The sequence below is a fragment of the Aplidium turbinatum genome, chromosome 8 (genome assembly GCF_918807975.1).
Source record: "Aplidium turbinatum chromosome 8, kaAplTurb1.1, whole genome shotgun sequence".
NCBI classification, from domain to species: Eukaryota; Metazoa; Chordata; class Ascidiacea; order Aplousobranchia; family Polyclinidae; genus Aplidium; species Aplidium turbinatum.
The window spans coordinates 27,315,399-27,386,950 of record NC_137479.1 but is presented as its reverse complement, the minus strand read 5'-3'; the positions used below and the strand labels follow the sequence as shown (position 1 = coordinate 27,386,950).

General features: G+C 36.3%; 6 protein-coding genes across 7 annotated transcripts in view; 3 read left to right on the top strand and 3 right to left on the bottom strand.

The window, feature by feature from the left end:
• LOC145775807 (organic cation/carnitine transporter 2-like) overlaps positions 1–3,128 on the bottom strand; it is a 15,488-nt gene extending 12,360 nt beyond the window's left edge. Inside the window, exons 1-4 of one of the 2 annotated variants that reach the window (XM_082587178.1) lie at positions 2,867–2,992; positions 1,445–1,577; positions 1,210–1,249; positions 157–270 (exon numbers count right to left, since the gene is read on the bottom strand). In XM_082587178.1, coding sequence (XP_082443304.1) covers positions 157–270; positions 1,210–1,249; positions 1,445–1,506 — 216 coding nt within the window. In that variant the 5' untranslated portion in view covers positions 1,507–1,577; positions 2,867–2,992. Of the gene's footprint in view, positions 1–156; positions 271–1,209; positions 1,250–1,444; positions 1,578–2,866 lie in introns of both variants that reach the window. The other variant, XM_082587177.1, reaches the window with a different exon arrangement.
• A 7,072-nt stretch (positions 3,129–10,200) lies between these two features.
• On the top strand, positions 10,201–17,048 carry LOC145776217 (organic cation/carnitine transporter 2-like). The gene is made up of 8 exons (XM_082587619.1): positions 10,201–10,383; positions 11,105–11,243; positions 11,874–11,968; positions 12,510–12,610; positions 13,514–13,668; positions 14,908–15,076; positions 16,132–16,267; positions 16,914–17,048. Exons 1-8 carry the CDS (start codon positions 10,201–10,203, stop codon positions 17,046–17,048), a joined length of 1,113 nt encoding a protein of 370 aa, XP_082443745.1.
• A 493-nt stretch (positions 17,049–17,541) lies between these two features.
• LOC145775941 (solute carrier family 22 member 21-like) lies at positions 17,542–22,402 on the top strand. The gene is made up of 4 exons (XM_082587354.1): positions 17,542–17,636; positions 17,832–18,014; positions 18,900–19,041; positions 20,458–22,402. The coding sequence occupies exons 1-4, from the start codon at positions 17,558–17,560 to the stop codon at positions 20,543–20,545; spliced, it is 492 nt and encodes a 163-aa protein (XP_082443480.1). The 5' UTR covers positions 17,542–17,557; the 3' UTR covers positions 20,546–22,402.
• A 6,766-nt stretch (positions 22,403–29,168) lies between these two features.
• Positions 29,169–42,622, top strand: LOC145776216 (solute carrier family 22 member 21-like). The gene is made up of 12 exons (XM_082587618.1): positions 29,169–29,231; positions 29,475–29,613; positions 30,497–30,588; positions 30,794–30,894; positions 33,003–33,157; positions 33,557–33,725; positions 34,207–34,342; positions 34,763–34,893; positions 36,224–36,438; positions 37,055–37,237; positions 38,124–38,265; positions 38,820–42,622. The coding sequence occupies exons 1-12, from the start codon at positions 29,169–29,171 to the stop codon at positions 38,914–38,916; spliced, it is 1,623 nt and encodes a 540-aa protein (XP_082443744.1). The 3' UTR covers positions 38,917–42,622.
• An 887-nt stretch (positions 42,623–43,509) lies between these two features.
• LOC145776215 (linear primary-alkylsulfatase-like) lies at positions 43,510–51,590 on the bottom strand. Its single transcript, XM_082587617.1, has 5 exons — positions 51,341–51,590; positions 50,078–50,203; positions 49,613–49,717; positions 45,399–45,566; positions 43,510–44,705 (listed from the first exon to the last, which is right to left on the bottom strand). The coding sequence occupies exons 1-5, from the start codon at positions 51,588–51,590 to the stop codon at positions 43,510–43,512; spliced, it is 1,845 nt and encodes a 614-aa protein (XP_082443743.1).
• Positions 51,591–62,467: 10,877 nt separating this feature from the next.
• Positions 62,468–71,180, bottom strand: LOC145775502 (linear primary-alkylsulfatase-like). The gene is made up of 5 exons (XM_082586798.1): positions 70,939–71,180; positions 70,128–70,253; positions 66,308–66,412; positions 65,349–65,528; positions 62,468–64,719 (listed from the first exon to the last, which is right to left on the bottom strand). The coding sequence occupies exons 1-5, from the start codon at positions 71,174–71,176 to the stop codon at positions 63,524–63,526; spliced, it is 1,845 nt and encodes a 614-aa protein (XP_082442924.1). The 5' UTR covers positions 71,177–71,180; the 3' UTR covers positions 62,468–63,523.
• Between the last annotated feature and the right edge of the window lie 372 nt (positions 71,181–71,552).

Genomic DNA, 71,552 nt, shown 5'->3' with positions numbered 1-71,552 from the left:
CTACTGAGCATAAATGCATACACTGTATTGTGTAGATCTACTGCATGTACAACACTGAGCAACAACACTTGCATTTACGAAAGAGTAAAATGTTAGGTTTGCATGCTCAGCGATGTGGATGCTGATCAATACAATAACTTAGAAATCTATATTTACCTCTATTCCAGCTGAGTGGACATTGTATGGATTCATCACTTGATAACCATTATCACAAGGCACAGAGGTTACATTTTCAAAAGAATCAGCCCTTTGATGTGTGTCTAAATAATGCTGCAAATTGTTATTTCAACCCATTACCATTAAAACACCAGCGAAGTCTTCGAATGGCTCACATTGCAGCAAGTCAAGCTGAGATGGTAAGCTTTGTTAATTATTTTTTATTTGATTCTTTTTGAAAGAACAATTGCGAGCCTCCAACTCCCCAAACAAATACACAAAAAAATGAAAAGAGGTACTACAAAAAGTGCTCAATGCCAAGCAAAAAGCCAAGCAGAGCGAATTGCATCAAGTATAGCTACTATTCTCTACACCGCTACAGCCTGTTTCACCCTAAAAGGGGGATCATCAGAAGGTTCTTAGTCAAATAGATTCTATTTGAATAATATTTGAATTCTATTTGAATAAAGACCTTCTGATCTTCTTCTTCTTCTTCTTCTTCGTTTGAACCTTGTTCTTCGCCACTTCAAGGGTCGAGGGGCTCTGCCTTTTACCACCCTTGGGCAGTGGCGGCGACGCGGTTTAAATGTTTGGGCAGGTGTCGAGCAGCCATTGAATTGATTCGTCATCCAGTTCACGCAGTCCACGCACACCATTTGGCGCATCTGATGATCCTCCTTTTAGGGTAAAACAAACTGTAGAAGTGTAAAGAATAGTAACTGTATTTGATGTAATTAAGCTAAATAATATGCATTTCTTACTTAGCTAGTTTGCCTAATAACACTAAATTAGTTTGCCAAATAGTTAGCCAGTTTGCCTAATAACACTAGATTAGTTTGTCTAATAACTAACTATATTTTGCTTAATAATTAGCTAGTTTGCCTAATAACTAACTAGTTTGCCTAATAACTATAGCTAGTTTGCCAAATAACACTAACACAAGTTACGTAGCCGAAGTTTTGGAAAATGCTTTTTCTAGTAATTAAGTTGGTGCCAAACTTATCTTAAAAAGTTAAATACGCCTGACACACAAGTGTCATAGCATTCACCTACTTGTGAAAGAAAAGAACAGTTCTTCGGACACAGTCTCCAGCTACAGTATAAAGAAAAAGAAAAAGATAAGAAGAAAAATATACTGTAGACTATATATATCCAAAGTTAAAACTAAGACTAAAAAAGAGTGTGATTCGAAGTGTTAACGAATTAAGGATGAGAATTTATGATTTTAACTTGTTCTACGCTACGAATTACCGCAACTTCTATATGATTTACTGTAGTTTACAATTACCGTTTTGAAGGAAATCCACAAATGATGAAACATCGTTTGTTGTTCTGTTGTACTGAAAGCATTTGCTTCTTGTCCCATTTTCTTTCTCTGGGGGTATTAAGTAGTCCAAAAGCTTTTCCGTTGAAGAAGAGTTCTTTAAAATTTAGGTTTTGCAACTTTCACTTCATGTCGTATCACACAATATTTACAGTAGCCTTTTTAGCCCCAAAAAACCTTGCACAAAACTTACTGTAGATATGAAGCTTAGACTACATCCGATTTTTCGATTGTTGGATTGTGAAAGTATATTTATCCACCCACTAAAAAGATTATTATGAAACTCATCCTCATTTCTGTAATAAATTACTTTTCAAGAAACACAAACTATCAACAATGAAGTCTTGCTGGCCAATAGCTGGTTGAATGATACGTTGGATTTACAATCTCTAACCTGATGTATAAAAATTCAAACGAAATAAATGGAGGCACTTGTTTTGTTTCAATTATAATTGCAATTGTAAAGTGTTGCATGTAATAAGCCCGTTGTACTAAAACAACAAATACCACTCCTACTGTAGTTATACAATAAGTAAGTAGGCTACTGTATTTTATAAATGTATCTCCTACTATCAACTTTTGTAGCCATGCAATTTATACATTATGCATTTAGAATTTTGAATAGATTTATCTATTCTGAAACCAAATCATTTGGTGAAACAAGTACTTTGTAAAAATACTAAATGTGTGATCATCTGACAAGAACCCAAGAGACCTCAAACAAAGCTGTCGGCAGATTTAAATATCTCACTCAACTTCTATTTGAACTAAACAGAATTTACCAAAAGGGATAAATTTTGCCGTTTAACACATGTCAAAATACAAAGTTGCTTTCAATCCCTTCTGCAACTCACTAATAATAATAACTTGATAAGACAAAAAATTCGTTGCATCAATGCAATGAATATAACAAATTGAGAATATTAGCCAATAAAACTTGCAACTTGAAAGAAATATTACGTATACTAAATAGCGTGTTTGCTATATATCACAATGCAGACTGGTTTCTTAAACTTCCTTATGACATTGCAAAGATTTCTATGTTTTATATTGAGCACAATTTTGGTACAACTGCTAGGTGAGCATAATCTTCACAAGTGTCCGAATTTTTAAACGCTACACGATTGATGAGTGAATAAAAAGTTGCTTAAATTTTCAGATCTTGATATCAACTACTTTCAGCAAAGTCAAAATTACATTTTGGTAGAAAATTAAAGGAAAAACATCTGTCAGCACTTTTTATGTTTGTTTTTGGCTGTAGAGTTCAGCAAAAATTGACAGTGATAAACATGTTTTTCATCATTTCACTTTATTTGTTTCTAGAAATCTTTGATTACACCAACAAGTTTTTTATAAATATTCATTCAATGCCAACTTAACTCTTACTTGGGTAAAGTGGGTCATTGCTTCATCAGGAACTTTGCACCAATATCCTCCTGGCGTGTACAAGATTAAGGCTAAAGTTGTGACTAAAAACACGTTTGGTAATCCATTGAGAAAAAAAAGCAGAAACATTCTCTTTTCAAATCGCTTTCCAGAAACTTTTCGTAGAAGGTCGTCGTAATTCATTTTGATGAACAGTAAACTTCCCGCATTTGTCAAAATGTATAAACCTGCACTGTCTCAAAATAAAAGCCGGAAAAGAGTATTCCCTGTTACTGTTGTCACGTGTAAAATATTTAACGCCTAAAATAGATTAAAGATTTTGCATTTTATTTGTTTTATTTATTTAACCGAGATCTTAAGCAATAAAGTTTATTAAATAACAAATTTTATTCATATGGTTTTGTTTTACTACAAGACTTCAAAAACAAGGGCACTTTGTTTTTTGTTGACTGCAAACATTGACAGAATGGATTAAAATACTGCGCATTTGCTCTTCCTTCAATTACCTACTTTAAGTTGTAGATTGCCTGCACAAAAGCAAATTAAAAATTGGTTGGTGAATCTTTATCCTCGGACTGACAAAGCCTTGAAGCCTTGATAGGTTATTCCTGGTAGTTTCGCATACTTGTAGAGGCTCTTGACGCAGAGCCGGTTACCGAGATTGGCAAAGTGAAGTTTCCGATGGTGGAAGTGTTGTTGCCAGGGAATTAGATGCCGCTGAATGGAGAGCAATCCTGATATGCGTTGCTCAAGCGCACACCCCGAGAGTCGAACCAGCGCCGCGTGATCTTGAGCCGGGCGCGTAACCACTGAGCTAACTGAGCTTTAATGCTTTCGTCAGCTTATGAAGTTTTAAGAATTGTATTATGAAGTTTTATACTCTAGTCTAGAGAATGCTAGCTTATAATAAAAATGTATCTATATTTGCATAATTTCGGCGTAAAAATACGGCAGACTATACGTTGTCGGTGGCCAATTATAACTTTGCTGGCTCAAAGCCTGTACCTACACTAAAACCTCAAAAGGCACATCCAGCATTGTATTTTTACCACATGCTGGAATTGGAAATCTTATACTGCAGAACCCAACACTGCAACAATGCACTGGCTGCAATAGACATGGGAAAACTACAACCCGCAGGCCAAATTCGACCCGTTAGGCCTTTTAAGCTGACAAGCTAGATGCTGGAATAAATTAGGACATCGAATCAATTAATTTTCTTTTGGTTTTCAGATCTGTAGTAATGGCTGCTAGAACTGTTTACTGATTTAAGAAAAAAGATTTAAAAAAAAGCAGATTGAAAACTGCAAGCTTTCTGTGATATTAAATATACTACAGCTAATGTGATAACTGACTTTATATTAGCTCTCCAGTCTCCATGTACATTTTAGAAAAATCGTGATAATCAACCATTTGATATTTGCTGAAATTTAACTGTGTACTGCAATTGCAAAGAAGAAACTGATCTTTGGTTGGTTAAGTAAGCGTGACTTTGTTGCATTTCCCATGACAAAGACAACAAAAGAAATCTATAGACAAGCAAACTCCTCGTTCCAGGTGAAACGAACCATAAACCCAATAACGTTAAATCACGTTTTGCGTGAAAATGCTTGACAATAGAAATTTTCGAAGCTTAGAATTGAATTCACAACAAGATTTGTGTTTTATCACTGAAGGTGTTGAGACTGTGCTAATTTTCTTTTTAATTTAGTCGCTGATTTCTGCCTCAAGCACGATATAACATTTTGTCACTTTTACCTTTTTCTAGACTTTTTCTATTTTGACGTGTAGGCTATTGATTTTGCTGTAGCATAATGGTCAAAAATAAAAACAATTGAACAGCTTCCAAAAAGATTTCGTTTATGTAAAGACTCTAGGCCTACACTTATTATATAGGCCTAGTCAAAATTTACTTTTTGTTTTTCTTCTCTGTAGTCCTTCTAGTAATAAGTGCCTCACCTCACTTTGGTTGACCTTATTCTGATGACAAGCACTTGAAGAGAGCGGTAACGACTAGAACATCACACAACTAAGGCGAAAGAGCCACGCAGCTTGAGTCCTGTCTTTGTCATGAGTTACCAAGGGGGGTGGGGGGACTTGTATACCTGGGACTGGTATATAAGTCCCCCCCCCCCCCTTGGTAACTCATGACAAAGACAGGACTCAAGCTGCGTGGCTCTTTCGCCTTAGTTGTGTGATGTTCTAGTCGTTACCGAAGAGAGCATGACTAACGTTCTCTTTGCCATACACTCATGTGTTTATGTTGAACTAATTTCTCCCAAAACTTCTCAATCTGTCAAAAATTTGTCAATTTTTTGTTTTTTTGCACTTGCATTTTTTTTTAACTGGCCTTATGCTTGATGGTTGAAGATTTAAGAAAAGTGGACAAGAATGCAAAAAGGCGATTTTTTTACTATCAAATCAACTAAATGTTTCACAAACATGAGCGATTTCTTTTAGTGTAGTACGGTTTAGTCTACCCGTGTTTACGCCATATGTAAAAATATTTTCATTCCGTTATGCATTGAGCTGAGCTTGTAAGCATGGTTTAAGAATTTTTAAATTAAAATAACCTTAAAAAAATAGTAGTCTAGACCCGTTTACTCATTTTCTTGTTGTTGTATGAGGGTGACAGTTAATATTGTTGTCACAGCGGTCTCTTCATCATCTCATATTCAGATTCGCATCATAATTTGTTTGGTAGACAGAGTTGGGTTAAGTACCAGGTTTCATCGTTTCTAGCACTAGTTGCTACGTTCATCTGATGAAATTGAAAGTAAAATTAACAACAAACACTGGCGTTTCGCGCACCATGACAATGCGCATCCTCAGAGCGAATAACATACAAAATAAAATTTCACCAGGTTGTATACTACTGTAGTGCGATTGAAGGCAAGAAAAAATAAAACACGCAATATTTTAAAAAATTGGCCAATGATGTGTGAGCGGTTACTTTCCACGTTAAAATTACGTAAAAACTTAAAAAAGATTAATAAACTTTTACTTTCAATTTCATCTGATGAACGTAGCAACTAGTGCTAGAAACGATAATTGTCCTGATGAACACCCAACCTTTTCAGTACCAGGTTTCAGTTAAATTACAATTTATTACTCTAATATTTTTTGTTTTTGTCAGTTACGTTGTGTTTGGGCTATTCCTTTCTGAAAAGAACAAATTGTTGCAATTACTATTATTTACGTTTCTACATATTATGCCCCCGTTTCAGATCACATGCCACAAAATTTTAACACATTTGTTTCTTTACAGCAGCACAGTGCACAGTTGCCAAATCAATGTTCGTAAACTGTAGGGTAGAGCCACACATGGCCGAATAGAGATAGAGGGGGCCACTCATGAGCCACACTAGTTACAATTAACCAAGCAGAAAAGAAATGGAAATTAATTTTATTTTTGCATAAACTTTGTAGCAAGAGAATACTGCAAAAAAGTAATTTAAAACGCAGTTTTGTGAAATTTTAAGCACATTAAAGTTACAAAAGAAATTGTAAAAACCTCAGGCAGTGTCAGTCAACTTACAGCTACTGTAGCTTAGACCAAAAAATTGTATTTAATTGTAATTGTCCTCAAATTGTACCGTGATTGATACAACTTTGATAAAAGCGTAAGCTATCCCATTTAATTTACTGTTACAGCTTACTGTAAAAATAAAGCCAAAATTACAGTCTTACAATGATACATACTGTAAATCAAGTCTAACTTACGGGTACATAATACCCAAAGATAAGTGACTGAATAAAGAAGCAACTAGAGATGAACTTTTTCCAACAACAACGGTTAAAAAATGAAAAAAACATTCACAGACATAGAAATCTGTAAAAAATAGCACTATCAGGTATGATACAAAGAAAAAAAAGCAAAGGTCAACAAAAAGTAGCATATTTAAACAACCTGACGTAACCGTAACGTCATATTGAAACGTGGCTAAGTGTCCTTACCCTCTGGATGCGCTTCTGACCGGGCGGTGAGTATCGCAATATTGGAACTCGGCTGGCCCAAACGAGTGCAATAATATTAAATGTAGCAGACTCCTGAGATGGCTTAAAAAAATTTATGAAAAAGGCGGTTTGACTCTTTAGCCTGGGTGACCCATCAAGATGGGTATTTCTTTTTAACAAAGCTTGGATTTTTCTACTAAAGCTTTCTATAAAGTTTAAAGGGTTGAATGGTTGCAAGAAGAAATTTGAGATTGAAATTGCCTCAAGTTTTCCATTTATGTGTTTCTTTTCTACCTCAGTCAAGGGGGTACTACCGGGTCGTCTTTGCGCAGGTCCAATCACAACGAGAAGATTTTACTATGAAACTTTAACTCACTGAAGAAGGAAAGATACAAATTTTAGAAACTATTTAAGAAACTACAAAAACTAAACCACATTTTTACATAGATAATTTTCTAATAAGCTACAACTCCGCATTGTAAAATGATAATGGGAGTGAAGTTGCTCATTGTGTACAATTTCAAGATACGTTTGTCCAAATAGCATGTGAAATGTCGATTATATTTGACCAAGATAGTGGTTTCACAAGCCGGTTTGATTTCTGAAAATAACTGATAGATCTAGAGTATAATGCATTTTAAATGTCAAATTATTACAGTTTGTCTCAATAGCTCAGTCTGTTTAGTGATTGACTTAACGAACGAAACGGCAAGTAGGTTATGTCGCTTAAAGGGGTATTCTCGATGTGCGCACTTTAGCTACGCTTTATTCAGAACAACTCGCCATTTAGCAGCACCGAGTTGTTGGAATAATTTATAGACAATATTTTTACACCCAGCGGAAACATCACGTAGTCACAGTCACTGGACTTATGTCACTGTTTCTCTCTACAAGTATGGGAGATCATTCTGATCAAGCTTCCACATAAGTTTTCTCAGTTCCAGAGGATAGGATTAATCATAGCCCATATACCATCTATCAAAAGTATTCAAAATGTATAAGCCATCGCTTGGAGGCTAGATGAGAAACGGGAGCTTTAAGAGCTTCATTAAATTTAAATAAAGAGTTTCAGCTATTTACAATTCAGAATAAACATCAACAGCAAAGCTTTCAATTTCTACAACTAAAAATTGCGAAATGAGAGTAGGCCTAAGCTACAAATTACATTGCAATATGAGCAATAGGCTACAACTCCTTCCTTAGACTTGAGTTTAAAGCTGCTTACAATGAAAAGTTAATCGATTTTCCAAATACGTTTTTTGATTGAAAAGGTTGAAAACTTATGAAGAAATGTTGTATATTATTTTGCTCTTTGTTTCAGCCGCAGTACGTATTAACTTGAAACATTTTGGTCTTCGTATGATCCTGCAGTGCAATGAATGTAGGGCTTCAAGATCTAATAAACTGTTTCATTTGTACATTGGTGGTGAAATGATTTGCGTGAATTAACAATTTAAAATGGTTGATTGTTCGTGCAGTTGGACAGTTCAGTTAAAATTGTAGATCTTAAATGTATTGCATTTTGTTGTATCATTTTGCTGCAACAGGGCTACCAAACATTTTAACAAAATGACCTCTCATTTCGAGGAAAATTAAGGATGGCTGGCCGGATTCGTTCAATACACACGTTAACAACCTGTGATGCCAGGTACAGGTTGAAACTGCTTCTATAAAAAAACAAAGGATTAGTCGGCATTTCTGTAGCTTTTTAACGTTATTTTGATAGTCAATTACTTTTGTGAAGATATTATTTGTTTCAAAATTGTTAGCTTAGGCATAGCCTACCATTGGCGTTGTCAACAAAAAATTTTCCAAGTGTTTGGTTTGTCCATGCTTTTTGCAAATTTTCCAGAAAAACGCATAACAAGAACAGCCATGCACGAGATCTGCTTTGTGATAATGCTTCATAGTTAGCATGAAGAACGCAAAATATTGCTAACATCAGGTTTGTGATAACTTAAATCGAACCAGTCTTTTTTGCATGCCTGTTTTTGAGATCAACGTAAAAATACGGACGGAAACAACTCGTCAAATCATATTTCCTGTTTCAAAGAAGCAAAAGTGATGCACTAGAGAAAGACTGTGTTACTTTGATGTGGGTCGCTGTTGGCGTTATATTTATATAAGGTTTGACCAGATGAGTAAAGCGTTAGACCAGAATGGAAGGAAGATTATTTCATGCCAGCCCATGTCATTACCACGTTACTTTACAGAAACGTGGATAACTCTGCTGAGTTAGGTGATGCATACAGTATGATGAGCCTAATAAACAAAGTAAAGGCGTCTGAAGATGACTTTTTCCAAGATAAACTTGCGATCATCATTTTTATTACCCTTTACCTCATACACTCAGATGAAAAGTAAAGAATTGTACGGTAGGTTTGAACATGAATCAAAACATGAAACTTAAAGATAGAAGCTCAGCAGATATTTTGTTGTTTTTCTTATTAGCGCATTGTCGAGGCTAAATATTAGATAAGTGGCCTAAGCTTTGTTTGTTTGTTTGGTTTATCTTAATCCTGCATTGCGGGAAAGCGGACTTGAGCGCTATGCATCGGTGTACGCCTTCCGACGTACACCTGACCCACGTTGCATCCGACGGCAATGTCTGTTTCCGGTTGTCTACTCCACTTATGACTTAAATTTGGTACTACCCATTACTCGAAATCGATCACTGGGTAGAGGCAATTATCGTGAAGTTTCTTGCCCAGAGAAACAACAGCAAGTGCGGGTGGCTGGAGTCGAACATGCAGGCTCTCGACTGCGAGCCCAACGCGCTAACCACTCGGCCACTGCTTTATTAAGGAGAACTATTAACAGTCTAAGCAGAAATGTGTAGAATTAGGAGACGCCCAATTACTTGCCAAGCAAAGGGTAAGTAAAGTAAAACGTAGAACTTATGAATTGAAAAGAAATTACAGGCTTTTACATTTAGTACACGAAACATGAAGCTACATGTTTCTGATGTCTACTTTAAATTTACTTGGTTTTTTGTTTATAAAACGTTTGTTTTATATTTTCTAAACCTTTAAATTCCTTTCTAGTTTAAAATTTGGAACTAAACTTACAATCTCGTTGCAAAATAACATAATCATAAATTGCTTTGTATTTTTGTAACTTTTATGTACTAGTTTTGAACAGACGAGGTATAGTCAACCATTACCTTGAAATATTATTTTTACTAACAATTTGAAAAAAATCTGGTAGCATATTTGTTAAAATGCACCTTCGCTTGGCAGGTAAGCGGGTCATCTCCTATTTCTGTGAGTCCTTCAGTCCAAGGTTTGAAATGTATTGGCAATGATTTACATTTGGCCTATAAAGTAATATTTTTGTGGCAGAAGATAAACTTTCATTCCAGGACACTGACTGAGAAAATGACATATGATGATTTACTACGGAAAGTGCACGGAAGCAGTTTTGAAAAAAGGATGTTCTTGGTTTACTTTTTGAATGGAATCCCAAATGCATTATTCATAGCATCAATGGTGCTTGTGATGTATCTACCAACAAATTACAGATGTACTTTACCTGAAAACGCATCCATGTATATCAATGAGGTAGATTGTGTCTTTAAGTGATAACTTTATCAAAGACATTTTCTCAAACAAAAGTTAGAAATATTTTGTGATACTGGATAAAGTATTATAGATACTAACTTGTGCGTTGTTTTTCTTATTCAACTAAACTTGTGCGTTAGAGTAATTTCGTCACTTGACAACCTTGAACAACAGTTTGAGGTTTGAAGATTTCACTTGCATGTTAAGGTTGTGAGGTGAAGCAATGAGTTCACCCCGTTAGATCATTGGTTAAGCACCAAACTCAAGATTAAGCGGCACTGGTTCGGCTCTCAGGGTTTGCGCTTGAGCAACGCGTTTTAGGACTGCTCTCTATTCAGTGTAAGTGTAAGAAAAACCGCGTAAGAAAAAGATGCATTTGCAAAAGATAATGACATATGCTGCAATGTTAAATTAGTTTCTTATTATCGTTATGCTTTTTATGGAATAAGCTAACTGAGAGATGATTATAACATAACACTGTTACAAGTAAAAAACTTCATCAATTTATTTGTATTTTCTTTTTACTTGTAAGTCTACTAACAAACAGAGGGAGGCCTACATGTTTAGAAAATATCACAATGAACCAATGCAGTGTGTTGAGAACATCAAATATATCTTTTCAAGAGTTTTGCGTTTCATGGATGTACAAATATGCAAGAATTTGTTGCTTCAAAGCAACTTGGTAGGAATTCTTTCTCTTACTTTATGCTTTTTTTGATAGAACCCAGCTGCCGAAAACATGACGTTGGAATTTTTTATTCCGCTCGATGCTGAAACAGGAGAGAAAAGTAAATGCAAGCTCTACAATAGGTCAAGTATCGACATATCTTGGTTTCTGAATGAAACAATGACCAGAAATGGTAAGAATGCATTTTAATTGCAACTTGCTTAAAAAGTAAACCTGACGAGAGTTCAACTATTTTTGCAAAAGTTGGTTTAAATTTTTTTTTTATACAGCCGGGTTATTCATGCGATTGCTGGCAAATGGCCCCCACTGATGCTTCCACTCACCCACATGTTTTCTATCTGTTCATCAATGTCACATCCTTATCACCAACACGAGCCTTGCGTTGTCTATTTTTGTCTAAATCCATATCATGTCATGATCAATATGACATTGGATGAGATAGCCAGAAATAAAATAAAATGAAATTGAACAAAAGTTATGTGAGTTACAGATAAATAAAGAAACAAACATAAAAAATAAAATTATTTTTACCTGCCATGACAATATTGTAGCTGTTCGCTTGTGATATAGTCAAATTTTAATCGCAGGCTACATACGCAGATTAAGTTTGAGTCAAATTGTTTGTACGTTTCTTATTTGCACGAAACCAAAAACAACCTAGGATGAAAACCGGAAATCCTGGGTTGTAAAAAATACGAAAAATAATCTAAAATTTCATTTTTGTCATTGACGAACGGTATGCTCTACTAACCTGTCATTGTTAATCTTGCCAGTTTCAAGCGCTTTAAATTTTTGTGCACAGTTTCGTTGGTTGCTGATGACAATGCTACAACAATCGCATGCGATCGTGGCCACACATTTGTTAATCCGATCGGGATTCAATCAATGGCTATGGAGGTAACTGGACTTTTTCAGCCTAGACTTGCACACATTGAAGAAAACGATTTCGTTCTCCAATATCACTCGCCAATTCGAAGTGTAAAGCATATCAAAAGCACCGATCATAATACCAACAATCAGAATTTTTATACAAAAACAGAAACGGCCAAACCATGAAATATTGGCTATTGAAACACCACATCCAATAGCAAACTATTTATTAACATCTTAGCAGTTTTTAGCATGTTATAATATTAATAACAATATCAATCAGTGGTTTTGTTTCAATGCATAGAGACTTTTTTATCTTATAAATGTTGTTCTGGACGCTTTGCGATTTAGAAAATTTACCCCATCCGCATAGAGGCGCTGCCGATCATAGGATTACTCTGAATCCATTGTGTTCCTTCTTGGGCAGGCGGTAAATAGAAGAGAAGTGAAAATCAGCGTCAAGTTTCGAGATCTGCGTGAATATTGAGCCGGGCTTCCGACCAATGTCAGACCCTTAAATCATTACTGTGATAAGCTAATAAGCTACTAAATTACGATCTTTCAACAGTTTGACTGGACATGTGAAAACTCTTGGATGAAGCCAACCGTTATGACGCTTTATCTTGTGGGAAAGGCAATGGCAACTGCAGCAGGGTTCCTTTCAGATAGGTGATTACTATAATACTGTTACCAAAAATAAAGATTTAAGAAAATACACTCACTGCTGTTGCCAAACCTAAGTAATCAAACTATTACACAAAAAATGCTTTTTGATGCTATGCAGTATTTTTGTTGACAACCCACGCAAGCAATACATTAGTAAGCAGACAAACTAACAATGCATTCAAGGAAAATGTACGACGAGTCCAAATTACGTTATCGTGTTGCATATTGCGATTTCGGATATCAAATCCTCATCAGTAGGCTACAACCTTTTAACAGATATAGCAAAATTTTCAACGGTTCAGTTCAGTTCAAGGAATACAACAATTAAGTTTAGAAAGAAACCACAACAGTGTTGTTCGGTTGCTAAGAAACAAATATCGCGATAAGCAACACGATAACTTGATGTAATCTGGTCTCATCGTACATTTTCCTTGAAAATTGATTTACTAGGCAGTGCATCTTATGGATCCGTAATTGGGCTTCTCTATAACACCAACTTGCTGGGCGTGCAGTTGTTCTTTAATACGCTGTATTGCCTACCTCATCATTTTTGAAAACTAATAATTGAACTATGGTTGGTTTAGTTGGTTTTGAATCTTTATCCTCGAACTGAGAAAGCCTTGGTAGGTTATTCCTGGTAGTTTTGCATACTTGTAAAGGCTCTTGACACAATGCCGGTTACCGCGATTGGAAGAGTGAACTTTTTCGATTGTTGAAGTGTTGTTGCCGTGGAATTATTCCATTCACTGGATGCCGCTGAATGGAGAGCAGTCCTGAAATGCGTTGCTCAAGCGCACACCCCAAGAGTCGAACCAGCGCCGCGTGACCTTGAGCCGGGCGCGTAACCACTGAGCTAACAGAGCAGATTTTTAGGAAGTTGCTGCAATTATTGCATTTCCTTTTCAGATTTGGACGACGTATAGTGTTCATTGTGTCAAATTTCTTCTTATTTGGTGTTGCCTTCTTCCAGAGCTTTTCCACATCTACGTTGATGTATGCGGTGGTCTCCTTTATCAGTGGTCTTGCAAGTTTGGTTAATTTTCTTACAGGCTTTGTGTTAGGTAAGCAAACTGATAAAGTTATAGGCTATACCAAAAACAGTATAATTTGAATCATGTATTTCATAAGTTGGCCCACCCAGTAGCGTAAACTAAAACTGCTGTTGGGATTGAAAACAATCTTTTGCATAATATGTCTTTTGCAGAAAACAATATTTTGCTATTGGCTAACTGTAACTGCTACTGTTGACCAACAAAAAGAATACATTATTCAGACTACTAGAAGTAAACGTAATTTTAAAGTTTTCTAGAATCTTCTCTGAGTTGGCGAAAACTTTTAACCTGTCTTAATTAGTAAGAATCTATTATTTGTTGCATTACTAAGATTTTAATTTTTAATTTCAGTTTGTTTGAATATTCATAGTCAGTTTCCAAATTAGTGAAACTAATAAATTTTCGTCACCCGGTTCGTTTAATAAAAAAATACAATTTTTAGATATAAACTATAGCCTATGCTAACGTAGAAGTATGGAAGATGTAATATTATACAGATATGGTCAACAAACAAACTGATAATTTTTTAACGTTTTTGAAAAGACTAGGCCTATTCTTTTTCTTCTTTTGGCTTTATTCCCGCTTCAAATTGGATTGCCGGTGCAGATTGCAGTCCTCCACGTTTATCTGTCAGCAGCATCTTTCTCCTTCACTCCCACTATTTTCATATCTTCTGTCACACAATCTCTCCATCTTCTTTTTGACCTCCTTCGCTTTCTTTCACCAACTTCCAATTGTCTTATTCTTCTTCCGACATAATATTTGCTCTCCTACGACATGAAGGCGTCTCTCTCTCTCAGCTTGTCTTCCAGCTCTCCAACTTGCATTAGTTTTCTACTGATTTCATTTCTTACTTTGTCCTGATTTGTCAACTCGAGAAACCATTGCAACATCTTCAATTTGCCACTTCTCAAGGCTACTACGTGCGTGCCATGCGACATTGCAGGTCGCACCATAGTTTTATAAAACTTTCCTTTAGCTTTCTTGGCACCTTTCTGTCAAACATGACTCATGTTATTTTCCTCCACGCTCTTCATCCTGCCTGGCATCTCTTTGTCACTTTTTTGTCTTTTTTTGCGTTCTCCTGAATTGTCGAACCAAGATATTTCAACTCTGATACTTGTTTCACCGTTTTTCCTTCTGGTTGTATATAATATAACTGTCTCATTTTTTTTGTCATTATCTTCTGTTGACCTTCTGTTTTTTGGACAAACTTGTGATACTAATTAAAATATTTCTTCTTTGCAGGAGCTGAATGCACGATACCGGAAAGACGAAATATAATTTCATTCAGTTCTTTTGCATCCTATTCGTTGGGATGTGTTTTGACAACAATGATTTTCTACATTAGTCCGGACTGGCGATGGTGCCTCAGAATTTATAGCTTTATGGGAATATTTTACATTGCAAACTTATGGTAAAAACAGCTTTTCAATGTATCTTTTCTTATGCTTCATTATTATGCAAGCAGAATTAATCGAAAGAAATATGCCCCAAAACACCAAGGGTTGAATGCTTTAACAGCAGATCATCCACTCATTAAGAAAGTCGGCCGATTAAGCAACTTAATTCATCTACCATTTTTCCTCAAGTATCAACGGAAGTTCTGTTGACTAGAATCGACGATCCACACATAAAATTCGAAACTGAAACTCGATTAACTAATCTGACGATTTCCTTAAATCAAACATTCAGAAAATTCATTGTTGGTACATATTAACTATAAACTAAGGAAGCCTATTATGTAAAAAGATATATTATAGCATATGAAAAATATGCCGTTGGCAGTGAGCAAATAGCAGTCTATACTTCATCTCAACAATTTACTGTATATACTGTATTTATTAAAACGCTCGTTCGTGGTTGGCTACAGACGTCCAACTATACCTTTTATAAAGGAGAAAATGCCCACAAAGAATCCTTTTCATTTTTTTCGTTTGATAATAATCCAGTTCGAACAGATTAGTTTGTTTGTCATATCCAGGCTTACACCTGGTGATTGAAGATTTAGATTAAGTGGACGGGAAGGCAAAGAAGCCAATCTTCGTGTCCACCTTCAGGCATGCCTTAAAGTGTCTTGTTAAAGACACAGCCGCATGCTCTTGAGCGGTGTCGAACCCGCGCCCTTTCGATTGCCGTTCCAGGGTTCTCACCACTCGGCTATGCAGCCAACAGATTAGTGAACACAAAGTAATACATTGGAGTGTTCAAGGGAAAAATCGACTTTATTATCAATATAAATTTTGAAGTAGGCTACAGTATCAAAAACCTTGGAACGCCTATTTAGTTTATTGAAAAAGCAAGAGCTAAAAATATAGAAACAAAATAATCGTCACTTTCAATTTGAAAGATGAAAATGTTGTAGCTTCTGAAACGCTTGCTGAGCATGAATCTAATTTCCACATTTTCGCCTCTTTACATCATCCGCCTACTTTTGATCAGTTTTAGAGTACCGTAACTTTACAACTACAGGCTGGTACCTGAGTCTCCTCGATGGTTGATGGCTAAAGGAAGAATTGAAGAAGCCAAGCAAGTTTTCAAGATGATCGCAAAATGCAACAACAAATCGAATGCTGTTATTGACAAGCTATTTAATGAAATTAAAAAGGTTCGTAGCTAACATTGCAGCCTTGTTGCGGAAAGCTGGCTTAACGTAATCAAGATTTTGTTTGGGAGGTCTGAGCTGAAAAAATTACAAGCGACTGGTGGCCTAGGGTTGCCAGATGTCTGAAATATTGGCAAGTGTTTGTTTTTAATATAAAGAAAATTGTATCAATTGTTACAACCAGTCACCGTATCCATCACTCCTAGCAAAACACAAAAATGAAAAAAAAAATTGTATACACACATTTGAATAAATAGCTACGCTTTGCAATAATTTACTCAGATATCTCATTAAAGTCTGATGCTGCAGCTGCAGTATTGCTGGCCCATAATAACAACAGAACTGCTCTACAGACAATAATAATACAAGGTTGAAGCTACACAAGGCTTTGAAACATTTCTTGTAAATGTAACTGTTACTTTCATTTTTTTTTTTTGGACGCGTCAACAACAAAAATAAATTAAATGTTTCAAACCATCAGATAAAATTTCACCTATAAGTTAGTTGATTGATACTAACGATCGTTAGTATTCTACATTGCGAAGTAAGCTACGATCATGCTGCTAAAAGAGAGCCTCAATGTATTGCTTAATTTCATAAGTCTACCGCAAAAATAAATCCATTTTTTTACACTTGTTGGAATTCACAGGAAACTGAGGATCTTGCAAAACCATCAAACCATCACACAAAAATAAAACGAATTGAAATGCGCCAAGTGATGAAAAGTATTTTCAAGTCTCCGTCTATGGTCGCCCTTGTGTTAGTGGCCAGTTATTCCTGGTAATTACGAAACAAGTTACTCTTTTATTATAAATTACAGTATTTTAGTGAGGCAATTAATTTTCTTTCATTTTATCAATTTGGCAAACATAAAAGATTTAAAAAGCGAGTACTTTCAACACACGTTTTGATGACAAAGTATACCCTTTTTTTTCAAGAATAGGTAAACCTCTTTTTGAGTGTAAAAAAAATGACTTGCCGAAAACTTATATTTTGGAAAGTGAAACAGATGGCCTTTACGTTTTGTTTAAAATTAAGAAGCAATAAAATACGGCGCAACGTGCGATGCTCGTCATTATCCAACCTAGTTGGTCATGTTTGTTTACTTTTTTTATATGTTTGTAGCGAGCTTTTAACTATTGTTTCGTTATTTTTAGGTTTTCAGCTGCTGTGGTTTATTATGGGATATCCTTCAGCAGTCATGCGCTTTTTGGCAATATTTACGTAAACAATTCTCTTGTAGGATTAGTTGAACTTCCAGGGTACTTTCTGGGATATATTGCTGTCAAATACATGAGCAGACCGCTTAGCCACGGAGGGTCCATGATATTAAGTGGATTGATGTGCCTGGGAGTGGCTTTCTTAAGCCAAGGTAATTTCGTATGCCTTATCATTCCTAAAACGCCGCATTAATGTATTCGTGTGTGGTGGACATCTCGATATACAGTGTTTTAGATCATGGAGAGGTGTGTGCTTGGTAAAGTATTATAATATTTATTCATTTTAGGCTAAAATCACAGTTTGTAGAGCTTAAAACAATGATGCTTTTTTCATTAATTTGTTGCAGTGAGTCCAACCGCTGCAACGGTAGCTGGTTTTGTCGGAAAAGCTTTCATTTCAAGTGCATTTTATATTGTTTACATTCACACTGCTGAGGTTTTTCCAACTGTCGTTCGTAACACTTGCATGGGGTGGGGATCATTCTCTGGAAGGATTGGCTCAATCTTGTCGCCATATTTCATCTACATGAGTAAGTTACTAACAGCTTGCAGTTTTCAAATCATGTAGACCTAGAAGTTTTGCCTGCACACTAAAAAGTTAACAAGGAAACAAAGTATGGTTGAAGTAATGTGGTGAAAGGTAAAGGTGAGTCCCATACTTGATCCAAGTGATGTGGACGTATACAAATTATTGGATTTGATGTATTATATCCATATTAAAAGAACTTACATTGTTGTACTAGAAACATCAGAAACAAATAAGTAGGCTAATACTACAAATCAATAAATTGAATTTTTTAATTTAGTGTGGTACTATTGATTTAGTCTGCTCCGATAGCAGCTCAGTTGGTTAGTGCGTGACTTTTAGAACAAAGAAGCTTCAACATCAAGCGGCGCTGATTCGACTCTCGGGGTGTGCGCTTGAGCACACCGTTAAGGACTACTCTCCATTCAGCGGAATCTAATAGATGGAATAATTCCCCGGCAAAACTTCAACAATCGAAAACTTCACTCTACCAATCTCGCTGACCGGCCTACGTCAGTGATTTAAAGCCTACACAAGTATGCAAAACTGCCAAGATCAAGCTCTCAAAGAAGCTTTCCCAGTCCGAGGATAAAGATCCAATCAGTCAAACTATGTCTACTTTGTTTTAAATATTTTATCACACTGTGCAGTGTGCGTCTTACTGGATCATTAGTAAAATCATAAGAAATATTTAACGAAAAGTTTAGCATCGAGATTTTGTTTTGGAATGACACTGCAGAGTTTAAAAAATGTTTAACTAAGCACAAGCAGATCAATGTGATTAAGTATATTCTCCAACAAAACTGTTTAAATTTCGAAAGTCGGAAGCTTTAGTGTCACTGACCACTGTCTGTGCTTGAAACGTATAATATTGCATCCTCACTTTCAGTTGACTTGTATGGATTGTACTCGCCATATGTTGTCATGAGCCTTATCTGCGCATGTTCTGGAATATTGACGCTTATGATATTTCCGGAAACGCTGGATGTTGAGCTACCAGAAACAGTGGAGGACACTCTAAGACTAAAAAAGTAAGATGAAAAGTTATCAGCATTCCTTTTATGGTTCATTTGTAATTTCTGCAGTGGTTTGCCAAAAGTAACACGTTTATTCAGTAGAAACAAATTCAATTCTTCAATATACTAAAAAGCAAAAAGTTTGAATGAATTAGTTATCAACTTTTAGCTGAAAGTTGCATGTAGCTCATTGGTACAGAATGTTAGCGATCAACAAAAAATGTTTCATTTTTGCTGAAAATTTTGTTTTTAATTTGAGATTAATTTGAATTTATGTTTCTTTTAAGTGAAGTAAGTTATGATATATTTGAGAATGAAGACTGGTGATAGTGCAATAGTACTCTGTACTCTTCACTTAAACTACCAACAATTTGCTTGAGCTACTTATATCGGAAACATATGCGCTATTTCTTTGTCTACCTGCCAGATTCTAGCTAAAGAATCACTATTTCTTTCCTATTTATGATTATTTAAGATTAATCTAACTATCTGTTATTGTTTTCAGTGAATAACTTACTCAGAATCCAATTATAATGCTTTGTAGTAATAGTAAAAAAAAAAGAAATATCTTCTGACAGGTGTTCAACCCACAACCATGCTTGATATGACCGACTCGGTTACATGTCTTATAATACAAACAAATTTATTTTTACAAGACTCAGTGAAATCGTTTAAGTGTTAACACTCATTACAGTTGAGAAGGAGCGGTCTTCCTGGCGTCAGCACTACCTGACTACTCACTATAGAACAGCGAGCATTGTGTTTCGCTAACCATGTTTCGCTAACAACTAAACTAACTGTGGCCAGGAAGATCGCTCCTTCTCAACTGCGCATATCCTTGGCGACAGTTAGTTTAGGTATTTTCTTTCCACAACGGTAAGAATTCAATTGACTGACAGAAGCAGCGGTTGAGAACTACGTAGCAACTAGCAAGAACTAGTGGTGCGGTACTGATGAGCCCAGCTTTTTTAGCTTTGTGGCTGAAAGGTGAGAGGGTCTGATTTACAATAAAAGAGTTGTAGATAGATCGGTTTCTCGATGCTATGTCTAACGCCGCAGGGTACAGTCCACAAAGATTGGTTGGTATGCCTTCCCGTTCGCTTATTCTTAAAATTGCCACTCCCGGCACAAAACAGACAATTTTAAAAAAGGAATAAAGATTTTGTGAGTTGGTTTCCTCAGAATATGTCATAGTTACCGATTGTCAACTTAACATTGAAACTATTAAACGAAACTTGCTTTTTGCAAAACATACGGTAGGCTGAAAAAAGAACATATCCAAAAACCTAATAAACAAACGACGAGTTTTTTGTGAAAAGCATGGATTCAGCATGGGTTTGTTGAAGCAACGCCACTTCTGGTTAAAGCCAAGTTTGCATTCATCAGAAAAAAATCTGCAGAAAATTAATTTAGTGTTACGTTATTTTTCAGACTGTACACAAGTTGTCGCAGGAAAACCAGTAGGAAGCACGTTGAGGCTGAAAACGATGAAGATATTTCTATAGCTCATTATGTATAAATCAAAATGAACGACTTTTTTTAATGTTTTTTTTCCAATTTCGAAACAATGGAAAACGTGGCAGCCAAATTCGTTCCCTTTGGTGGTCTTATGCAGGCATGGGAGTCGATATTAAAAAAGTAAAGAATATTCCGATATTCGATAGTGCCAAAAAAAAGTAAAGAATTAACCGATTTCGATACTAGAAAAAAAAGTAAAGAATAAAGAATGTAGCCTAGTAATCGATATTGAAAAAAAAATTATTCCACCACTCTTTCTGAATGCTCAAGGCAGTAACAAATTGAAAAAAATTCAAAGAAGTGAAAAATACTTCCCACTCAAAGGACTAGGCGTAACAAAACATAGTTTTAAATGCAGTCATGCAATAATAATCTTTCTGAGAAGAGTCACAAACACAGTTTTAAATGCAGTCATGTAATGTGCCAAACTGCTGAAGCAAGCATTACTATTAACGCCTTGACAAAATTGGAACCAGAGTCTGTCACATAATGAGTTATTTTGCCACTAAGTTTAAATTCCATGATAACACACTCAATCAGCTTAGCCAAAACATCAAATGTGCATCTTCCAGTCAATCGTCGTAAAGCAATGCAAGCATACTATCTGGTCAGATCTTCAGTGGTATACCTATGTGCGGTGCGGTTTCCCCGCAAAAAAAATTCGCTCCTCCTTTCAATAGAATTTCAAAGTCTGCCTAATAAAATTGTGGAATTCGGTTAATATGTTACGTTGCTTATTTGTAGACTTTACAGAAAAGTACCGAATATCGAATATCGGATTCAACGCACAAAAAAGTAAAGAATACCAGCTAATCGATACTTATTTGAAAAAGAAAAGAAAACACCGATTCGATAGTGACAAAGTAAAGAATAACGCAATCGAATATCGATTCGTAATCGATAGTCCCAACCCTGGTCTTATGATTGATGTTTGTGATAAGGATTCCCAAACAAATTTACAAAAGAGAGAATTTACCATATGAAGAGCACGTGGAATTGCAATGGATTGTTCTTATGCATTAACTTACTTGTCAAATCAAATGCACAAGTCCGTACACTAGCCTGTGAGTTCGCATCCAATCATAGTTTATTACGATTTAACTTAAGTTCAACTGCTCTAAAGTCTAAACTCAGACAGCAAATTTTGTCATTTTTACATTGATTCAACGTCTGCAAATGTTGAATCAATGTAAAAACGACCGATTTTGTCGTCTGTATTGGCATGATTTCATCGTATAGCCTACTATGTAACAAATGTTTTATTAGCATTAGACTAGCAATGTTTGCCTCATACATTCCCAACTGGTGAGACATTTAGAAGCTAAACAAATTATGCAAATGTTCTCTGATGCGTATCAGTTACAATCGTTTGTAAACGTCATATTGTCAATGACACCTAACATCACTATAACGTTGCATCAATGTAACCGGCTACTTGTCGTGCCAGTAGCAGATTCAAAGGAGGCACTTGGTCACGTGATTCCATAAAAGCTAAACAAAAAAGAAAATTTTTTTTATTGCTTTTGAAAAGTTTCTTCGCTAACTTAATCACATTTTTGTAAAGATAACGCGTGTGTTCAGAAGTGAGTGTCAAATGATAACCATAATTTATTTTGCGTCCAAACCGACATATGCGGTATAGCTCGATCACATTTGCAACACAACAAACGTAAACAAAATTTGAAGCAAGTCCCCACACCCCCTATAAACCTGTATTTTGTTTTTTGGACGTATTTTAGAATTGTTGTTGTTTTGAAACTCTGATGATCCTTCCTTTTTTTTCTGAATCCGCTACTGCGTCTTTCCGTCTAAATCTGTTGCTTTGTCTTACATATTCATTACATTCAATAAATTACAATCAGTGAAAGCTTTTTTATTATTTGCAAAATTTACGTTTATATTCGACAAGAAAGTCAAAAAACTCACCAACACAACTTTTTAGTACATCGTTAGCTTCCAAGCAGTGATATTTCATCATAAACAGCATTCGCGAACCTAAATGCGAGATCCCTAACTAACAGTAGCGCCGCCAGACCTTCAACATTGGGGGGGGCAAAATATTGACAGTGCAAGACTGTAGCATAGTAAAAAAATTGAAAGGGGGGGTGTTGACAGCCGGCGGGCGAAGCCCGATGGCGTGTTCGCCGAAGGCGACACTTAGCGGCGGGGGGTCTGGGGGGCCTCCCCAAGAAAATTTTGAAAAATTACTTTCAGTTTGGTGTATTTTGAGAGCATTTTCAACAAAATTGTGGGTATGAATATTTCTGTAAAATGGTGCTGTCCGGTGGCATAGCAAAAGGATAAGATCATGTTTTCTTCGGCATTTTTCGGAAATAAAGCTAAGTCTCTATGTTTTCTTGTTGCTAACTCCAGACTGAGATATTTGAATGTTTGGTATTGGCAAAACTCGCTCTTTTAATGCAGTTTTGTTTAAAATTAGGCAAACTTTGTTTTTGAGACATAGGTTGATTGCTTTTTTTTGCGAGATTATTACACTTTTATTATTTATCAATTTTCTCCTTGGTTGATTCAAAAAACGATCTTATTCAGGTAAGTCACTAGCTTTTATGCTCTGAAGTCAACCCAAAGTTTAGAAAATGTAACGTCATAGAGGTCATACATCTTGATGAGTGTCAAACAAAAAGCTTTGAGACAATGAAGCTACTTTAGGCTATTTCTGATATATTCAAGTTTTGCATAACGAATAGCTGTTTAGATGTTAATCTAGATCGAACAAGCGATCTCAGCAGCTGCAGATGGCTTGCATCCTTGCACAGTTTGACGAGAAATTACATCATAGGCTAAAACTTTTCTTGTAAACAATGTATTAACATCCGTAAATTCAATTTGAAAGGTTGAAACCCCCGAACCCCCCTCCCTTGGCTACGCCACTAGTGCAAGACATGCAAGACAGTGGTATATTATTTAATTTCGCTTGTTTTCTACCAGGGCTGGAAAAACTGTTTACCTTTCCGGGAATCTGTTTTTTAGAGAAAAAATTTCCCGCGGCTTACAATCACGATAATGAGAACCTTATATTTTACTGATCTCCGGAGCTGACGAAAACCTTAAAAGTCATGTCGACATATTCTTGATGCCCCCCTTATCGAAAATTGTTCTTTGTATTACGGTACCGCTTTCTTCTTCTCTCGTATTGTCGCTATATGTTAGGGCATCCGTTGGTTAGCCACTGCCTGGTGTCGTCATCGATGGAAATTAGGCCTTCCATACCATGGGGTGGTTTATATAGCCGGCAATCCTTGATAATGTGGGCTGCCGTCTGCATTTCGCCACACTCACAAGCAGCACTCTCTGCCAAGCCCCAACGCAACATGTCTGCACCATAGCGTCCAACACCAGTGAGCAAACGGTAACGCCTTGATGAGGCAAGTCTAGAGAGGCCATGTCCCATCTGGTTTTCGGACGGGGATCTGAATACTTGGCGAAGTGGGGACGTGCTGCTTGACCATTGTTCACACCACGCCGCGTGGCACCACTGTTTGCTAGGGCTTCCACCAGAGGCTGCCAGAAGGTCTTGTGCAGCGCTTTGGTACCGCTTTGAAGGAGGATTACGACTATGAACAAAAGAATAAATTTTAAACTTCATTTTGAATTGAAAAGACATGACGTAATGTCTTCCAACCTTAGTTATATATTTTTTCATTACGTAACGTCTTGTAGGAATAAATTAAAAATCAGTATGACCACTCAAAATGAAAGCAATGGGACTACGAATCCTCACTAAACCAATCAATCAATGGTCTTGTTGCACTGAAGATGACAACCTTATATTTTACTGATCTCCGGAGCTGACGTAAACCTTAAGGCAGGGACGGGCAACATACGGCCCGCGGGCCGGATCCGGCCCGCGACGGGATTTTGAGCGGCCCGCAGACAGTTTCCGGTCTTTACATAATGTGGCCCGCGGCCACTCTACCGCAATCCTCCACTACTTGTTTACTACGTCAAATAATAGTGACTGTTGGTTATGTTTTAGTTCTTTGATTATTTATTTTCGGTTTTTAGTCAAGTGACAAGCATGTTATGTTCCGTCATTAACGGGCCTTCCATCCCTTTTCTTTGTCTCTTGTAAGAACCTCCTTCAGTCTCAAGCTGGAAAAATAGATCAAAGTGAAATTTGGCTGATTAGTGTAATAATTACACGGGGAACGTATACAAATAATGGTGATTGTTGGTTATTCTCTGGTTCTTTGTGTTTTTAGTTTCTTTGTTTTCAGTTAGAATTAGATTTTGAATGTAGCCTACAATAAATATTTTCCTATGGATTTTGCCAAGAAACGTAAAGTTGAAAAGGAGTGTCGCGAATTTAACAAATATGCTCAAGCGCTTTTTCACACAAGTCGGCAAGAAAGCAGTAGGCTACCGTACGTTTGCTTTGCAATGAAAGTGACAACTTTGATCGACTACAGATGTCTCATTGACTTCAGAAGCTACATTACGTTAATTGTTAATAAATTCATTAAAGACTGTTTTTGGTCTTTATGCTTTAAACTTAAAGTTTACATTACATTAAATAGAATTCATTCTTTGTCTAGGTGGATAAATACACGCTTAATGTAGCAATTCATGAATCCGGCCCGCCAACTACTTCATTTTCCCATATCAGGCCCGCCGCCTGGAGAAGTTGCCCGCCCCTGCCTTAAGGCATAGATCTGTTGACTCAATGCAAACCCTTTGAAGGTTGGGGGGGGGGGGCTGTCAATTCAACTTTTTTGTATCAACAGTTGTATCTCTAAAACCACTGAGGCTGCGACTACTGGATTTCTTGACTTTTCCTAACTTTTATTCACCTCTATTGAGCTGAAATTTTGAGGGAATAAAGGTTATAAATTGAAAGATATAAGGCATTTCTCAGCACATCCTCTGAAATATTTCATATTCTATTGTGAAACATTTTCCCACCAGCTGGATGAAAGTAATTAATTTGGTCCATGTCTCGTTAATCCTAACTGTTTCACAGCGTGAAGGGCATTGGCTGTATGTTAAATAATGTAAAAAAAATTAATCACAACATTAGCCTACTATGCACGTTCTTCATTACTCTACCAAAAAATAATGTGTAAACTCACGCTACAAATTACACTCATAAGTGACCTCAACATTTCAACGTATATGAGCAGTTCTAAAATTCACATAGTTTTAATTTTCGGATATGCTCAGCGTGAATAATTTTACAAAGTGAATCCCAAATTTTGAAACTGTGCCAAAATAACAGAGATATCACTCCTAAACCATAAGAAGAATTGACAGCCTCCCCCCCCCCAAACTGAGCAAGACTCCAGGAGCCAGACCTTCTAAGGGTTAAAAGTCATGTCGACTTATTCTTGATGCCCCCCTTATCGAAAATTGTTCTTTGTAGTACCGCTTTGAAGGAGGATTACGACTATGAACAAAAGAATAAATTTTAAACTTCATATTTGTATTGAAAATACATGACGTAATCTCTTTCAACCTTATCACATTTTTTTCATTACGTAATATTTACCACCACCAAACCACTTTTGACGATCGAATTTGTTAATTTATTATTCGGTAAAATGTTTAGATGATGTCACGTCATTACGCCGATTTGAGATATAATTTCATGCATGACGTCGTATGGATGAAAAACTTTTACAAGTTTTATACTCTACTGAGATTAAAGAAGAAACATAAATGATAAATATTGGAGAAATTGAGTCTCCTTTACAACTTAAGAATCGAACAACTCAAAACTGCTGAAACAAACGTTTTGTTTAAGTGAAAGAATCACTGCAAGCAACCAATGCCAAAATGCGCGCGGGAGAAGTCATGGGAGTGTGAGGTATCAAAAATTTAACAGGCTGTTATTTTTCTACATCAATGTGACGTTAGTTAAAAATTTAAAAAGTCTATATCTTTACTTCTGTAGAAAATCTTTTTATCTACTGTACACTTTAGTCATCAAGGTTTTCCATACTTTTTTTTAAAGAGAGAGCTTTTACCTCCCCCCCCCTCCCCCCCCTTGCAACTTAAGTTGACTTACTTGAGGTTGGGATCCAAATATTAAAAAAATAATATTAATATGTATTAAAAAACAAAAAAAAATAAAAAGATGATGCCCAAAACATTGGGGGGGGCAGCTGCCCCGCCTGCCCCCCCTGCCGGCGCCACTGCTAACTAACTGTGTCTTACTTTAGTTTCGGCTTACTATTGGTAGACAGTTTAAGGGACGCAATTAATAAATTGTTTGCAGTCATTTTCAGCCGTAAAATGTGCCTGAGCGGATAAACTGCAGACTTTTTCACAAACCTCCTGGATAATTGCTCTGATATCAAAAGATGACTAGTTTTGGGTGTGTCATTTTGAACTGCAAAACGGAAGTGCCAAATGTACAGCACGCAACGTGTCATAGCAATATAGATGCATCAAAGTTGCTAAAGCAAGGCAGCAAACAACAAATGCTTGTGTTTATAAAGCTCTTATCTATCATTTCGTTGCATCACCCACAGTTGTTTACTACACGAAGCATTGTTGGGCGGCATGAGTAAGCAAGGCAGAATGTTAAAAGGATTAACTTCAGTCATTTTTTTTTTTCATTTTTAGTTCAGTTCAAACAAATATGCTTCGCCTCATTCAGGCTTACATTGCAGCTAGCGTCAACTAAAGCAAGAAATGTATTTTCTGAAGTTTGTTGTGAACATAACCTACCAACCGGAAAAAGATTCAGGTACCGTATGCTTACAGAAAATAATTTCAAAACAATTTCTCAAGCATGAAGTATGCAATAGCTTCAGGCTTAGAGCGCATTCTGTAGTTAACTTTCGTTAACATTGCAAGTCATCAGGCAGAGTAGGTAAGTTACCGTGAAACTTTTTAACATTCTTCTCAATGCTGAATACAATGAAGACCATGGGCTGGGTGTTCAGTCTCGATTTCAAGTTGTCATGGTTTAACACCAGGGCTGTTGAAAGGAAAATTTGAGCTCGGTACGAATAAAAGGCCAAAAAAATCAATAAAAAACAAATCTACAAAAAGTTTTTTTTTGTCATTTCTGCGCACACTGGAAAAACTATGGATCTCCAAATGTACCCCAGACTATGAGTCTCTAAAAGTAGGCTATATACCTCTGGATCTCCCGGTTAACGCTATTGGTTAGAACTAGGCCTCGAAAGGTTCACTATTAACAGCAAATGGTGTCACAAACGACATTACTTTTAAAGTGTGTGTTTTGGAAAAAAAATCCATTTGGAATGTATTCAAGATCATGTGTTTTTCTTTTTCTCTCTCAAAGCTCGTCCAGTCAGCATAAGGTAGAAGTTGAGGCACTGATTGAACCGACTCAAAGTGATTGCTGACATACTAAATGAGACTAGTAAAAAATCTTTTTGCATAGGAAAAAATGTTCTAAGTAAGAGCTAAATAGCGTGCGGTTAAACAACAAGTTTTCCGAGCTAGAGTACAAGCGCATGCTTTGTCCAAATAAATAAGAACTACGAAAAGAAATAGATAGTTATCAGCAAACGATTTTTCTTTGCGTTGCAGATTTTGAGTCAAAACAAGATATAAAGAAATTTTCAAATAAAATTTGTTCACACAATACAGAAGAAAGTAGTGCACGCAAAACCTCTTGAATCACCTTATGTCGCGGTTGAGTGCTATAAGTTACTTAGAAACGGAAGTACTGTGATAAAGATGCAGTAAGTCGTCGACCTTTTACATGCCTTACGCTACAGTATGACATTGCAAAGATGATGAGCCACAAGAAGGATGAAAGGACCGCATTTTAATCACAATTTTAATTCAAAAATGTAACTTTGTGTGAACCTTGCAGAAAAAGCTAATTTGCCTTGATAATAGTAGCCTATGATGTTGAACACTAGCCTATGATGAGTTCAATAAATTTACACTTACAGTACAGCAAGACTTCCGTTAGTGATTGTAGCCTACGATGTAGGCCTACAATTTTGAATGCATTCCGTAGGATAGCGTAGAAACTATAACTGCAAGCTGTAGAATGTAGATGTCTTATCTTTTGTGATTCTGACACGCCCAATATTATTTTTTTTTATTTGATCATCATGTGACCAAAATTTACTTCTCCCTGAGCTAACTGTCTGCTTCTTACCACGTAAAGACCGTTTAGGTTTTTTATATTGTTGTGACAAGCAAGAGTAGGTTACTTCACAATGTAAATCCTAACGACCTGTTTTAGCCTGATGAGGCAGTATGGCTGCTTGGGGTGAGGCTGCTTGGGGTGAGTCTGATGAGGCTAAAACTCAGAAAGGAAAAAATCATCAGGCTAAAACAGATCGTTAATATCTACATTGGGAGGTGAGAAACGATCATGCTGCTGCTAAAAGCGAAACTTAATCTATTGCAGGAGTAGGCTTAGCGGAAGTAGGCCTATTAACCGAAGGTATTACAGTTTGCTCAGCAAAGGCTAAAACATAAACACTTTGAACGTTTAAATCATCTCAATGTTTAGATTTAATATAAACAAACAAAGTTTAAGTTAAACAACAATGGTGTATGACGATTTACTGCGAAAGGTTCACGGAGCGAGGTTTGAATGGAAAATGCGCATACTTTTCCTTTTAAATGGATTCCCAAACTCACTGTTCATTTCCTCTTTGGTCTTGGTAATGTACCTACCTGAGGATTACAGATGCACACTGCCTGATCAAGCATCAAGTTTTATAGAAAAGGTAGATTTTATTCATATGAGTTTGAGATTAGTAGCTAATGTGTGTGCTTTATGAAACATTTTGGATGATGACACAAATATGCGCAAGCTGGTAGTTAAATGCAGGATCAGCAAAAAATTTGCTACTTGAAATTATTACATTTGCCATTTTGCGTAATAGTTGAACTTGAAAAAACGTAAAAAATGCATAACTTAGACTACAAAAAGCATAAAAGACGAATGATTTTTTTCAACCTTTTTACAGAATCCAAATGCCGAAAATGCAACCTTGGAATATTTGATTCCATATCATGCTGAAACAGGCCAAAGAAGCAAATGCGAGATTTACAACAGAACAACTGAAGATGTTACGCTCTTTCTAAACAATTTCATAAGCCAGAATGGTAAGAAGCAATATTGGCAACGATATTTCCATTACTTAATTATAGCTAAACTTGTGGACCAACCCAAACGGTATAAGTGACAGGCTGCGTGCTCTTAGGTTGTAAACTGCAAAGATAACAGCTCACAGGAGATCGCATGTCTTCCATACGGAACGGATTTAGCACTTTAGAAGATGAAATAACTTTAGCTTTGTCCCTTTTGTGCTCGTGATCATCGGTTGAAGATTTTGATGAACTAGCTAGAAAGGCAATGGCTGAGAACCCGTTTGGAAAGTTCAAATTAAAGCGCGCTTTTAATTAGGAAAGACACTGCTGGAAGTTCGCACTTGTCATATTTTTAGCTCATCACTTTCATTATTCAGTCAGGCATTTACCTGACTCTTTCAGGGGAGCACTAACAAGTTTTATGGTTTCATGCTTGATCAGTAGGTTAGATTTGTGATAGATTTGCTCTTTTGTTGAAGTACACATGCAGTGAATACGATTGCAGCCAATCGTACAACTAGGCTACTTGAGGTTTTTGGAAGATTGCATGAACATACCCATCTTGTGAAAAGACTCTTCTTCTTTCGTCTGAGACATGATTGTTTAGATTTTAGGACATGTGATAGAAAGCCAGGTGAGTGTACAGTGTAGCTTCGTCCAGTCCTGTTACGCCATGCATTCCATTCGGCGCCTTGTAAACGGGGCATTCAAGAACGACAAATTCAGCAGTTTGTTCCTCTGCGCCGCACTCACAAGCCGATGAGGAATCCAAACCCCACTTGTACATATTGGAATGGAAGCGGCCGACTCATGTACAAATTTTGTAGAGGCTCTTTTTGCAAATAAAAAGTTGACAGAGCTTACGTGAGTATAGCAACGATCCATTTATCGTCCACAGGTTCAGTGGCTTTTATTTCAAACGCATCTACAATTGCTTGTGATCGTCACACATTCAATAATCCGATGGGCATTCACTCCTTAGCTATTGAGGTACCGTTTTTAAATGCTGTCAACTCTCAGTTATATTGAAAAAATTAGCATATACTGTAGCCTACCATAGCTTGGTAGAATGGTAACTAACTGCTTTTCTCAATCTTGTAGTTAAATTTGAAAATTCTCCTGCGGTCCATGGACCAGAGTGGGGGACTGTAACTTAAATCGACATATTTTACTTGTTTGTTTTACATTTCATCAGTTTGATTGGACGTGTGGAAATGCTTGGATGAAGCCAGTTCTTACGACAATATATTTGGTGGCCAAAGCTATCGCTACAGCGTCTGGTTTCTTGGCTGATAGGTAAGCTATCGTTATTTTGTTGTTTAATTAAGTTCGTATATAAAGAGCTGGCTTTGTTGAGTTAGATATTGAAATAATTTTGATTCGTGAAAATGCTGTTAAATGTAATCAGCGAACACTCACGATGAGCAATAAGCTACTTTTAATCAAATTTGCTCTTTGCTTACTTTGCTTTTAGACCAACTGCTTTATAAAACTACGGTAGAGATGCAGATCTGATGAATTGTTGCTGTTGATATTCGTTGTTGTATGTCTTATTATTTCCGGCAATTAATCTGACTGCATACGTATGATTGCAACGTGTGTGTTTTAATTTGAAATAATGTTTTTGTTGTGAGCGGTATTCACCAGAAATTTTTTCACCAACTTGTTTTTTGATTTCCCTATTTTTAATTCCAACTGTTTGGAGTGCAATAAAAAACTAAAAAACTTACTCAAATGCGCATGTCATAATAGTTTAACTTCAACATATTGCTCTTGACCAAACGAAACGTTAATAGCTTGAAACATATGAAACTCGCACAAGATAAATCCCATTAATAAAAACTTGAGCTAAATTTTTAAAGATGTGTCTTGAAAATCTTTGAAGCATATTTAGTTTGTGAGAGATTTTACAGAAATCCTCGTTAGCTGTTTTTTCCCCACATCCTTCCGTAAAAGATGACGTAAAAAAAATATCAGTACCAAATTGCAAGCTTGCTTAACATGCAGAGATTGAAAGAAAACGTAGCCCAATGATCCACATACAGTCCAACCCACGTACCATGTACAGTAGGGTGGCTCGTTTTTGAACTTTTTTTTAAAATTCTCTCGGGGTAGTAGGGAAATGGTGCCAATGAGTGAGAAAACAATCATGACAAAATTTGAGATTTGTAAAAAATTGTCTTCAGCCTCCTCATGGGGCCCAAAAATCGAAAAATGGGGTCAAAAACGCAATTTTTTTTAAAAATATTTTTAGTTTGGGTAGATACAATATTGTTTAGATATATCTAAATAACCTATAAAAAAAAATTGAAGTCATTTGAATGATTCCTTCAGCTTCCTCACAGCTTCTAAAAATTTTCATTTTGCTGAAAATTTCGCATTTCTGTTTGTGGTTACATAACTACAAACTTCGTCAGTGACGTAAATTCAAATAAAAGACGTCACTTTTTCCTACCAAATTAACCCAATTTCATTAAAAAATGACGCAACAGCTCAGGGCAGGCCTATAAAGAGAAATACAATGACGTTTTATAGCTGGCAAAATGTCTAACGCAATTATGTATCATGTACCCACCCACAAAAATGCGAAATTTTCAACAAAAAGGAAATTTTCAGAAGCTGTGAGGAAGCTGAAGGAATAGTTCAAATGACTCCAATTTTTTTTCTTAGGTTAATTAGATATATCTAAACAATATTGTATCTACCCAAACTAAAAATATTTAAAAAAAAAATTGCGTTTTTGACCCCATTTTTCGATTTTTGGGCCCCATGAGGAGGCTGAAGACAATTTTTTACAAATCTCAAATTTTGTCATGATTGTTTTCTCACTCATTGGCACCATTTCCCCACTACCCCGAGAGAATTTAAAAAAAAAGTTCAAAAACGAGCCACCCTAATGTACAGTAAGATAAACTTGTTAAAAATTAAAACTTGAAATCTAAACTTTGTAGTGGTGTTAATGTCTTATAATATGCAAAGTAGCGATATGTGGCAGGAAATTCGATAGCTTTTAGTCGCATAATAGAGGAAATGTTTACCATCGTGTTAGTTTTGCGACAAATATTTACTGTCACTTTTTCAGCGACTTTGCTGCAATGACATTATTGTGATCTTAAACCGGCTCAGTGGCTTATTAGTCAGTGCATGCTGTGCGTGCTCTGAATCTGTAGGCATGGGTTCGATACTCTGTCGGGTCTTGTCAAAGACTTTTTAAAAGTAGAACTGAACCTTATTCTTGCTTGGCACTTAGCAGCGGAATGAGGCGCTGAGCGTTTTGTGTAGCGCTGAAAAGAAAAGCATTACCGTATGCGATGAACATACCGCTGTATATAAACGAGCATTATTATTATTCTTTTCAACAAAAATAAAACCAGCTTAACAACAATAATCACTATATTTTCTAGAATTGGACGAAGATTAGTTTTTAACATCTCTACCTTTCTCTTGTTTGGCATTCTCTTCCTTCAAAGCTTTGCAACTTCCACAATGATTTATGGAGCCGTCCTCTTTTTATGTGGACTCACTAGCTTGGTGAACTTTCTCACAGGTTTTGTTTTAGGTAATGTGTTAATCATTTGCTTTGTCTACATATTATACTCAATAAAGATTTCGTCAACGAATTTTAACATTGCATCTCACAGATATGAAATGTCGCCTTTTGAGTAATGCAAAATTAAAAGCAATCTTCAAAAAGAAACAGCCTAAAATTGGCAGTATGATCATAAGCATGGTACGAATAGAGTATTTTTATTCTATGGTATTAACTTATTTCAGCTCAGCCAGAACAAACTGAGCGCTACACACAAATAAACATTTGGATATTCTTCGTGAGCATCTGAGACCGAGTGTCTATTCTTTTACGACCTCAGATTCATGATGTTTTCGTACTACACTAGAGTAACATTTGAGTAAAGAGAAAGCAAGTCTACATTTAAAAACATTTTATTTTTTGTGGCAGGAGCGGAGTGTACCACACCGGAGCAACGCAACTACATTTCCATCTGTTCGTTTTTATCTTACTCTTTTGGATACGGAATATCAACACTTATTTTTTACATGAGCCCAGATTGGAGATGGTGTCTTAGGATTTACGGAATGTTAGGTGTATTTTACATTGCAAATCTATGGTTAGTAGTTAGAACTACACATATGGTAGGATAAACGGATAAAGACCAAAGCGCAAAACTTGATTCATACTTTAAAAAAGATTTGTCAGCATTTTGTCTGATGCATGTTGAAATTTGGATTGAGGAAATCTTTATCTTTGGAATAAAAATACCCCTTTGAAAACATAATGCTGAAAACTTGGCATTGTGAAAATGTATATTTTAAGGTCATATTGACTGTTTATACGCTAATGAATTACATTAAAGTTATCTATGTAACTGACAGGTCGTTGAACTGCGTTTAGTTTTGCGTTTTGCACTACATTTTTTTGAGCTTGCGTAGATATTTGAAAACTTTTCGTTGATTTTTATAAATTTTGCAGTTGGTCAATATTTTCAGGTTTGCTTGTTGCCGAATCTTACGAACTATCAACTTGCAATATATGTTAACCTACAACTGTCTTTTTTTAGACACCTCTTTAAATATTTTTTACCATTTTAGGCATGTCCCTGAATCACCTCGATGGCTAATGTCACAAGGAAGAGTAGAAGAAGCAAAAGATGTTCTTCGAAAAATTGCAAAATGCAACAATAAATCAACTGCTGTAATAGACGAACTCTTGGAAGATGTGGAAAAGGTTATTAATCTATTTTATCATCTAATTTATGCTCCAACGCAACAATTAAAGTAAAACGAGTTTTTCTCGATCACATCCATCTTTAATTTTGAATTTAGCATCGATTTTAATTTCGTGTTAGGCTAAGTCGTATACGTAGGCCTTTGTAGGCTAAGCGCATAATCAAAAGTCTATCTACAATCTACTTTATTACGTTTCTAAACCGAATAATATAATCACAAAAGCCTGTTTAGTATTTACATAATAATAATAATAGCCTAGATGCAAAATGACAAGCAGTGAAAATTTACTCTTATTCAATGGCATATTATAAAAAAAGATTTTATTTACGCCAGAGTCTATAAATACTTCATTCCAGAAATGGCTGTAGCCTAGCCTACCCTTTTATTGCTGAAAACGACTTATTGTTTATAATACTAGGAAACGGAAGTTCTGACACAGGAGCAGGAGAATCAAACAGATAAAAAACGCATAGAAAGGGGAAAAATATTGAAAAGTATTTTCAAGTCACCAGCCATGCTTGGACTCTTGTTTGTAGCAAGTTACTCTTGGTAGGTTAAATAGCGCAATTTCTTTGTTTGTACTTGAATAGTGGATAGTAGCAGAAGGTTTTTCGGTGCGGTTTCGTTTCATAAAATGGGACCAAGAAGGAACAGCAATCGAATGGGCGCCGGTTCGACACCGCTCAAGAGCATACGGCTGTGTCTTTGGCAGGACACTTGAAGGCATGCCTGAAGGTGGACACGAAGATTGGCTTTCTTGCCTTCCCGTCCACTTAATCTAAATCTTAAACTACCTGGATACGACAAATAAAGAACTGGAAAAATAATGTAATATTCCGATGCATACGCATTGATCACCTGAGCAGTTGAAATTTCTTTCTGTATTTCCTTGTTAATAGAGATATGAACTGAAAGGTAGGAAGAGAAAGGTGGAAACATCTCGGACGGGGTTTGAAAATCTCACTGAGAGGCATAGGCATACAACATTATATTAGACATCTTTTATTATTGAAAATGCATAGAGAATCAGCAGAGCCCTATTTATGGCATATGCATTTTGCTCTACAACTGTAGATTTTTAGTATTTGTAATATTTTTAGCTATTTATGATTGAACTGACTCGTGTGAAATAAATTCCTTTGCATTACAACTGTAGAGCATCATTAATGCCTTATTCAAATACAATCCTCTAACGGGACCTCAATCCTTAATGGAACTCAATAAATATATTAGACATATTGCTATTATACATTTTGCCTCAGAGATACATACATGCTACACATCCAAATGCAGGTACATGAAAAAAATGTACATCATAAGGGAAAAAATTACAAACATAAGCATAGGTAGTGCAAAAGTACATAGTTTGGGCCATGACACTTTACTAGGCCTACTACAATAAGTACCACTCAATCTTCCAACAATTTACAAGTAACATCATAAAATTTCCGCCTTTACTACAAAAAACAAAAAGGTCATCGAAATCTTTCTGCAGTCGTAAAAATACGATTTAACATTTAACTTCAGTTTTGTAGCCAACGCTCTTAATCTAATGTTTACAAAAATATAGCTTTGATTTTAAAAAATTGGTAAAGTACAAAAAAAACATTTTACACAAAGAAATCAGTAGGCTATTGGGCCATAAAATACCAAAAAGCGACTAAAACAAAGAAATACTTTTCTAAATTTTTATAAAAAGAAACATCCCACCAGACCCCGTAGCACACTCTGAGCATCTTTGCACCTCAATGTTTTCAATTATCTACTTGATTTTAAAATTTTGACTCATTAAAACTTAGGTTTGCTCAAATAAAAAATTTGTAGGTCCGTCACTGTGACAAATAACTTCATTACAAAGTTTCACGCTTTTTCTACCTAGGTTTTCTGCCGCCTTGGTTTATTATGGTATCACACTCAGCGTGCATGCTCTCTCCGGCAACATTTACGTCAACAATGCGCTCATGGGCTTAGTAGAAATTCCTGGCTTGGCGTTTGCGTTTTTCACAGTCAAATACATGAGCAGACCCCTCAGCCATGGTGGGATAATGATCCTTGCGGGAATATTTTGTATGGGAGTAGCGCTTCTCAGTCAAGGTTTGTACTTCTGTTTCAAACATTTTCTTTGAATTGCACGAGTTCAGCTTGAGACAAATGAAAGCTAAACTCGTGCTGTGTTGAATGTAATGGCATGTAATCGACTTCCTTCCTTTCGATGTATAATACATCATGTATTACACAATGTTCATTGATCACTTCAGTAGCAATTTTGTATGGCACTTTCACACGCGAAGCCCGATGTCCCTAGGCCAGTTCCTAAAACTTCACTTGAGTAACAAAGCTACAACGTTAATACAACGTGAAATCAGTCAAAAACAAAGCATAATGTGAACAGATATTTTCCAATGCCATTCAACTTCTTATGTTTTGAAAATATTTTATGAAAAGTCTAAAACAGGGATGAGCATTGTGCAACCCGCGTGCTAAACACGAACCGCAAAGCGAAAATATGTGGCACGAGATGGTAACTGATCGTAGCCTACTCGAAGTTGTGCTTCTTCCAAACGTATTTAAAACTTATTCGTCAACATACATAAACATGAAGATATGAGTGGTTATGATACGCAAATCAAACTTCATACATTTGGAAAATTGTGCTTAGTCAAATGAGCATAGCATAAAAATAATAATAACTACATTATTCTGTTCGCAGTTAGTCCCTTAGCTTCTACAGTGGCTGGGCTTATCGGAAAATCCCTCAACAATAGTGCCTTTTACATTGTGTACATCCACACGACTGAAGTTTTTCCAACTGTCGTTCGTAACACTTGCATGGGGTGGGGATCGTTCTCTGGGAGGATGGGCTCAATCTTGTCGCCATATATCATCTACATGAGTAAGCTGCTGTATCTTTCATTTCAATTTTGACTGACCAAATATAATTTATTTTTTATTTAGTTTATATGCCTATAGATTCAATTTTAGTAGACTATTGTATAGTACACTTTGATTTTCAAACCGTAACTGCTTTTTTGAGCATAGTGAAATTATTTTTAATGACCACAGCAACGTGTAACTTCAATGAATTTAACTTTATTTTATGCAAAAAATGTGCGGATATATAACAAAGTCAAATCTGAGAGTTTCTTGTCAATAAAATTATGTCAACAGTTTTCTGGGACTCTGAAGAAGTCCCAACTGTAGTGATTGTAAACTTTTCAAAACGTCAAAAAAATGTCACAGAAACTTATCACAAAGTTTTGAAAAAACTGAACGCAGAACTAAAAAGTGTCTGGAGAACCTGTTATCGTGAAACCATCCTCCCCAAAGACAACACTTCGGCTCATTCTGCACGCGGTACAAGAGACATTTTAAGAGCATTTAGATGGAAATTGCTTTTAAATTTACCTTATAATCCAGACCCCGTTCCCATCAGACCTTTTTTATACCCTTTTTTTATACCCGAATATCAAAGAAGATTGATATGTGTCTATTTTAATAGAACAGATAAAGCAAAACGGGAAGAGAGAGACATGTGGTTTGCAAAGAGAAGTGTAGATTTCTTTACAAACGGCCTAAAACGGTGGAAACACCGCCTAGAGCAGCAGTACATTTAAGCTACTTCGAAAAATAAATGAACTACCTTGAAAAATAAACTGCCTACCTTGAAAATAAATTTATTTTAACAAAAAGTCAACAAAAGTAGGGTATTACGAATTTCCGAAAATAATTTCAATGTCCTTCGTATATGAAAAAGTTTTATACTATGTTTTTATTTTTAGTCGATTTGTATGGACTGCACTTGCCCTATCTCATCATGAGTCTCATCACTGTATCATCCGGAGTGCTGACTCTTCTAGTATTTCCAGAAACTCTTAATGTTGAACTACCCGAGACTGTGGATGATTGTTTGAAACTCAAAAGGTAAGCGACTATCCTCTACTAAAAATACACTCTTTGGATAGACTGACTTCGTTGTAGCTTCTACAACATTTTCACGCTATCTAGTAAATGTGTGACTCTGCTAGAGAGAGCCTACTGCAGATAAATTAATCTATTTTTATATCTCGATATTTAAAATAGCCTAGCGGGTGTGAAAAATTGTAAATAACCATAATGATATTCAGTTTGCAAACTGCAGAAAACTGTGCCATGCCTCGCACACGTTTAATAAGTGCTTTTGGTTTTTATTATTTTACGCCTGGCAAGAGATGGTTGTTCTATAATTAGCTTCATCTTATTTAATTTTCTTGATAAAATTAAAGAATTAAAACAAACATAGTTTATCAAGAAAAACTTAAAGTAGCAACTGTTTTCAAATATTATTAAACCAATGCTTCGGCGTAGGGTGTCCATCTTCCAGTCTCAAATAACTTGTAGTGCATATTAATACTAGGCTGTATTGGCTCCTCTTTTCAATTATATGATCAACTTTTCTTAAACATTTAATTATTAGATTTGTTTTGACTTTTTTTCAGATTGTATCATTCAAGTTGCAAAAGAACCTTTTTCAAGCGAAGGAAAAGATTCTGCGTTGCGAACGTTTCAAATGGATATTCTTCGTCAATAACGTAGCTAGGGCGCTTTTTTAAAGTGTGAGAGGTGGTGGTGCTGAGCTCTTACAGCCATCTCTAAATACATTCCTTCCTTTCCTAAAAGCTGCACACATCAGCTGGTGCATCTTTTAACATAAGACAAGTGACGTGTCTGTTCTTAAAACTTGCTGTATGTAAAGTACTTCAGTTAAAGATTAGAAAATTGTGTTTTGGAAATGAACACTGTCTACGGTTTTTCAAAAAATATCATAAATATTTCACAAAGTATTAATTTCGCCTTTGTGGCGATAGTCGAAAAATCGCTTCTTTGAGTCACCGACTAAACCTCTGAAAACAAATAGTTTCTTTTCAATTTCCACAGAAACTAAAATCAAAGTGAAAATGAATTAGTCAAAAAACGTTTTTCTCTTGGTTATTTTTTTATTGGACAATGCATAAATCGACATACGATCCAGTTTGTGACCTGTGATCAACAAATCCAGACAGCAAAATTCGTCATTTTTACATTGATTCAATGTCTGCAGAATATACAAATGGCAGATTTTGCTGTCTTGGGACTGTTTGCACAACTCAGGAGATAAACACTTCATTTGACGGTGAAACATCAGCGCAAGATTAAACAAATACAACATCAGCATTAAACTATTACATAATATGATAATAGCAATAGCCTAATGGCTCAACTCTCAAAATATGAACAAATAAGCAATGTATTTCAGACAGGTTTTCATTCAGCGGAACAAAGAAGTATTTGTATGCTCAAAGTCAAATACTTTGAGAACAAGCAGAATCTTCACACTGTTGTTAACTTCAATGATTGGTCATGCATCAGTGGTTCAAAGTCCCTGCAAATATGCGAAGCGACATTCAGCTTTTACAAAGCTTTATCAGTCAAATGATAAAGATGCCTTAGTCAAGAACTCAACAATCTGAGTGAAATTCTTCTAATTTACATTATCTTTTTATGTTTTGCTACTCAAACGTTGAGAAAGGTCAATTCAAAACATTTTTTGTCAGACTGTTGCTAAACGTCTGACAGGTATGCCATGGAAAATCAGGCCCTATCCCTAAGTAGGCTATCAATTGTGCCCATTTATTAAGTTACGCATATATACATTTTTTTTTGCTTACGTGGTCAGTTATTTTTTATATTTTGTGGTTTATTGCTACATCTTTGACTTTGAGTATTGAACCTTTTTGACCACATTCTTGAACTACATGATTCCGCTTATCTTTCACAGTAATTTAATAAGTTTATGATTTGAAAGTGACGTATTGTGTAGCCCATGTGCTGGACTCAATCCCAGACAGCAAATCAGTCATTTTGGTACATTGATTCAAAGTCTGCAGACGTTGAATGTAAAATAAGACTGATTTTCTGTTTGAGAAATGACAAATATTGCTTGAAAAGAAAGAGTAAAAAGCACAAAAATTATACAATATATTTAAGTGTAGCTTAGCCTCTTTAAACGTGGCACTCGATATTGCACGACCTTTTTCTGGATTATGGCAACTTACGTTTTAAGCAAATTGTTGTTTTTTGCCCGGACTTCATCGTAAATATTAACCTCTAACCACCAAGCTTCTTTAAATTTTCAAAGAATTCGAGCAAGTTTTATAGTTTGAGATTTAGTCACGATTTTATCTTACAAAACAAAAAAATATAATTTTTTTTATGCACTGTGTTGACGAGTTGCAAATATGAATATTTATTGATAGACGGTTTTATAGTTCAAAATTGGAGAAAACCTTTGTTTGTTACAATTTTATCTCATCAAAATTTAAGGTTAAGAAGTGTCGTCATCATCATATCACTTCGTGGTGTCTGTTGCAATCATATTAATATTGTTGTATAAACGCATTATTGTTCCATAATGCAATTTATACAGATAATCGTCTAACCCAGGGTTTCTCAAACTGTGGTCCGCGGACCATTGGTGGTCCGCGACGACTGCACAGTGCACAGGTAGTCCGTGGCGATATGACAAGAAACAAAAAGTCACACATAATTATACGTTGTACAGTACGTACCCTGTCAGAGATAATTGCCGCAGTTCTTTACAACTTAAATGATTTCGAAAGCTTTTGCTATCCAGTATCCAGTATCGTAAATCTTACTTGCTGCACCTTCGTTGCAGTTAAAAAGTTGTTTACGACAAATTAGTGGTCCGTTGCCCAAAAAACTCACAAGTAGTGGTCCGTGGCCCAAAAAAGTTTGGGAAACCCTGGACTCTAACCCTATTTTATGCCTGCGTCATTGGGACGTGTCAAGTGTTTTACAATTGGGTTAGCAACACCTTCTGCAACAATCAGTTCTCTATTCCAACACCTGGCAACTCTGATCTCTTTGTCAAAGTCGATAGATGGTGCGTTCTTTCACACAGCACATTACAATCCCAGAGACATCGCAAAAAGCTTTAGTATACTGCTTCCGGAGTTCATTCGGCACTGGAAGAAACGGAAAAATAAAAAATAAATGCTTGCTATTTGATAAAATCAAGCAGACATACTTTTGGTGCTGGTGCTGTCTTTTATTGGTGTTAAGTCATACAAGTTTTGGAAAACGGTTGTATCCCTCCACTCTCTTTCTCGTAGTATTAACTTTGATTAAAATTATTACAACAAAAACAAAAATCTCCCACATGTTTACAAATGCACAATTGTTTTTATTGTACAATAATAATGGACGATCAACAAACTACTAATTCTGCATCTTTCAATAAACATAGTTTTGGTTATGCGTCAATTCAAAACCTATAATTCAAAGGGGTAAATTCAAAGCGGCCAATCCAAAGCCGATAATTTATTGACAATAAAGACAATAGCCCTAACCCTAACCCTTCGTCTTTGAATCATCGGCTTTGAATTGTCGGCTTTGAATTGTCGTGATACCCATCGTTACACATATGCTATATATGACGATCTTTGATGATTTGGATATCGCCACTTTGTGCTGCACAGTGTTAACCATTGTTGAAGATTGCTAATACTAATTGCTACTTAAGCTTAATTTATTTTTTATGGCTTTTTGGGGGTGAGCAGGGCCGGATTTAGCTGATGGGAGGCCCGGGGCGCATTTAGATAGAGGTCCCCGTGCGAAAAACCACCTCTACGTTTACAATAGCATTAATCCAGCACTGCACTGCATTTTGCAGAAACTTTAAAGGCTAAAAATAAAAAAAATTATGAAACAAAATCACATTTTTCCACGTCGGGAGGCCCGGAGCACCTGCACCCTCTGCATCCCCTAAATCCGGGCCTGGGGTTGAGCCCTTTGTAGATGGCCATGGTTTCATGTGGTCCAATTCTGATTTTTTTCTCATTTGCACGTTCTTTGAATGCGTGGCCGGTGCAAAATATTTTTTTGGCAGACTTGGTGGTAAAGTTAACCAGCTACCAAATTGACAAAAACAATAAGAAAACTCGGTAACCTGACTGAGTGCATAAAGCATCTTCGATAACCCAATTAATTGCGCAAGCGAAATACGTAAACGATGATGATAAGTTCGTAGGGAAAATTCGCTGGCCTGTAAGCTACCGTACATACAGTATTTGTTAAACTATTTTTGCTGCTTGATATATTTGTATAATAATTTATTGCAAAATTGATTTTCTTGTTCGACTAGCACATTCTAACTTTGCAGGGAAGAAGTTATTATGTTTGCTGTTCCAAAATAATATTACTAATTAGTAATTGGTGTGCATTAAATATAGTTATTTCTTTCAAAAACCTCAATAGCCTGTTTCACCCTGAAAGGGGGATCATCAGAGGGTTCTTATTCAAATAGTTTGCTATTAGTGCACATACACCTATAATAACAGACACCTATTGTAAACTATAACAAGCAGAGACAGGAAATTTAAAATTCTCTCCTACAGCTGCCCTCTTTGTGACGGCTGTGAAATCATTTGGTTTAATAAAGTAGAATCTCCGAGAATTTTTGGCATAGTTGTGCAGATAGGTAGACTATTTACTTATTTAGCTAACACAGAAACTATCTCTAAACCAAAAATGAGGTACATTTAATGGCGAGTTTACTTCTTAAGAGATGCACAGCAACAGCTTATTTGAGGTAGCCTACGCACGACACTTGAAATAAAAATTGCAAATTGGCTAAATATTTAACAAAGAAAAATTGACACGACAAAAACGACTTGGATTTTGCAAAATTTGCATTCGTAGTTTATAGATTTTTACTTTGGTTACAAATAGCATTGATAAGCACGACCAGAAGTGGAGTCAGATAGAATTGCATTGAAAACATATTTAATAAAATCTTGAGATTTTGCATGGCCTATTTCAGGAAATAAGGAACAACATTAAATTACAATAATTAAAATTTCAGGAAAAAAACAAATTCTTGCATCTTCTTAATCTAATCGCGTATGATTTGTTTTAATTAAGTTTAAGAAGCGGAATAGATATGTTAAGTAGAAGTCTGTCCACAACAACATTTCAAAGACATCAATATATTAATTTGACCATATTAGTAATGAGATTACCACATCCAAAATAACCCAGTATAAGTGGTTGAACTTTTTTTATCAGTTGTGCAGCCAATATTCTAAACATTCACAAATAATGCTTTCTGAAATGATCAGTCCTAATATTCTAATCTCTGACAAGCAAGTCCATAAATTGCTTAAATGAAAGCATGCTGCCTTCCAAGACCAAGTCGCCACTTACGTAAGCTCCAAGAGGATTTCGTGTTTTTCCTAAAATGTCTTTCCAAACTACCGACGACATTGTTATTTTGGCATCAAACTCTTTTGGAATGAGCAAGGAGTTGTTATTATATTCTAAAATACAATGTCTCATGGTGTAGCCATGAGTTTCATTGATGTCTGGAAATGCAAAAATAACATTTAAAAGTTCTTTATCATCACACAACTCTGCTTTGAAACGAGCTGGAAACTTTTCCATTATTTCAGATACTGCAAGTCCTTTTATAATATTAGATTTTGTTTTTTCCGATGCCCCTATAACTAAGCCAGAGTCCAACTCTTTAGCTGATGTTAAATAATAGTTTCTTGCATTGGAATTAGAAGTGGAAGTAGCCAGTAACTTCAGAGAGGCAACTGCTAATCGTTTTGCTTCCTCATGCAATGAAGAGTCAAGCTGAGTTACTTTCAAAGCATCAAACGACAGTTCTAAAGACCATTGTACATCATCAGTTAAAATATTTCCGGTAGCATTGAAATTTGCAGAAGATTTATCTAAACATTCTTTGGCCTTTTTTACCATCTTTTCTGCACCTGACATACCCGAACCAAAATCTGTAGATAAAAGTTCTTCAAGTCTTTTCGATCGTTTTTCTTTTGAAAGTGGATGCAAATTGACAGGATCGCCATCAAACCAACCCAATTGGCCATTATATGCTGAACGAACAGACCACTGTACTGTACCGTAATGTTGTTGGAGATACGGATGTGAAACTAAGCTTGGAGGAAGTTGAACGCGCTCCACAATTTCGTCAACATCCAATCCTGCGTTCATCCATCGAATAGTCTGGTCGTTTACAAACTGTATGGCATCCCTGTAATGTGTTATGACATCAAATATTGTATCTTGTCCTTCCAGTGGATTGGTGTGAGATGGAACCATGTATTTAGCACGAAGATGGCGGACTTTGTCGAGACTGTGAACCCATTGCATGTAGTCTCTTGGAGGACTTCCCCTGATTGCATAAAGATTAGGAAACGCTTCATATACATTATCAGCTGGCAATATCACACTCCACTCAGGAATCCATATAGTTGTATGATCATCAGTCTCACCAGGAGTATGAATTAATGTAAAATTTATGCCTGCAAAAGGAAAAAGAAAATACTCTATTGATAAATTGTTACCCAACTTTTGTCATCGACACAACAGCAACTAATCCCTGATCTTTCGGTAATGAAATCTATGTCATTTAAACCAGACTTTTTGCTTTAATTAAAGAAAAAAAACTCGGCGTAATTTTGATTGATTGATTCATTGATTGAATCTTTATCCTCGGACTGGGAAAGCTTCTTGCAGAGCTTAATCCTGGCAGTTTCGCATACTTGTAGAGGCTTTGAATCACTGACGCAGGCCCGGTCACCAAGATTGACAGAGTGAAGTTTCCGATTGTTGAAGTCTTGTTGCTGGTGAATTATTCCATCCATTAGATGCCGCTGAATGGAGAGCAGTCCTTAACGTGCGTTGCTCAAGCGCACACCCCGAGAGTCGAACCAGCGCCGCTGTTGATCTTGAAGTTTCTTCGTTCCAGAAGTGACGCGCTAACCAATTGAGCTATCGGGGCAGGGGCAATTTTAGAAAAGTTATCTTTAATTACAGAATAAAAATCAGTTATTTTTCGTTACTTGAAAAGGGCTACCATGTGTATGGCGAAAACGTTCGTAGTTTATAGTTTATGTTCACTTTGATGTATTATGTTAAATGCCGTGTGGTTGCTTGGTTTTATCTGTCTATGGTTGAAGAAAGTCACCTCTTTACTAAAATTAAATAAAAATTACCTGCTAAAACAAAGGTTTTTTCCTTTTCAAATGTATCGGTAGCTTCAACAAAATTGTACCCCATTTCCTCATTAAGACGTAACTTAGGACCGAGCGGAGATTCTTCTTCATCCAAGATAACACCAAACTGCCGATAAGTTCGCTTAGATTTAGCTTTGACAGAAATCACTGCAACGTAAACCATGGATTACTACAAAAGTAAGTCACATTAAAAACATACATACTCTTCAGCATGTGTGCTTACATTCATGCAAATGTAAACTTATACCTTGTCTGGCTATTGCAATGTTACAAGAATAGGTCCCAGGATAAAGCTTGGGATGGAAATGGTTAGGGCATAGCCTACCTAATTTATTTTTCTCGTGAAAAATCGGGATAAGTTTATTTTGTAATAACGAAAATGGTTGTTTGATTAGTGTGTTTGACTGTGTCAACCTCTTCTAGAGCGTAAGTGTTGGCTAGATCCTCAATTCGTTGGCTAAACATGAAACTTTCTGATTTTTTTTTCGAAAACATTCCGAAATCTTTGGATTCTTTTCGATAAACTATCACAACGCATGGTATGTGCCTCTAATTGTTACGCTTACGCATCATTGGAAGCGTACATTTTAAAATCCTAGTGAAAAAATAATTTCTTGATTTAGCATTAATCTAGCAATCATTCATGTGAACTAATTGTAAAAGTGTAGCGTACAATTTTGGTAAAGAGGTCACTTTCTTCAACCACAGACATATACAACCAAGCAACCACACGGCATTTAACATAATCGATTAAAATTGAACAAAACTATAAGCTACAAACGTTTTCGGCCATACACACGTTAGCCCTTATCAAGTAACAAAAAATAAATGCTTATCATATCTACAATGAAAATGAATAACTGATCTAAACACTGAATTGAAAAACGAAATGCAAAATGAAACGGCAGAACATAGGAGAAAGGCACATCACATGGCGTTTAAATTACACCAGGCAAAGACGCATCATATGACGTATCAAGAAAAGACGTTGAGTAAATAAGAAGCAACTGAGGCAAACAACTGTGTATTGAGGCGAGGATTGTATGATTTTATTAGCAAAGCCTCGTGGATTTTATTGTCGAATTCGGTGAAACATTTACGCATAATTCTAAAGGACTCCAAGGATGGTTTGTTATTTGAACATGTTTGACAATCGAATATGTGATCTTTAATGGCACTATGCTTGTTCAAATTAGTTAAATCCAAGTGCTCCCTCACTCTCGTGGCCAAATGCCGCGTAGACATACCGATGTATGTACAATTCGCGTCATGCGAACAAGTGAACTTGTACACGACATTTGAACACAAGTAGGAGGGAGTCCTAGATTTAAGCTGAAAATAATAGCCAACTTTGAACGTTTTATACACAGGAACAATATCCACGTTGAACTTCATTTTGATAAAACTTGACATATTACTGACAAAGCGTCTCGATGCTTTACCCACAAAGGGAACTGTAAGACAGTTTTTCCATTCACGCTCGTCCGCTTGAGAGTGCGTAGAACGTGAATCCAAAAACCCCCTCAGCACCTTATTGAAAAACCATGTGGGGTAGTTATTCGCAATAAAACAAGACCTTAAACGATTGACTTCAACATTAAAATTATCAAAATTAGAGCAAATATCTTGTGCTCGCTTGAGCAGGCATTTAATTAATCCAGATTTGTAGGTTGAAGGACATACAGCATTAAAATTGAGAAGGAGGTTGGTATTGGTTGGTTTTCGCCAAACCCAAGTGTCAAATTTGTTTTTATTAATTTTAATTTCGACATCGAGAAAGGGAATGGTCTGGTTGGCTTTTTCTACCGTGAAAGTTATATTAGGATGTTGCGAGTTGAGAATGTTGAGAAACTGCATACAAGAATTATCATCATTAAATATAGCAAAAACGTCGTCAACATAACGTAGGTACAATTTAGGATGGCAGTTCACATCAGTTTCAGAAAAAATCTTTTGTTCAATATGTGCCAAAAAGAAATTAGCAAGCGTTGGACCCAGAGGCGAGCCCATTGCCACACCATCAATTTGTTTATATAATTTGTCTTTGTATAAAAACATACCTTCGGTGGCTATGTGCAACAGTCTTCCGATTATTTTTCCAAATTGGACAGTATTGTAAATGATACAACAAAGTTTACAGAAATTAACACTACTACCAAAGTTCATCCGATTATTTCCAAAGAAAGATCTATTGGGTATTATGTGAGAAAGTACCTAAAAGAAGTTGATGCAGACGTAACACGAAAATTGATTCCTTCTGGGAGCAGCCCAGGTAAGCTGTACGGTCTTATCAAAGTTCATAAAAAAGATAATCCCGCGCGTCCTGTTGTATCCATGATTTCTACCCCTGAGTACGGTTTGGCAAAGTTTTTGGACTCTATTATCAAACCTTATATACCGAATGATTACATGCTCAATTCTACTAACGATTTTTTGGAAAAACTCAATAAATTCCAGTGTGCTACCAATCAACTGATGGTTAGTTTCGATGTAAAGTCATTATTCACCAATGTTCCTTTAAAAGAAACTATAAACATTATCGCCAATTGTATGTTTTCGCAAGATCAACCCAACCAACCACTTATCAAAAAAGAAATTTTTATAACTGTTGCACATAGCCACCGAAGGTATGTTTTTATACAAAGACAAATTATATAAACAAATTGATGGTGTGGCAATGGGCTCGCCTCTGGGTCCAACGCTTGCTAATTTCTTTTTGGCACATATTGAACAAAAGATTTTTTCTGAAACTGATGTGAACTGCCATCCTAAATTGTACCTACGTTATGTTGACGACGTTTTTGCTATATTTAATGATGATAATTCTTGTATGCAGTTTCTCAACATTCTCAACTCGCAACATCCTAATATAACTTTCACGGTAGAAAAAGCCAACCAGACCATTCCCTTTCTCGATGTCGAAATTAAAATTAATAAAAATAAATTTGACACTTGGGTTTGGCGAAAACCAACCAATACCAACCTCCTTCTCAATTTTAATGCTGTATGTCCTTCAACCTACAAATCTGGATTAATTAAATGCCTGCTCAAGCGAGCACAAGATATTTGCTCTAATTTTGATAATTTTAATGTTGAAGTCAATCGTTTACGGTCTTGTTTTATTGCGAATAACTACCCCACATGGTTTTTCAATAAGGTGCTGAGGGGGTTTTTGGATTCACGTTCTACGCACTCTCAAGCGGACGAGCGTGAATGGAAAAACTGTCTTACAGTTCCCTTTGTGGGTAAAGCATCGAGACGCTTTGTCAGTAATATGTCAAGTTTTATCAAAATGAAGTTCAACGTGGATATTGTTCCTGTGTATAAAACGTTCAAAGTTGGCTATTATTTTCAGCTTAAATCTAGGACTCCCTCCTACTTGTGTTCAAATGTCGTGTACAAGTTCACTTGTTCGCATGACGCGAATTGTACATACATCGGTATGTCTACGCGGCATTTGGCCACGAGAGTGAGGGAGCACTTGGATTTAACTAATTTGAACAAGCATAGTGCCATTAAAGATCACATATTCGATTGTCAAACATGTTCAAATAACAAACCATCCTTGGAGTCCTTTAGAATTATGCGTAAATGTTTCACCGAATTCGACAATAAAATCCACGAGGCTTTGCTAATAAAATCATACAATCCTCGCCTCAATACACAGTTGTTTGCCTCAGTTGCTTCTTATTTACTCAACGTCTTTTCTTGATACGTCATATGATGCGTCTTTGCCTGGTGTAATTTAAACGCCATGTGATGTGCCTTTCTCCTATGTTCTGCCGTTTCATTTTGCATTTCGTTTTTCAATTCAGTGTTTAGATCAGTTATTCATTTTCATTGTAGATATGATAAGCAGTTATTTTTTGTTACTTGATAAGGGCTAACGTGTGTATGGCCGAAAACGTTTGTAGCTTATAGTTTTGTTCAAGTTTAATCGATTATGTTAAATGCCGTGTGGTTGCTTGGTTGTATATGTCTGTGTAGCGTACAGTTTACAAACAGAACTTTTTCTTTGGTACCGTATTCAGATTTTTATCTGTGTGTTTTTTATCTGTTTATGGTTGAAAAAAGTCACCTCTTTACCAAAATCGTATTCGGATTATCCCTCATTTATCATACAGTAGTTTCTAAAGAGATACAGTCTACAATAGGCTAGGTGAGGCAATCAGACAACAAATAAAATCACTCACAAAATTTTGAGATTTCTGCTGCGCTAGACAAATGCTTGAATATTCGTACTCCAACTCCAGAATCATTTGCGATATTTATAAGTGCTCGCGCTCCAACGATATGATCTAAAATGAAATAAAGGTTGCTCATTCTTCCACAAAACTACAGTAATTCATTTTTTGTCTAAAATCTACAGTTTACAGTTGGTATAAGTAATGAATAATCTACAGACACGTAGTCAAGATTAATCTAAACAGAATTATGAGGAGAAAGAGTTTTTTTCTATTTTCTTACTAAAACTGAACCGTCACAAATGCCAAACATGTTTTTCTTAGTCGATTAACCATATTAAAATCATGTCACACAAAACCACAGGGACCATCACTCAAGTCAGCTAGAGTCTAGACGATAGGAAGGGATCGTATTGAGCGGGCTATATACACTTCTTGCTTAAAAAAAGCGTAAATGTTTTTATGACCACTTACCAAGATGAAAATGAGTAATAATTATTCCTTTGAGTGGCTTTTGGGAAATTTTTTGAAATTCTTTCCAAATTTTTGTTGCTGCCAAGGAAGACTCCGTAGTATCCACAACAATTATTCCGTCAGATCCTAAATAAATCCAACATAGTTGTCAGTTATGTTCGTTATTGTATAAGCGCTAGCTCAATTTAAACTAATATTTTTCATCCTCTTTAGCTTAATACTATATATAATATATACAGTAGTGTGTGCATGTGTAAGTTTTTTGTTTTTCTGCTTGTAGGCTACAATTTAGCTTACAGTATGATGGTAGCTATATTATTGAGCTATATGCGCTGCGCATTATCCTTTCCACTTTTCCTAAAAAAAAGTAATTGACAACCCAGAAATCATGTCGCCTCATCTTAAATGGGATGAAACGTGAAACGCAACTAAAAAATCTAAAACATTGGAAAAGAAGCAATTCTAGTTCTGCCATACCAAAAAATATAACAACAAATTAATGGAGTGGAAAAATATTTGCAAAACAATGCTAAAATAATAACAAACAAAAAAAATTGAATCGTTTTTGATAAGACTCTACCCGCTTATCAGGAAAATAATCAAATAACTGCATATAAGAAAACTAAAGTTACTGGAAATGTTGAAATAGTTGTAAATACGCAACTACAGTAGGTTGTTCAGAAGCATGTGATTTGCAGGATCGCCAGTAGTAAAACAGCTTAACGGGTGGCTGACAGGTGCAAACAAGCTTAAGTAGAGCATTATAGAAACAAACGCTAAAAGTTGGGCAAATATGATACACTCCAGTGCATAACTGTTTGTTGAGCCTGGGGTTGCATTCTTTATCTGTGATAGGTCAACAGTAAGTCGAAAGTTTGGGCTTCAAAATATGTTTGACCATTGCAAATGATTTAAAATGCACTCAAAATAAATTTAACGTTGCAACAGACAGTTTGTGATCTTTACCACGATGCACGTTGATATCTGCTAACTAACATATTCCTTTATGTAGCCCAACGTTTAATCCACTTGACACACCAATGAAATGAATGCAGGAATTTTGCAGAACGCACTTCAACTATTCTGTTTATTAGTTTGTTGCATTGAATATTGCTTTCTAATTTCATTATTTTTGTTGTATATTATCTGTTTGAATTACAAAAATACCAGAAAGCTTAATTAACATAAGAAGTAATATTCACAATTTTTCAACTTGAAAAGCTTTCACAACCATATCAAAATTGTTGCTGTATGTTTCATTACCTTCCAACAAAATCATGTTTGCAAGAGCAAATCCGGTTGCAACATAGACATGTTCTCTTACTTTTATGATTGTTTCTTCTTTATACAATTCATTGTGTTTTCTGAGCAAAGCGTCATTATCTTTAGCTGCACTAAATTCATGATCAAATCTGCCTTGCTTTGTTTCAATGGAACTCTTGTATTGCTGGTATAATGTCACAGCTATCAGAGCTGCGACGACAGGTAGCAAACATTTTATAAAACTGTTCATTACGGGGCGTCTCCTGCAAAAATAGTGTTCTGTGTCTTACGTTTCTTCTTTCACAACGATAAAGTAATAGGATAGAGCCTTGGTCAGGGACGTAGCCTCCCGAAGGTTCGGGGAAGCAGTCAGCCCTCCAAGTTTTTATCTTGCTCCTCTAAAATATGAGTTTTTAATGCTATTACAACGTTTAAATAATATTGTAGTACATGTTGAATGACGTTTAATAAATGTTTGGTTGTTTTCAGAAACTATTAAATAAAACTCTTTAATTCAAATACTAAAACGTTTCTCTCCTCAACAATTGTTTTTCTACTTTAAATTCTTCTTTCTTGTTACGCCACTGGCGGCACTGGTCTTGGTAAAAGATTTATTTTGTTGTACCACCGCAGAGATTAGCCCAATTAACAAGAGAAATGGGCTAATCCCTCGTCAAATCTCAAGCAGCAAACCAACCGCTTTTACATTGATTCAACGTCTGCAGACAATAGGCAACATCCCAGACAAACCTACGAAAAACTATTCAAATAGAACAATCAGAGCAGAAAGTGAGTACAGCAAACATATTGTTGCCTATCCCATCCTGGACAGCAAAATTCGGCATTTTTTACATTTTACATCATAGAATAACGGATTTTGCTTTTTGTTAACTTTTAGCAGCACAATTTGTGAAGTAATCTATTTCTTGTTGGTTTAAAATTAAACGTTGAATCCGATAGTGTCACTTGGCCTTGTAGCTTATTTATGATTTGATAAAAAAAGAAAAAAATTTAAGATAAAAGCATAGTCTAAAATTTAAAATAACAGAGCATGCAAGCTCCAAAGCAGCTATATCTAGGCTATCAGGGAGATGTTATTCTGTTACACACGTACAGTAAAAGAGTGCAATAATCTTGATTTCAAGAATAGACATTACATTTCTTCACCAAAGCAACGTTAATTCTCTTCTCTCAAGTTTAGCAGCATTCTCACCTTTTTATAACCACGCTCTTGTTAATAGCTTGTGGGAATCTTTATCCTCGGAGTTAAGTAAGAAAACTTGGTTTGTTTCAAGTTTAATTTTACTTTGTTTAAAGAAATGCATTTAGAATGATTGTTTTGTGAACGATTGTTTTTGCAAACAGCATCCAAAAGAAGTTCTCTCTATCTCTATCTTACATTAGCAGTTTTCTCTTTCTCTGTCTGGGTCTGATCAAGTTTTACTTCTTTGATCGAATAAAATCCCGCCAGTAAGCTATCAGCTATCCCGCTGTAGCACAGATTGCTTCTTGATATAAGGTTTACAATTTTGGTAAAGAGGTCACTTTCTTCAACCATAAACATATACAACCAAGCAACCACACGGCATTTAACATAATCCATTAAAATTGAACATAAACTACAAGCTACAAACGTTTTCGGCCATACACACGTCAGCCCTTATCAAGTAACAAAAAAAAATAACTGCTTATCATATCTACAATGAAAATGAGATATGAAAATGAAAACTTGTAGATATGATAAGCAGTTTTTTGTTTTTTTGTTACTTGATAAGGGCTGACGTGTGTATGGCCGAAAACGTTTGTAAGTTAGCTTATAGTTTATGTTCAATTTTAATGGATTATGTTAAATACCGTGTGGTTGCTTGGTTGTATATGTTTATGATATAAGGTTTGGTCACATGGATCAACGCACAGCTGATAAAAGTAGCAGGCACAAATTGCATTAACAGAAAGCAACAAAAGTGTTCTAAACATTCTCTCACCATTAATATTTCAAAGAATTTTAGTCTACAATGCGGGATATAGTCCAACATATTTACAAAAGCGACGAAATATTCTCAAAATGTTATTTAGTACGGTTTTGAATGACGCAGCTAGGCTAACTCTGACTACGCAATATCAAGATTTGAAGCATTTTACTTATCCCAATCTCAGTTGTCTTTTTGAAATCTGGATAAATTTACAAAGACTAAAAATCATACAGATCCCTGAAGGTCGTCGAACCATATTTTGCAAACTCGAATCTTACCTTTTTTAAGGCTGTCATAAATATTCTATTTAGACAAGCCTATAAGATTCCTTCTTGATCAGAAAAGGAAATTTTAATTGCCTTCCATCCCTGCTACCTGCTCCAACTGACTTCTAAACTGATTAAGTAGCACGGTTAGTCAGTGCTGAATAGTGTTATAGGTAAGTTTTTGTTTACTTGTTTGTTTTTTCGTCCACCAAGCCAGCATCTATGTCGGAAGATAGAAAAGTCAGTTCTCTATTTACATTTATGGTTTTTGAAGGTTGTTGGAGTAATTACAGGAAAATATGAAGGTTAAACGTGTTTAAATATTAACTTTACCAGAAAATTACTAGAAATAGGCCTGAGTTTTATATTGGCATAGTAGACAAGGAAGGATAAACAAAAGCTAAATTTTTATCTTAAAGCATTTAGGCCAAATTAATCTAGCAGATAGCCAACCAGTAGCGGATCCAGGAGGGAGTGATTAGGGCAATCCGAGAAATGCCCCCTATGGTTTTCACTAAGGCCCTTAAGGTTAAAACACACGCCCTCCTTTCCCTAACGCTAAAACACAGAAAAGTAAATATTAGCTTACTAAATGTAGATTTACACATCATTATTTTTTATTAAAATTGCTACCCCTCCGCCTCCCTAAGGCTATTTGCTAGTACCTCCCCTGTAGCTAACAGCCAATTGTGTAGGAAGAAGAGCGTTGTTCCATGCAGTCAGCAGAGTCTGTGGCATGAACTGGTGGTGCGAATTCAGCGTTGCCAGATGCTGGAAGCTGCTTGGCACCAAAAAGTAACTAAAATTTCACCAGATTGCATACAATTTCACCAGATATTTAAAACACTCTAAATAAAGCAATTTCACCTAAAAATACAAATTATTTTTGAGACATAAGACTAAAATGAACCGAAAATGGAAAACACATGTTTTGTCACACATTGCATACACGGATTATAACTGTTCAATGGCAAATTGGCATATTCAATTCACAACACTTTTCATTAGGCTGTCATTCATTACTACATGTGTGCTTCTTTCTGTTTTTGCTTTATTTTTTGCTATTTGTTTTTTTTGGGTTTTGTGGCCGTGCCAACTACTGATATATAGCCTACTACATAATTTTTCATTCAGGCATGTTTTAAAACTTTCAAGGTTTTGCCACCTTTTCCTGTTCGTTAACGTGCTGGTAGGTTCAGTGGCGTAGCCAAGGGGGGAGTTTTGGGGGTTACAACCCCCCCCTTTGGCACGCGTATGACGTCACGATATTGAGAATAATGCTTTCAGTCTAAAAAAAAATTGCCTAATTTTAAACAAAATTGCATTAAAAGAGCGAGTTTTGCCAATACCAAACATCTCAGCCAGGAATTAGCAAAAAAAATTGCCTAATTTTAAACAAAATTGCGTTAAAAGAGCGAGTTATGCCAATACCAAACATTCAAACATCTCAGCCAGGAATTCGCAACAAGAAAACACAGAGACTTAGCTTTATTTCCGAAAAATGCCGAAGAAAACATGATCTTATCCTTTTGCTATGCTACCGGACAGCACCATTTTACAGGAATATTCGTACCCACATTTTTGTTGAAAATGCTCTCAGAATGCACCAAATTCAAAGTAATTTTTCAAAATTTTCTGGGGGAGGCCTCCCAGACCCCCCGCCGCTGGGTGGTCAAAACCCCCCCTTTCAAAATTCCTGGCTACGCTACTGGGTAGGTTTATATCGATTTTTGTAGTTAGTATCTTTTTCGTCCCGAACGCGTTAATGACGAAAAATAAAATGATTGATTGATGATTGATTGTAGCAGTCATATTTACCAGTAAACATCAAAAGTTCTTTACCAAAAAAGTTGCTATTTTTACTTCAAAACAGGCAACATTTACTGCCAGCGTTAAAATGCACTCAAAGATGCAATAACATCCCGATGAAAAAAATTGAAAGACTTTTGCATATCCTGCTCAGGATGTCCAAGGAAATGAAATAAGTGGCCTGTAGCCTATAACTTATAAGGTCACTGATGTTGATAAACTTCTAGTTTTTGGGCAAAAAACAACCTCCTTCAAACTTGTCATTGATTTGGGCCAGTTTTTTGGTAAAAAGAACTCTCCAAACAGCAGTGTCTCGCCACTGCCTGCAACCTTGCCAGTGGCAAAATCTACACGATTGCTGGTACAGTGCTGCTGTCAAATTCAAAAGATTGATTGAAGAGCGCAAATTGGTCACTCTGAACTTGCAATACACTGCCATCACACATGCGCAAATCTCTTGCAATACGTTTTCTGTACGAGGAAAGTTTTGGCTGAAATATTTAAAAAATTTTGTAAAACTTGAGTGGGGAAAATTTCACCAGATTTCACCAAAAAGTTGTCTGGTTCCGAGGTCAAAAAGCTTGGCACCACAGACCTCTAAATTCCACCAGAATTTTTTTATTTGGTATCCTGTTTCCCCATCTGGCAACGCTGGGTGCGATACTGATGAATCCTGCCAAGCAGTCGAAACATGTGTCTATCGCTGACAATTCTTGCTACAATCGGCTGCCGAGAAACGTGAAAGCTACAGTCAGGTTAACTGTCACACGATAGTGAGGTCAGAGTTCCTCAATCTTTTTGTCATCGTGGAATGCTTGATTTACTTTCGCTTTTGTGACGGAATGACCAATAACAAAACTTTAGAAATCACGAAATTTTTGTAAGAAAATCAGATATTTTGTTTTTACACTTCAAAAAGTAATTTGACACTGTCTTCAACATAATTATAAACAGTCTGTTATTAGGCTACAAAAGTTACAGTACAAAATAATGTTTTGTTTAACTGACTGGCCTACTTGAAGTGTGAATGCGGCACAGTGATCTAGCAATTCAAAATGACGCACCAATAAGAATAATAATCGTGTTTTATTTGCGCACATTGCAATAACATACAGTAGGGGAGAGTGTCCAACAGTGCCCCGCTTTTTGGAAAATTGAGGTTTAGACATCAAAAAAAAATTTTTTTTCAAATTTTTTTTTTCTATTATGAAAATTCCTCCTTTTCTTTAGTTTCCACATCAAAAAAAGTTTAAAAGTTTTACACAAACTTCATAATCAGGCGTTAAAAATCACCTGTCAAAGTGGGGCACTGTTGGATATGGTATCCAACAGTGCCTTGAACTCTGAGCGTTGCGCGAAAGAAGAAAGAAAAAAAAAAACCGAAAAACTTTATGCCATACAACTAACTGAAATTGAATTAGCAATAAACTCTCTAAACACAGAAAGCGCGCCTGGGAGTGATGGCCTAACATCAACCTTCTTCTACTTGATAAAGGACGATCTATAACAACTGTATAATTAAAAAACAAATGTCCAAAACCATGTCACAAGCCATCGTTAAATTAATACCCAAAAACAAACAAAGAAAATTGCTCAAAAACTGGAGACCAATATCGCTGTTGAATACAGACTATAAAATATTAAGCAAAATAATTGCAAACCGTATCACACCTACTCTCAACCAAATAATCTTGAACAATCAACAATGTGGCCTGCCACAACGAAGAATAGAAACAATTACATACAACATACAAGCTGCAATTGAAATTTCGAAAACAAAAAATATCCCTTTATGCCTCATGATTACTGATTTTGAAAAAGCTTTTGATAAACTAAATCACAAATTCATACACAAAACTTTTGAACAAATCGGATTCCAACATAACATGCTCTCCCTAATCAAACTAATATACCATAACATCACAAGCCAAATTGAAATTAATGGAGCACTAACACAAAGCATCCAAATAAAAAGAGGAATCAGACAAGGATGCCCTCTGAGCATGCTCTTCTTCATTTTAGCAGCCGACATACTAACAAGACACATTCAACACAACACAAATATTCAAGGTTTCCGATTCCTTACACAACGAGTAAAAATCCAACAATACGCTGACGACACCACTTTTTTACTACAAAACAAAACAGACTTACAAGAAACTAACAAAGCACTCCAAAAATACCAACATGTCTCAGGACAAACTATAGATCATCACAAAACACAAATATATACAGAAAATCCCTACCTTAAACAAACACTACCCACACACCAGAGGTGGGCAGTAACTAGTTACAAAAGTAACTAGTTACTGTAACTAGTTACTTTTTGAGTAACTGTAACGGTAACTTCGTTACTATTTTCCAAAAGTAACGAAACGCGGTAACTAGTTCCTATTTTAGCACTTTTTCAACAGTTACAGTTACAAGTTACTTTTGTATTGAAATTTATGTTTCTAATTGCCGTCCATTACTCTGCACATGTTTGTGTCATGCTTTATGCGTGTTTGCTACGCGTTGCTCAATAATGCATTCTTCTCGCAGCTGTATCGGAGCAGCACTGCCCATGCGCGGCGCTCTTGTTTTGTGATCTTATGGAGCAGAATTGCCATATTGGCAAATTCATCGCCAAAATCCAGAAATCTGGCGATTTTTTAAGACGTTTGGCTTCATATTTATGGTTTGGCGATTTGGCTCTTTTTTAGCGCTTTTTGAGAACTGATTTGGTTAAATTAATTGCTTTTGGTGATTGATCAATATGTGACTTTCTATGCAATGTTTAGCAAAAGTGTTTGGCAACACTTGATAGCTCAGTTCATGCTTGTCGTATAGCTGCCAGAGGTGTACAGGAGTCGTATTTTTGGAGTATTTAGGACCCGGAGTCTCGGTGTTACGTTCACTGTTCGCAACTTTATTACATCATTGTTTTCTCGATTCAAAATTGGAAGTCGATGTCTAAGTAACTTCGAGTCATAGCAGGAAAAACAAATTATTTCCTTTGTTTCGAGAATTTAAAGAGAATATAGTTTCGGAAGAGAGTTTTCTTTTTTGTACCAAAGACAGGCAAAACACAACAATACCACAGGGTTGAGCATTACAACAATATAGTTTACATATTTACAAGTAGTTTAACAGCCAAACGTTTTCGGCTTAACTTAAGCCCTCATCAGGAATCTGAAAATATGTATAAATTGTAATAAATTTAAACTTTTTGAAAGTAACTATAACTAACTGACTATAAGCATCAAGAAACACGCAACGATTATAAGCAATAGTGTGGAAAACAGACAAACGGAAAACAAACTACATTAGGAAAAGGCAACTGCGTAACTAGAAAAGAATTTGCACCACAGGGTGCGTGATACATCTAATAAATGTTGAGGAGAATGGATGCGCCTCCCGCAAATAATTGTTTGTTTAAATTTGGATTACAGCGTTTATGTTGAGATTTATGAGTAACTGAAAGTAACTAGTAACTGTAACTAGTAACTGTAACTAGTAACTGTAACTAGTTACATTTTTGAAATCGGTAACTGTAACGGTAACTCAGTTACTATTTTGGCCAAGTAACTGTAACTGTAACTCAGTTACTTTTGAAAGTAACTTTGCCCACCTCTGCCACACACTTTCCTAACATGCAAATCAACGATAGCGTTAAAATACTAGGAATAAAATTTACCCCCTCAAAAATCCAAACAATGAACAAAAACTGGCAACCAAAAATACATATTATGAAACAAATTATGGATATACACCAACACTGAAACATATCTTTATATGGAAGAGTCCAAATAATACACACACTAATCATCTCGCCAATAATACATATTGCCAAAAACATTATACCAAGCACTAACATAATTAAAACAATCAACTCTCTAATCTTCAAATTTCTTTGGCATCCAGCACCATTTGAAAGTTTAAGCAGAAATAAAACGTATCCACCAATAAAGAATGGAGGGTTAAACATGATAGATTTAGAATCTAAACTCAAAACATGTCGAATAGACAGACTAAGACAAATCCAATCAAACACACACAGAGACCAAATTTGGCAAACTTGGGCGAAATACAACCTGAGCTATAAAATGAGACACATAAACCCTTATCTTTTTACAAACTCTGAACCACACGCCCCATCTCCAAACCCTCTATACCAAGATATATTTAACACCTTCCTCATTCTGAAGAAATAAAAATTCAAATGGCAAAACTCGACCTTCAAATCCATATACTCCAAACTAAAAGAAAAAAGACAAAAATTGATCAACCCCCAAGACTCAAACAACGCAAAAATTTCATGGTCCACAATTATATTAAAAAATCAATCACCAATTCCTATTTTCAACACCAACCAAAAATGTTTAGCATTTAGAATAGCCCACAAAGCCTTCAAGTGGGGAGAATTTTATCAAAAATCACCCGACTTATCTAAAAATCGAATTACAAACTGTAAATTCTGTAAACTAAAAAAAGATAATGTACATCACTTACTTTTAGAATGTCCAAATACTATGAACCTTTGGGAAAAAATAGAACAACTACATCAACAACTAACAAACTCCCGAATCCAAATTTCGCGAGAGCTACTTTTATTCAACCATCTCTCCAAAATTACCGATAATGGCCTAACATTGCTATTTATGTTAACAAATGCAAAAGAAGAACTAATTAAAAGAAAACAACTTCTTGACTTTAAAAACATCTACAATTGGAATAATGAAAATCTTATTAGAAAAATTTTAACAATAATCAAAGTCAAAATTCAAAACAATATTGAATTAAACAATTACTCAACCATAACAATTAACAATCCCTCATTTTTAAATTAAACCAAATAAAACCCTTCTTTTGCATTTCATATATGTGAAAATTACAAAGCGCAACTTATATTACCAACCACTAACATTTCTTAATGTTTTATAGAAAATGAAATATTTCTCTCACTTCAGAGGTTTGTATTTCAACAATCGTGAGTATGCGCTCTTTCCTTTGAACAAAAGTCGAACCCTCTAAAGGCGTCAAGGGAAAGAGAAGCAACTTTATTTTCTAACTTAACTGTAACCGTGATTTCGTATATGCAGGCACAGGGGGCATAAAGGAAAAGCAGCAATGTTTCAATTTATGCTCACTTGTGACTAACTTTATCACTGTACTTTTAACTTTGCAAACTGTAAACATAAATATACGTAAAATGAAACCTTATGCTTAGTACGCGATGACGAACCAGGCAAAATCTAAATTCAGAAACGTAATTACCTTGCAAAACAACACAAAAATTAAAACAAATAAGCCTGATCGCTGGACGAGTATTTTATGATACTCACCCAGCAACATCTGAGCGTTAAAAAAAAAAAAAAAAAAAAACTGTCTCCCTGGCCCGCTCTGCCATTCTAAATTTGCGGACGAGTCATGTAACGTTTTTGATCCACACTCTCCCTCCACAGGTACCTCGACTCCCCAGCCTGGCCCCCGCGACCTAAGCTGGTGGACTTACCCCTCCGGGTGCATCGTCACCCCTAAATCACGCCGCTCCCCGCCGCCGCGGGATGTGGCAGGCCGGTTTCCTAAAGTCTTCGACCTGGCTATGTTTGTTTGTGCTCTCTCGCCGTGTCAAACGTTTGTACCCGTGCGCTGTTGATGCAAATAAAACAGTTGAACACTAGTGGTGCGATATTGATGAACCCAGCCTCATGGGCGAAACACGTGTCTATTGCTGAGTTTCTGCTACACTCGACTGCCGAGAAACACATGTTAAGAGTGTTGTCGGTTGCGTAGCCAAGTGGTGAGAACGCATGCGCGGCGTTCGAAAGGACGTGTGTTAACACCGCTCTAGAGCAGTGTTTTTCGCTTTATCAATGCAACTTTATATCAAAGCACGCTTGATGTCTTCAAGACATAACTTCCCTGGGTATAATTGAATTTCCGCAAGATGATGATGTTGTTTTTGCTAGTTTGTTTTCGTCATTGATTCGTATCGCCAAGTTGTATCTATTTTGTGAGTCGTGCAAGGCCTGGTGCGTTGCGCTTGAAATGGCTTTGCCCGTGGTAGGATTTCTTTGTGGGGTTTTCTTTGCCTGCCTTGCTCTTCTTTACTATGAGCTAAACGCATCAAGACGTGTTCCCCTCACGACCATCAGCACTCTTGATAACGCACCATGACCGATTTTCATAGCGAGTTCGAGTCGAGTTCGGGTCGAGTTTGAGTCGGCGAGACGAGTCGCTCAGAACTCGACTCGTCTCGCCGACTCGAACTCGACTCGTCTCTACACTCGACTGCCGAGAAACACATGTTTTTGGAAAAGTCTTGATGGCTAGTGTGGAGGCTACACCGGTATGGTTAGCGAAACACAATGCTCGCTGTTCTATAGTGAGTAGTCAGGTAGTGTTGACGCCAGGAAGATCGCTCCTTTTCAACAACACTCTTAACTCTTAGGTAACAAACTCCCTTAAAGAATGAGAAACCCTCGCGGACTCCTTTAATCTCATGGCACCCCTATTGAAGAGCACTGGTGTGGTAATACTCTACCTACATGTCGACCTTTCATCTTTTCCAGTCCCACATGCAGGCATACCGTAAAAATCCTCTGGCCCAATCATCCACGGGAGCTCAGTTAGAGGGATAGTTACACTGGCGACTTTTGCGTTGTGGCAAATATAAGGGTAGGATTTGGGCAGCCAAAACCAAAAATTTGTTGGCCATGCCAGCACTGTAGGTGGTATTTACCTATTTCACAACAGATAAAATAAAAGTTTTTTCTATCTCTGGTTTCCCTTTTTAAAGTATCTAAAATATTGCTGCTCCATCTAATCTCTTTTCTAACGGGGATTGATTGGCTGATTGAGTCTTTATCCTTATGAGCTGGAAAAACTTCTTTGAGCATAATAACTGCTGTTATTATTATTATCACCTCACTGCCTATGCATTTCAATTTACTAACCCAGCAGTTTTTCAAAAGTCTTTTAAATCTCACAAGACTTCGTCATTTCATCAGAGACTCTCTCAATCCGAGGAAAAACATTCGAAACCAAAAACTAACCAGCATGCTTCCTCTTTCCAAAGTGTGTCCATATCTCTATATAGACTTAGCGTATATTAGCTATTATTATTTAACAAAAATAAATCAATTAAATTGAAACAACACCATATTTTCTTTTCAGTTGATCATTAGCTTCGATATAATGCATTTTTTTAGTTCTTGGCTTGCGCCAGGCTTAACAGGCTATGGAGTTATGAAGCTCAAAGAAAGCAGCTGAGCTTCCTCGTTGGTACATATAAACTTTTAATCTTGATGGTATCGTACGCCAAAGAGAGCAGCCACGCTTCTTTCAAAAGTCGATCCGTAGGTCTCAACATTAGCACAAGGTCAACATTTGTGGTTGAGACTACGAGTAAAATATTGTTGTCCGTTCAATGGCATTGGAATTGTGCTATGAGAAAGCTGGCATGAAATTAACTTTGGTTGTACCCCTGGTTTACGTGAATGTGACAGCCGGAAAAACGATGTAGGTAGCCTATACTTTTACTTCACAATGTAGATACCGTTTACTGTTCCTTAGTAGTTATGTAGTATGACAAACATAGCACATGACTACTGACCAGGGAACTATGTTTCGAAAGCTAGTGGAATTCGCTATTACCACAGCGAACTCGTAGCATCAGGCTAAAACAGGTTGTTAATATTTACATTGTGAAGTAAGGAACGATCATGCTGCTAAGAGCGAAACTCAATGTATTGCATACTTCGGTTACTCTGTCACATTGATTTCAACATAATATTTACGTTACAAAAACTTGAATCACCAATGTAATAACGTTGTTTAGACGTTATTTAGAATCTAAGATGTCTAGCCAATATTTATTAGGCTTACGCGACAATTTAATGCATTTTTCGTTCATCTCTGAAATAGTGGTAATTAATTCTTCAAAAATATACGTTGATTATCCAATACACAACAACATTACATTTTTGTTGCAAAAAACACAATTGCAGGTATAGCCTATAATAAAGGTTTCTAAGGATTTACTGGCTTAATATTGTAGAGTAGCGATTAGTCACGAGGTAGAAGCATGGTGTGTTCACTGAGAAAACGTTTAAATAAGCTACTAAAATATCACATTTTCATTTTTTAAGTATTTAAAACTTTGCCAAAAGATCAAAAAATTGCTTAAATGAAAGCATGCTGCCTTCCAAGACCAAGTCGCCACTTGCGTAAGCTCCAAGAGGGTTTCGTGTTTTCCTTAAAATGTCTTTCCAAACTACAGACGACATTGTTATTTTGGCATCAAACTCTTTTGGAATGAGCAAGGAGTTGTTATTATATTCCAAAATGCAATGTCTCATGGTGTAGCTATATGTTTCATTGATGTCTGGAAATGCAAAAATAACATTTAAAAGTGCTTTATCATCACACAACTCTGCTTTGAAACGAAATGGAAATTGTTTCATTATTTCAAATGTTTGCAATGTTTTCACTATTTCCGCTTTTGACTTTGCGGAAAGTTCTAACACTAAGCCAGAGTCCAACTCTTTAGCTGAAGTTAAATAATAATTTCTTGCATTGGAATTGGAGGTGGATGTAGCCAGTAACTTCAGAGAGGCAACTGCTAATCGTTTGGCTTCCTCATGCAATGAAGATTCAGGCTGAGTTACTTTCAAAGCATCAAAAGATAGTTCTAAGGACCATTGTACATCATCAGTTAAAATATACCCGGTAGCATTGAAATTTGAAGAAGATTTATCTAAACATTCTTTGGCTTTTTTTACCATCTTCTCTGCACCTGACATACCCGAACCAAAATCTGTAGATAAAAGTTCTTCAAGTCTTTTCGATCGTTTTTCTTTTGAAAGTGGATGCAAATTGACAGGATCTCCATCAAACCAACCCAATTGGCCATTATATACTGAACGAACAGACCACTGAACTGTACCGTAATGTTGTTGGAGATACGGATGTGAATATAAGCTTGGAGGAAGTTGAACGCGCTCCACAATTTCGTCAACATCCAATCCCGCGTTCATCCATCGAATAGTCTGGTCGTTTACAAACTGTATGGCATCCCTGTAATGTGTTATGACATCAAAAATTGTATCTTGTCCTTCTAGAGGATTGGTGTGAGATGGAACCATGTATTTAGCGCGAAGATGGCGGACTTTATCGAGACTGTGAACCCATTGCATGCAGTCTCTTGGAGGACTTCCTCTGATAGCATAAAGATTAGGAAATGCTTCGTATACATTATCAGCTGGCAACACCACACCCCATTCAGGAATCCACACAGTCAGTTGATCATCAGTCTCACCAGGAGTGTGAATTAATGTGAAATTTATGCCTGCAATTTCAATAGAACTGGTTAGAATCTAATATAACATTAGTTTAGTTTACTGACAGCTTTTACAGAAATAAATACATGTAGCTCATGTGTTCAAGTGCAAAAGTGTTTTACGTTTATTTTTCTTTGACTTTGCCATTGATGTGGCAGTACAATATAAACCAGTGTTAATCTGGTGATATCTACGTTACGGAGGGTGGCCGGACCCACCTACACGTGCAGAAAACGTCTTTACACCCTGTCTTTACTTTGATCTGTCTAAACATCTTCTCTTGTCAAGCCGACCTTGCTGCTTTGATCCAATAATCAAATGACGATTCTTTTTAAGTAAATTAACCAGTGGCCTAGCGAACCTTAAAAGGTAATTTTCCGTATTAAGACGTCACACGCACAATTTCAAGTTTTTTTTTTTAATTTGCCAAAAACTTTTAAAATCTCTTCTGTAATACAACACAAGCATAATGTTGAATAAAAGCGTAAATACTTTTCTAAATTAGATAAGTATATACTTTGGAAATCAAACAGCATCAGTGTAGCCTACCTACTTCGGTTTAGTGAAGAAAAAAATGCTTTTGTAGCAACGCTAATCTTTAACATATCAGCAGGTATAATTTCATTATACAGAATACCTGCTAATGAATATGTTTGCTCTTTTTCAAAAGTGTCAGTAGACTCTGCAACATCATAGTCCATATCTTTGTCACTGAGAAGCTTTGGACCAATTCCAGAGTCCACGTGTTCTAACCCAGGCTCCAAGTATGTTCCGAATTGTCTGCTCGCTCTCTTGTATCCGATATCACCAGAAGCAACTATGACAATAATTATCCTGAATACTGAACAGTTTGGGTATTTATCGCAATAATTATTGTTTTTAGCATGAACTGCATCATTCATCTGATTAAAGTTAAATTTTAAAGACTTCCAAAGAAATTGCTAAGGCTTCCCTCAGATGAATAAGCGAGAGGGGTGACAAGTCCTCACACTCGTTGGTCGACGTTGCCTACATGCGAGAGTGGGAGCTCCCGTTGTTGGGTAATTCAGTAAAGGCAAGTCGACCATTCTGTTCTGTCAGGAACAACTTAGGTTCGTGGTACCGAAATAGAGCAAAATCCCGAATGCGGATAAAGCTGTTTCGTGCCACAAACATTGCAACTACAGTAGTGCTAGAAATAATAATTAATTATCCTGATATTTTAACATGCCACCATCAGGTAAAAATCCTCCTTGTTTTAATATAAATTGAGTTGAATTGAATTAAATCCATTCCATTGCTCAGTGCCAAGCAGGAATTAGATTCAGTACCATTTTTAAAAAGTCCTTGGTATGGTATGACCCAACATGGTATAGATGTCACCATGTCAGGTCATACCTCAGATGTTAAGAAGTTGTGTCAAAGCTAAGCGAGAATTAAATTTAAAGGTTGAAACTGTGATAGTAAATTCACTCGAGGGTAAAATATGCAATACACGGCAATAGGATAAACAAATTTTACAAGACCAGCGTTTTTGCGTTTAGAATTTATATACTTTTTTACTTTGACTTTTCTATCGATATACAAAACTGTCTAGGAACAGAAATTTTCATTTACTAAATCTGGAGTTTTCAATGATAGTGGATGAATGCTTGAACACTCGTACTTCAACGCCAGTACCCTTGACATCATCAATAAGAGCTTGTGACCCAAGGACGTGATCTAAGAAAAAATAAAAATCAAATTAGGTTATTCCAGTTTTTTACTGCAAATTTATTGCGCAAAAGCTCGAGTAGGGCTACGCGAAAATGCAGGTTTCTGCAAAAACGAAAAAAGTCCAATTGCAGAGATACAAAAGTACCGCTGTGAAGGCTATTTCGTTTTGTTACACATTATAAATTCAATTGCGTTTCGGGCTTGTTGTCTCGTCTCCAACTTATTTTCCATTTTCTTTGTTTATACTTTAAAATCCTCGTTTTTAGTTCACGTTATAGTTTGCGCTAGCGGTTTTCATAAATCGTTTCACTTCTCAATACCAGCTCAGTGGCCAAGGGGTTCCGCCTTCGGCTCTAGTGTTGGTAGGTCTTAGATCGATTCAAGGTCGGGTAACAGCGGCGAGGACTTTAAAAATGATACCGATGTATTCTTTCTTGAAGATAAGACGAGTAATATTGTGGTCGCATCGTAAACCTGATACAAAATTAAACATGAGCCCTGAAGAACTTGGCAGTCGTAGAGCGATGATAATAAGTCTATAACATTATTATTACCTGTATTTACTTCTTGGTTTGAATTAAAGTGGTAGCTGCACATATAACTATTTTTATGACTTTGGTTGTACGAAGCGAAAACACAACAGGTATACACACGAGGTATAGGTTTGAGAACCCCTTGTAGTACAAACGGTCCGATCTCCGTAGATGAAGATATTAAAAACCGAGTGATGTTCTGCGACCATGCGTAAACTCATTTATGTTCGCATAGTTTCAGCAGTCAAATACAGGGTGGTCCACAAAAATGTGACACATTTCGTTTGTTCATAATTTCTACAAATCTGAAGTTTTTTCAAAATCCTTGCAGCCGGAGATGGGTCATAGCTATAAGTTTTTGCCCTCAAAAGCGCTTTTGTAAAAACGAACCAGTTTCTGAGTTATTTTAATATTTGATAATATGTTCGATCGCTGCTGAATCATCGCTGCCATTCTCACATTGAAATTGTCTATTACTCTCCCTAACATGTCCCTTGGAATTCTTCTAATTTCTCTTCTAATGTTTTCCTTCAGTCTGTCAATGGTATCAGGATTGTCCTGGTAGACTCTATCCTTCAGATATCCCCAGAAGAAGTAGTCAGGAGGGTTAAGATCAGGTGAATATGGCGGTCAGGGGTTGTTGGTCCTCCTTGAAATCAATCAATCCCCAGGAAAGTATTGATGCTGATACTCAAGGGTACGATTGGAACAATGTGGTGGGGCACCATCTTGCTGGAATACAGCTGTATTCAAGTCGGTCCCCCTTCTCCTCCTTACTGCTGGAATGAATTGTCGTCTGAGCAATTTGATGTAACGTTCAGTGTTAACAGTCACCTGGCATCCCTCGTCGTCCTCAAAAAAGTAGAGACCAAAAATGCCATTACGTCCTATTGCACACCAAACTGTGACTTTTGTTACACTCAAGGGTGCTTGCACATGCACATGAGGCTGTGCTTCTGCCCAAAATCTCATATTTTTTTGTTCACATGGCCACTCAAATGGAAGTGGGCCTCGTCGCTAAAGAGAAGCACATCCAAAAGACCGGGATTGTTCTCAATCCGTTCACTGATTTGCTGACCAAATTCAAATCGTTCATCCTTGTTGGCTTGACTTTGAGTCTGAAGAAGCTGAATTTTGTATGGGAAAAGTTGCAAGTCAGCATGAATAATTCTATTGACAGAAGATCTTGAAATCCCCACTTCCTGAGAAAGTCTTCTGGTGGATTTCTGTGGAGACTTCTCCACACGAATTCGAACATCGTGAACTTTTTCGGGGGTTTTTGCGGTGGAAGGTGGACCACTATGGTTCTTATTGTTGTTAATCACACTGCCAGTGTCTCTGAACTTCTCCAACAAGCGTTTGATAGAATTCCGAGACGGTGTTTTCCTTCCAGGAAAGTCATGACGAAAATGTCTCTGGGTCAAAATTACAGATTTTGTCGAAAAGTAATGTTCAATGATTTTTGTCCGCTCAGCCACTGAAAATTGATATCCCGGCTCCATACTGCTACACATAAAACTTATAGCTGTACTCTATAACTAACCTGAAAATCAAGAGGTAAAATTAATTTTTATGGAAATGACTGATAAACAAAATATGTCACATTTTTGTGGACCACCCTTGTATATCTGAAATGTGCGTTTTAAAAAGGCGGAAATTCCTTTTATCTTCAGATAAAGATAATCACTTTCTTTCAATAATCTTGATAAAAAAAATGACTTGCAGCATTATTTGTTGTAAGCCTACAAATATTCTCATATGCTTTGACATGTGCACATTGCACAAACAGTCGATAAAACTACGTACTTTACTTGTACCTACTTCTCACTTGGAGACCATTTGTTTGTCATCATCCGATTAGAGTTGTAAATAAATCTTTGCATTGACCGAAAAAAAATGTTCAGCTAGTAAGTTAGTCTTGTATTGATTCAATCGCTGCAGACGTTAAATCAATGTAGAAAAGGACTTATTTACTAGCAAAGTTTTTGACTTTGCCCTTTGCGCAAGCACGCTCTGTGCAAATGGTAACCTTTCAGTGCAACGAGGGTGGCAGGTCAAGTCGTAATCGGTGTAGTAGCATTGGTAGGCTTAGATAAGTGAACTGATTTGTCACTTTGGTTTGTGCCCTACTCGTTTGCTTTGTGTTCACTTTACCAATACCATGGTGAACATTAAGCTATCTATTGTAAAAGGTAAAAAAAAAGGTAAAGGTGAGTCCCACACTTGATCCAAGCATGGGGGAGATAAGGTTTTCATTATACTAAGCTTTCGGCACTAACGAGAATAGGGTGGCCAGTTCCTTTCTCTCGGCCGATGTTCCTTCAGCAACTACGCCCACCCAATTTATTACACCCTGGGTAGAGATGAGCAGTGTTTTTCAACAACCAGCTGAAACCGGGAATCGAACCAGGATTGCATGATTGGAAAGCGAACGCCTTATCCGCTACGCCATATCATCGCCGTATCTACTGTGCACTTGTACACAATGTACAGTACATAAAAACCAGACATTTTTAAATCATTGCCTTTGATGTTGATAATCGCCAATGAAGATGCATTGGGTTTTCTTCATTGTGCTCAAGATTGGCACAAAAAATAGATTTGATGCAAATTGGTTTTGGTGCAATAGTCTATGTCTTGGTTTTATTTCTCCTCAAATCGAGTAAGTTATTTCGTAGGCTACCATTTTGAACAGCTTTTCAAAGAAAAATAATTTTAACAAAAAATATTTATGATATCTCTGATTACAAGGCTGTGGAATCGGGCGAATAATCTACGATTCCGACTGCTCGGTTTATAATTGGCCAACTCCGACTTCAGTGTTGCCAGACTTCGGAGGGTTGCCAGACTTTTTTTAATTTTGCCTTTTTCATATTTTTAAAAATTAATTTCACTTTAAGTTGTTATCAAATTTGAAGCAGCGACTTTCATAATAACTAACAAGAAAACAATTCTGTTTTTGTTATGAAGTTGTTGAATTCAATACGGAAAACAAGTACCAAAATTTTAAAAAAATATTACAAAATTTTTTTTTATTGTTTGTCGTTTTGTATCCAGCCAGAGTTGGAGTCAGCCTGTTTATAACGACTCCGACTCCGGACATGCCATAATTCTTCTGACTCCGAGTCCATCCACAGCCCTGGCTCTGAAACTTATTCGTATGTAAGTCACATGAAACGCTTTTTCACCTGCATGGAAATGTGTAAGAATAATGCCTTTCAGCGGCTTTTGCGTAAGTTTTCGAAATTCTTTAAAAACCTTCCTGGCTGCGATTGGAGACTCGGTGGTGTCCACAATAATTATTCCACCTTTTCCTGAAATTATAAAATAACAGTGTTTGTGATCGATGGATGTGGAGGATAGACCCACAACTGTTCTATAAACGTTTCTGCAGTGATAGGCAACAAATAGTAGGCCCCGGATAGCTAAAAAAAACTCAATAACGGTAATAAATAAAGAAAAATTAAATAAATGTAATAAATAAAGCAAAACTAAATGATTGTAAAAGGCCACGAAAATAACTTTTAAAAAGCTACCTCGATAAAGGTAAAGATTCTGAAATACCAATGATTTAAGTGCGTGTAGAATTGCTCAGCGCACAATCCCAGAGAACTGCTTGGCATTTTTTTGTTCATAAAGTTGTCGTCGAACCGAACGAGCGATGCGAAAAACAAACAACCAAATACAAAGTTCGTTGCTTTGAACGAGAGTATTTTTGCCGTTTATTGATTCTGTGACTATCTCAGACAACAAAATCCGTCATTTTTACACTGATTCAACGTCTGTAGACGTTGAATTATGGTAATCTGCTTCTGCAAGGACAAAAACACTGAAACACAAAACCAACAGCATTCGTCTGCTGAATATGCCAAGTCAGCAAGTCAGTTCTTTTTTCACGCAAAACACGACTGTTTTTTGGGATGGTTGAGGCAAGACAAGACATTTCATGAAGTAGCTAAGCGTAAAATCAACAAATAAGCAGCTAACATTACGACATACCTTCTAATAAAATCATGTTTGCAATCGCAAAGCCGACAGCTACATATACATGATCTGTAACCTTTGTTATACGTTCTTCCGCATAAAGTTCAGCATGTTTTTTTATCAAAGCGTTGGCTTCCACTGCTGCCACAGGCTTTTTATGTCTGGTTTGATTGGAAGGCGTAAAACACTGGTAGGTTATCAAAGCTAGCAATGCTATGAGAACTGATATTACAAATTTAACCAAAGCATTCATACTGTTTGTTTTATCTAAAAACAAGTACAAATGTATCAGCTTACCAAATACCTATTGCTATTTTAAGTAAGCTGCCAAACAACTTCTATAAATTCAGAAGCAAATCCAGCAAGTTGCCTTAAGGAGGAGAGGGTTTCCATAAAACATAATGATGAGTAGGTCAACATTAGTCCCACCTTGCAAATACACCGTGAATAAAGGAAAGTACGTCTCAATCCCACTGTGTTTATGCAGTCAAATGTAAAATATACTGATATACACTTGCTTTTAATAAGGCTACACAGTGGCGTAGCCAAGGGGGGGGGGGGGGGGGGGGGGGGGTTTGGTGGTTACAACCCCCCTTTGGCACGCGTGTGACGTCACGATATTGAGAATG

Bases quoted from the DNA above. Each gene is read 5' to 3' on its own strand.
- LOC145776217 (XM_082587619.1), top strand. From the start codon at position 10,201: ATGACATATGATGATTTACTACGGAAAGTGCACGGAAGCAGTTTTGAA. The intron at 10,384-11,104 runs GTAGATTGTGTC...TTTTTTTGATAG, and splicing joins CATCCATGTATATCAATGAG to AACCCAGCTGCCGAAAACAT. The intron at 11,244-11,873 runs GTAAGAATGCAT...TTTTGTGCACAG, and splicing joins TGAAACAATGACCAGAAATG to TTTCGTTGGTTGCTGATGAC.
- LOC145775941 (XM_082587354.1), top strand. From the start codon at position 17,558: ATGAGCAGACCGCTTAGCCACGGAGGGTCCATGATATTAAGTGGATTG. The intron at 18,015-18,899 runs GTAAGTTACTAA...CCTCACTTTCAG, and splicing joins GCCATATTTCATCTACATGA to TTGACTTGTATGGATTGTAC. The intron at 19,042-20,457 runs GTAAGATGAAAA...GTTATTTTTCAG, and splicing joins GACACTCTAAGACTAAAAAA to ACTGTACACAAGTTGTCGCA.
- LOC145776216 (XM_082587618.1), top strand. From the start codon at position 29,169: ATGTACCTACCTGAGGATTACAGATGCACACTGCCTGATCAAGCATCA. The intron at 29,232-29,474 runs GTAGATTTTATT...ACCTTTTTACAG, and splicing joins CATCAAGTTTTATAGAAAAG to AATCCAAATGCCGAAAATGC. The intron at 33,158-33,556 runs GTAATGTGTTAA...TTTTTGTGGCAG, and splicing joins TCTCACAGGTTTTGTTTTAG to GAGCGGAGTGTACCACACCG.
- LOC145776215 (XM_082587617.1), bottom strand. From the start codon at position 51,590: ATGAACAGTTTTATAAAATGTTTGCTACCTGTCGTCGCAGCTCTGATA. The intron at 50,204-51,340 runs GTAATGAAACAT...GGATTTATTTAG, and splicing joins AAACATGATTTTGTTGGAAG to GATCTGACGGAATAATTGTT. The intron at 44,706-45,398 runs GTAATTTTTATT...TTCCTTTTGCAG, and splicing joins AAAAACCTTTGTTTTAGCAG to GCATAAATTTTACATTAATT.
- LOC145775502 (XM_082586798.1), bottom strand. From the start codon at position 71,176: ATGAATGCTTTGGTTAAATTTGTAATATCAGTTCTCATAGCATTGCTA. The intron at 70,254-70,938 runs GTATGTCGTAAT...TTATAATTTCAG, and splicing joins AAACATGATTTTATTAGAAG to GAAAAGGTGGAATAATTATT. The intron at 66,413-70,127 runs GTGAAAAAGCGT...ATTTTTTCTTAG, and splicing joins TCTTACACATTTCCATGCAG to ATCACGTCCTTGGGTCACAA.